This window comes from Agelaius phoeniceus, chromosome 6, assembly GCF_051311805.1.
Source record: "Agelaius phoeniceus isolate bAgePho1 chromosome 6, bAgePho1.hap1, whole genome shotgun sequence".
Taxonomy (NCBI): Eukaryota; Metazoa; Chordata; class Aves; order Passeriformes; family Icteridae; genus Agelaius; species Agelaius phoeniceus.
Genome location: NC_135270.1, coordinates 62683453 through 62754057, shown reverse-complemented (window position 1 = coordinate 62754057; position 70605 = coordinate 62683453). Strand labels below are relative to the sequence as shown.

At 48.7% G+C, this 70605-nt stretch overlaps 2 protein-coding genes across 2 annotated transcripts; one reads left to right on the top strand and one right to left on the bottom strand.

The window, feature by feature from the left end:
• Positions 1-58650: 58650 nt before the first annotated feature.
• RPS29 (ribosomal protein S29) lies at positions 58651-59246 on the bottom strand. Its single transcript, XM_054634402.2, has 3 exons — positions 59086-59246; positions 58850-58949; positions 58651-58770 (listed from the first exon to the last, which is right to left on the bottom strand). Exons 1-3 carry the CDS (start codon positions 59145-59147, stop codon positions 58762-58764), a joined length of 171 nt encoding a protein of 56 aa, XP_054490377.1. The 5' UTR covers positions 59148-59246; the 3' UTR covers positions 58651-58761.
• Positions 59247-61173: 1927 nt separating this feature from the next.
• LRR1 (leucine rich repeat protein 1) lies at positions 61174-70396 on the top strand. Its single transcript, XM_054634397.2, has 4 exons — positions 61174-61574; positions 61648-61746; positions 64842-65569; positions 69272-70396. The coding sequence occupies exons 1-4, from the start codon at positions 61398-61400 to the stop codon at positions 69522-69524; spliced, it is 1257 nt and encodes a 418-aa protein (XP_054490372.2). The 5' UTR covers positions 61174-61397; the 3' UTR covers positions 69525-70396.
• The last annotated feature ends 209 nt before the right edge of the window (positions 70397-70605 follow it).

The window sequence follows — 70605 nt, the reverse complement described above, 5'->3', positions numbered from 1 at the left end:
AGTAAAATCAATATCAAAATCCTGGTAAAATCAACATCAAATCCCTGGAAAATCAGCATCAAAGTCCCAGTAAAATCAACATCAAAATCCAGGTAAAACTAACATCAAAATCACAGTAAAATCAACATCAAAATCCAGGTAAAACCAACATCAAATCCCTGGAAAATCAACACCAAAATTCTGGTAAAATCAGCATCAAAATCTTTATAAAATCATCATAAAAACCCCAGTAAAATCAACATCAAAACCCCAGTAAAATCAATGTCAAAGTCCTGGTAAATTCAACATCAAAATCCCGTAAAATCAACATCAAAATCCAGGTAAAACCAACATCAAAATCCCAGGAAAATCAATGTCATAATCCCAGTAAAACCAACATCAAAATCGCAGTAAAATCAACATCAAAACCTGGTTAAATCCACACTGTTCAGCCATTATTAATTTTTATTTCAACGCACGTCAGTGTAACATTCCAAGGAATATTTCAGCCTCTTTGTTAAACTTCTTCCTTCTCTGTTTCAAGCCTGGATTGCAGACTGGGATTGCTTTAAATTTAGGGTTAAAATATCCATGGATTGAGGAAAAAATTTCTAAAATTAATCACTTTGCACAGCAGAGCAGAGAGATGCAGGGTCATGCTCTCCATGCACACCTAAGGAAAAGAGAATTTACCCCAACTGCTCATGTAAAAGACAACTTAATTTAATTTAATCTTAATATCACTCTAAAATTAAGGCACTACACCAGGTTTCCAAGCCCAAATACTTCAGGATTTCTCAGATTTCCTGTCCTTTTCTGCCTCCTTTTGGAACGGGAAGCAACTCTGGCCTTACCCACTCCCCCAAAAGTGACAGCAGCAAATCACAGCCAGCCTGGGCCCAATCAGTCATCCCCTCATTAATTAGTGAAGCTAAATTAGGAAGGGAACACTTTGCAGTTTAATCAAAGCTACAACACGGCGATTAATACGCTGAAAGGTTGGGAAGGGCTGACCCAGAAATTAATTCCCAACGGGGCAGGAAGCAAAATTAAACATGGGAGGAGTGGCAGGGCGCTTCCCAAAGAGCTCAGGGACGTTTTTACACCAGTGATGGAAAGGATTTCCCAGCCATGGAGCCAAACATCCCATATTTCACAACCAGGCCCAGACTTTGTTTGATCTGGGGTTTAAATGAAGCTGTAATTTGACCCAGCTCTGGCTGAGAATGAAGGATTACAGAGCCATTTGTCCAGGTTTTCCCTGGAAGTTCAGTTCATCCAGCAAACCTCAGGCATGTCCCTGTGTCCCCTCTGTGGTGGCACAAGCCCTGAACTGTCCCCTGGAGACTGGCACCAGCCACAGCAGCTTTGTCAGGGACATATCCCTGCTCAAGGGGCAGCAAATCAATGACCAATCCATGCTGCTGCCCTTCCAAGAGAAGGCTCCAGGCTGGTTTCCATCCTGGCAGCGCTGTCCAAGGTCCTGGCAGCGCTGTCCAAGGTCCTGGCAGCGCTGTCCAAGGCCCAACAGAAGCTGTCCCAGGAGCCCAGTCTCACCTGCAGCACCTGAGGTTGCAGGATGAGGTTAAAGAGGGGATTGGTTTCTAATGGAGTTTTCTAAGCAGGCTTTCATTTCAGCTTGGGGTTTTGGGGAAGGGGAAATGAGTTAGGAAATGTTCATGCTGTCCTTAGATCGGCCCAGAGATCACCTTATCCCAGCCTCTTCTAGGGGATATTTCATCATCATCACAGAATTACAGAATGGGTTGGGTTGGAAGGGAATTTAAATCCCACCCAGTGCCACCCCTGCCATGGCAGGGACACCTCCCCCTATCCCAGGGTGCCCCAGTGTCCAGCCTGGCCTTGGGCACTGCCAGGGATCCAGGGGCAGCCACAGCTGCTCTGGCAATTCCAGCCCAGCCAGGAATTCCCAATTCCCAATCTCCCATCCATCCCTGCCCTCTGGCAGTGGGAGCCATTCCCTGGCTCCTGTCCCTCCAGCCCTTGTCCCCAGTCCCTCTCCAGCTCCCCTGGAGCCCCTTCAGGCCCTGCCAGGGGCTCTGAGCTCTCCCTGGAGCCTTCTCCTCTCCAGGTGAGCACCCCCAGCTCTCTCAGCCTGGCTCCATTACTTTGCATCCAGCCAGTGAAGGAAATTCCCAATTCCCACTGGAGCTTGGGAAACCCATCCAGGTGATCCCAACCCACGGCCAACCCCACCCAAAATCCCATGACAGCTCCCAGGGGAGCAGCCAGCACCAAGGGGATGGGAAGGAGCCCAGGCAGAGCCCTGCCTGTGACCACAGAGCTCCAAGGTTTATTAATATTCCTGTTTGCCCTGGATTTTTCCATCCGCAGTCCACGGGAAAGGATTAATATTTACCTTGGTGTAAAGCTGTTTATCCAGCTCTTAACGCCCCGCAAGAGCTCAGCCGAGAGCTCTGCTCCATGCACATCGATCCAGGCTGCTCTCCCTGCACCTGGGGACAGCACCTGGAGAGGGACAGCCCAAAAATGTTCATCAGGAGCAAATGTGAGCAGCCAGGAGCTGCCAGCGCCACCGAGCAAATCCCTCGTTAGCAACGAGCGTGGAATTTGGGTTTATTGGAGGTAATTAAACACCAACAGCAGTTGTGTGGCTCAGGGACACAAAATCCAGGTAATTAAAGGGGCTGTGGCTAAGGAAAAACCAAGGCAAGCAAATACAGGCACGGGATTAGAGCCATTTCCAGATTCCCGAAGTTTCTCAGTGACCCACTTAGGCACAGCTCGGACTTGGGAACTTCCCAGGATGTTTGGGGGCAGGAAGAGAAAAAAGGAGAACTGGGAAGCTCCGTTTGGGATTTTTCCTCTTAAATTTTGGAAACACTCTGTTTGCAACAGAAGAGATCTAAAATATCAGATTTGGGGAACTTTCTGGGCTCCCAGGACATAGACACAGCAAGAAACCCACCAGAGACCCTGCACACAACAGACATCACCCCAGGGCTGGGAATTTGCTCCCTGGGAGCACAAATATTCCCAAATCATTCATCCCCTCGTGATTTTAAAGCTCCTTTAAGGATCTATTTACCATTTTTCTTTCTACAGTGATCCCTGTGATTAATCATTCCCACTTTTTAACCAGTGCCAGGTTCAATTTATCCAAGCTCAGCTCCCACCTCCTGGAATGTGCCGTGTCCCTCCTGTCTAAAGGAGTGACATCGTTAGACACCGAGTGACATTAAAATGCCATCAAGGGAACAACCTCACTGACGAAGTCGTTGAGTGCAGTGCATTTCTTTTCAAACTGGGAAAATTTACAGTTCAGGCTAAGAAAAATAGAGGGATTCATCCAAATTTCCACTGAAAACATTAATAAAATCACATTTAATAACCAATGGCCATCAAACAACTGTCTTAGAAATGTTGGAGCCCAGTTAATTGTGAGTCCCTCAATGCATCAGCTTAAAAAAATTCATATAAACATAAAATGAGAGCATTCTAAGGAGATTAAAGTGTTTATTAACCACTTTACCTTCCAGAAAATAAATGTCCTGTCCCTTCCCTAGTTGTACCGAGCCTGAATCAAATCCAGAGATTAAAACTGGCTCATGCACGAGGTGTCCAATGGAACAAACCCTCCCAAAACTCAGCAAGCTCAGCTCTCATCAGGCATTTTTCTCTCTGGTAAATCCCAGGGGAAAAAAAAAAAAAAAAAAAAAAAAGGGGGGAGAAATCCCTGTAATCATAACGAAGCCCAAATCTAAATTCCCTTTGCACTTCCCTCCCTCTGTGAGCTCACCATGAACCCAGGGATTAAAAATTCCATTTCAGAAAGAAACACAGCATCCAAAAAGCCAGAGAGTTTCACCAAAAGGGGATGGGAAAGGATTAAATATCCTGACCCTGAACCTTGCCGCGTAACTCTTTGAGGCAGAGTGATGGACTGATCCTTGCTCACCCCAACAATCTCACAAGAATCCTCCCAAATTCCCTATAAATGCAGTTCATGGAGCCTTCCTGGTGTTCTGGGAGCAGCCAGAATTTGCCTGGATTCATGGCACAGGAGAAGAATTATTTGTCTCACGTGATGGTCTCACTTCAAAACCAAACCCTCTCTAACAGAGCCCACGAAAAGAATGGAAATGGGAATTGGAAATCCAGTGGCTGGAAAAGGATGAGATGTGGGGATAAAAGATGGGGAAGGGGCTCAGCTCTTCCTCAAGCCCCCCTGACACGCTTTGGGGAGCATAAATTCCAGCAGTGACCACCAGCAGCTGCTCATGGGGTGTTTTATCCCCAGTTAAATTGTAAATTAATATTTTTCCCCTTTTACAAAAGGGCAGCCTGCCACATTCAGCCTTGCTCTGACTATAAAGAAGGCTCAGGCATTCATTTTCTCCCAATCCAATATAAATTTCACTTTGCCTACTTGAATAGTTAAGCCTCTCTATAGTAAAACTCCAGGAATTTATGGTTTATTTTAAAAGGCCGTGGAGGAGAAAGTGAGGATCCAGAGCTTTATTGAGCTGGCTGCAGCTTTATTTCCCAGCTATTAAGGAATCATTCATTACCCCCTGCATTATTCTAACATATGGATTTTTCACTAACCTGGCTGCAAAGTCACTCTGCTGCCCAAATTTCAAGAGGAATTCAAGAAAAGAATCCTCCTGCAGCCATCCCAAGGAAGGCCTCAGGATTGTGGATAAAATTCTCATCCATGGAAGTGTCCAAGGCCAAGGCGGATGGGGTTTGGAATAACTTGGGACAGTGGAAGATGTCCCTGCCCATGGCAGGGAATGGAATCAGAGGATCCCTAAAGTCCCTTCCAACTCAAAGCATTCTGTGATTCTCTGATGGCATAATCCTGAAATTCTCCAGAGAATTCCCTAAAACCCCATTTCCCAAGGGATGTGGGCGCTGGCAGAACCCACCCTGAGCTTGCTGGAGACCTGGGCGCTCACTGGTTGATCTTACCCTTGGAAAATCCATATAAAAATTAAATGTATCCAGGAGGAAATGGTCTCCAGGCTGCATTAGCAACTTCCCAAAGTTCCCAGCTCCTCCTTGGAGCAGCAGAGGACGCGCGGAACGGCGGCGGTGGCTGCTCGGCAGTCACGAGCGGTTTTCATCGCCAGCGCCATTTATCAGTGTCAGCTTCTTCACCCTCCCGGCAGAAAAATTTCCAGTTCATTAATGGGAACCCGACAGAGTGCGGTGGGGAATGTGCTCTGCTTGTAGGAGCAGCACCCACCCCCAGCAGCACCGGCTCTCCAGGGAAGACGTTCCCGTTGCTCATAAATTTTGGAGCAGACAGAATTCAGAGAGGACAGAAAAGCAACAAACGGGGAGGGGTGGGGATCACTCTGATTTCTCAGGTTTCCCTTTGCAGCCTGAATGTTTTTCTCAGCTTTTTGGGTTGAGTGAAAGTTTTGTCCGCTTTTCATCCCAAATCCTCTCAGGTTTATTTTCAAAGGGATCTGTCAGAAATCCCCCCAGCTCTCACTAAAAGCTTCTCTCCAGAAAGAAAGAGCTTTTTATTCCAAAGCTTTTCTCACCCTCTCTCAGCAGCCAGGCCACAAGTGCTCCTTAGAGGGGCTCCTATAAATCAGGTTTCCCCATCCCTGGAAGTGTCCAGGGTTGGATGGGGTTTGGAGCACCCTGGGATAGTGGAAGGTGTCCCTGCCCATGGCATGAGGGTGGAATGGGATGGGATTTAAAATCCCAACTAACCCAAACCATCCTGGGATTCTCTGATTCTATGAGATCCCAGCCTTTACTAATTCAAAACACTCCCAACCTTTTTTAAACCGTCTCTCAGGAATAAAGGACCACAAAGCCAAAAAAAACATCATTCCAGAGGCCAGAGTTCCTCACAGGACACGGAGGGGATGAGCCGTGGGACTCCTCAACAACAACTAAAAATAGAAACCCCAAATCAGAGCCCAGCCATAATTATATAATTAAGGCTATAAAGGGACACTGTGTGGAACCTTAATTACTGCACCATGAGTCAGCCTGGCTTTAATCTAAATTTAAGTGGCTGGAAATTGATAAATCTCGTAGCGAACATGCCAGGTGAGTGCCCAACCCAAGGCAGCCCTGAGCTTATGGTCTGGTTCAGCAGGGGGAAAAGGAAGTCAATCATATTTTGTAAGGTGAGTGTTCATCCCATTAAATTTAGTAATAAAGCAAGGACTCAATAATATTCTCACAGGCTATTTCAGGTTGAGCGGTTAATGGATTGCTGGATATTTTTTATGGACAGAGCAGGATCTGCCAGAGCTGTCCAAGATGAGTGATTGGAGTCAGTTAAACCCCAAAAACCCCTCAGTAAAACCTCAAAACCCACAAGCCTTTAGGTTAATATGCAATCATCATCATAAAAAACATTGTTTCAGCTGAACCAGTTGTAAATTCCCAATATTTAAAGGCAGCCATCACGCTGGGCAATGATTTTTCCATTTGCACGTTTCCACCTTAAATTCCCGTGCTGAGCCCCAAATCCTGCAGACACCAAGAGCAAAGCCCTCCCTGTCCAGCTGAACTAATGCATTTGTCTCCTGAAATTCACCATGGAAATGGAACATTGAAGGAAGAGGGAGAGACAGGAAAATTACAGGTTCCCAATGACACTTCCCACAACAGCTCCCTAATCCACCGTGCCGTCCTTTCAGCCCGAGCGCCACCGAGTCCATTTAGCCAGGATGGGAGCATTAAATCCTTCATTTTCCAGGGAAGCGGCGATAGCATCGAAATCCGGTGTTTGAACAGAACTTTTAAATTATGTACTTGAACCGCTCGATTTGTTTAATCAAGGTCACCAAGTGCCCAGAACTCAGGGCTGGAGCGTTGACGAGGGGGAATTACCGTCAGCGGTGTCCCAAAGCCGGCAGCTGCAGGAAAGTCACGCTTCTCCAAGAGCCTGAAGTGACACTTTAATTACTTGGGCAAATTTGAGCTGCTCAGAGTGTGTCGCTGGTGCTGCTCCACGAATTTTGTTGCTGCCGCTCCTCGAATTTTGTCACTGCCGCTCCGCGCATTTTCCCAGCACGGCTCATCAGCACTCGGCTCCAGCAGCAGGATTTATCCCACAGCCACGGATCCCAGAACCACACAAAGACACCTTCTCCAGGCCCAGCAGGCTCCAAAGGAAATCTACAATAATTACTATCTCGTTTTGACCTGATTTGATGGCGTAATTTCACATCCCAGGTGATCAGAACTACATAGCTCACGAGTGATGCATTTGCACTTTGTTCCCATTGAATCCCAGATGTTTTGGGGTTGGAAGGGACCTTAAAGCTCTCAATCCCAAATTCCTGCTGTGGGCAGGGAGCCCTTCCACTAGACCAGGCTCAGAACTCCAAATTTTCTTTCTATAAACCCTTTTTGGGAAGAAAACTTGAAAGAACATACCAGAAAATAATACCAAATTTTAAGAGAGAAGGGAAGTGGATTCTCTGGAGCTGAATTCAGCTTTGCTCCCAGGCACCCAGGAAAAGCTTTGTTAAGGAATAAACCATGGGAAGCACCTATGGCTTTGGCATTTCATCCACCACTCATGGGAGAACAGGGAATCTTTTCCCTAGGAAACCCAGCCCTGAGCTTCCCCCAGAATGGATAAGGAACATTCCCCTCTCAGAAGGTTTCATCTCCAGGCAGGGATAACGGGGTGACCCCAAGTCACAGGTCCAACACGCTGCTCCTGGGGAAACAGAAATGGATTTTTGGACCATTTGGGACTATTAAAAGACAAAAATAAGAAGGTTAAATAAGCTTAAAAAGAAAAATAATGTGAATTACCTCATTGTCTGGTCATTACCAGAGCTGCTGTCATGGTGTTTATTTGCTTTCACGCTTTTAGGGGACAATGAGGTAAATTAGAGACAGGAAGATGAGGTGACTGGAGAGGCTGAACAGCGGGAAAATTTCTCCCTCTGATCCCAAGCATTCCAAAACACAGCCCTTGAGTTCTCCCTTCAGCTGACAGGTGAAGCCGGAGGTTTAACAGGCAGTGCTCACTGCACACACAAATTCCAGGACACAGGGCAGATATTCCTTGAGTAAGAGCAGCTTGAAGGACAAAAATCAGGAACAAAATTCCAGTCTGGAATTAACAGAGGCCACTGTGGATGCCAGATGTGGAAACATGGCTCGGTCACCAAGCCAGGTCACCGAATTTAATTGGTGCACCAGAAGATGTGGCCTCGAAGGAACTTAGAGACCAAGAGCTCTTCTGCTCCAGGTCAGTGGATCCAAAGGGACATCTTCCCTCGAGGCCGCTGCTTCCAGGCCTTTCCAGGTCAATGGATCCTCTTCCACAGCTGGTTCCAGGCCCTTCCAGGTCAATGGATCCTCTCCCACAGGGCCATCTTCCCTCGAGGCCGCTGCTTCCAGACCTTTCCAGGTCACCTCTGCTGTGAGACAGCGCCGTGGCTGGAATTTGAGGGGAACAAGGACCCTCAATTTTGGTGAGGACTCATGTCCAGAACCTTGGATCAAGGGGCTTTGGGTGCTGGAATTCTGACGAAGGATAATGGTGGAGCGCCACATCTCCCTGACAGAATCATTGAGGAAAAAGCTCTTTGGGATCACCAAATCCCAGCTCTGCCTGATGCCCACCTTGTCCCCCAGCCCAGAGCTCTGAGTGCCACATTCAGGAATTCCTTGGGCACCTCCAGGGATGGGAACTCCTCGCCTCTCTCTGACCTCCCCACACTGATGTGAGGCTTCCCAGATTTTCCCTCTGTGCCCAAAGCAATACATTTCCAGGGAAAAGGCAGCTGCCATCCCTCCTGCCAAGTGGAGAAAAATTATCCCATTCCAGCTGCATTAGAGACCAGGACCTCAGAATTATCCTATAACAGAGGAGCCATTAGCTGAAACAATATAGGTAACAGGAGGTTTGTCACATCCCAAACACGGCTCCAAGAGCTCATGAAAGGATTGTAAAGGCAAAATTATTCCATTAATTCAAAACTACGGCTGCCTGACTCTCTCCATAAAGAATCCATGGATCCAGTGCCTGGGGCAAATCAATAATGCTGGGATTTGTCTGCTAACGGAGAAAAAAATGGATATGAAAGTATTAAAATATAAAAATACCCTGGGGGCACTGTCATAGGGGAATTGAGCGCTAAAGACTCTTCCATCCCTGTTTCTGATCTTCTGTCCCTGCCCATCAGCCAGGAGAGGGGTGGAACCATCCCAGAAAATGCGTGGGATCGTTCATGTGGAGCAGGGAATGAGCTCTCAGTCCTGGAAGTGCTCGGACACAGAACATTACCCAAGACTGATGGACAACCATTCCCTGTCCTGAAGGTGTTGATGGCCCCATCTGTCACCTCAGCCTCGTGGACTTCCCTTCTCCAAGCTGACACGTCCATAATGGCCCCGTTCCGCTGGGAAAGCCAAGGAATGAGATTTACAGGGATGTTTTCCAGCCGGCAGAGCAGGGAGCCATGGCTCAGTCACGCCAGGGCTGAGGAGATGTTTCCTCTCCCACCTCCTCTGCCCCACTCACGCCCCCAAAATCCACAAAATCCAAGGGGAATAATGGGAAATGTCTGTGAAATCCCTTTGCGGTCAGCAGGGAATTGTGTAGCCAGGTTTATCCGCTCATTCCCACAATGCAGTTGGGATTTGGGCATCATTAATGACTTGAATGAGGAATTTTATATATATTTAATTGATTAGAATTTGGAGTCCTGCTGCACTGAGTCATCACTGCAGCAAGCTGCAATTCCCAGCAATTCCTGGAGTGCCTTTGGGAGGAACAGCCAAGGTTCATGGTGCTGATCCAAACCAAAACCCTAAAAAACTAAATGTTTTTCCTTAGACACAAGTAGCAGTGAGGGATGCAGGAGGATCGTGGGATCTCCATCATGAAACATTTTCTGGAAGGATATCAGCCGAGATCAATCCATGATCTTTTATGGGACAGGAAAATGAGCCAGGAAAGATCTTCGCCTTCTGCGTGTTTTCCCTGTGTTCTGCACCACACCCTGTATTTTATGTCCAACAATCTCATCAATCCAGCCCAGGAGATTATCTTCTCTAGAATTACAGGAATTTAGCTCCTGTGGCCGTGTTTTCCCTCCAAATCCTTGAGTTTAGCTGTTTAAGACAAGGAGCTGGTGTTGTTGTTGTTGTGTACTATTAATATTATTATATAACTGCAAAACTTTGGTTAGTGCAAGGTTGGATAATCCCAAGGGAGAAGATGAATTATTAGAGTTTGTTAAACCCCAAAACTCGTAGCTGGAAAGGGCCCAAATCCCACGGGTCACACCCACCCCAAGGCATGGACAGATTTCCAGAATATATCCCAGCAAATCCACCAGAAGAAGCCTGAGGGAAAAGCTGAGTCCGAGAGCAAACATCAGGCTCAGAGAGAGGAGGAGATTATTTGATTCATCCCTAAATCCTCTCTCATATCCAGGGAGAAAACACTGTCCTGCCAAATTCCACCAGCTCCCCTGTGCAAAGACTTCTTCCCACTGGTTTGGGATTGAGCTGTTAAGATGTCAAAAATCATCTTTAAATGTAGCACTGGGATCCATTTCCAGGAATATTCCTCAGGAATGAGAGCAGGACCCACTGCAAACACCCAACTGCTTCTTTTCCCTTTTTCCAACCCTGCATCCCCCAGCTGGGACAGAGGAGAGGGGATGAGGATCAGCAATTTGCTCCTTGATGTTGTTTTCCTCAGAAGTCTGGGAAACATTTGTCCAACTTTTCCTTAAAAAACTGTGGAGATTGCCCAGAGCAATCTCTGCAGGTGCTGAACCTCACTGAAACTACCAAGTAACTCCAGAGTTACTCCACCACCCCATAACCAGTTCCACCCCATTTCTTACTCCACCTCTGTGAAAAACAGAAATTAAGACCTGATGGAAATTCCAAGTATCCTCACACTTCAGTCTGGATATCACACCCCCCTACCTGACATCTCCAGAATGAGATAAAGAAGGAAAATCTGCCCTGCTGCCCTCCCCAGTCTCATTTCCTTTCAGCATAAATTGGAGCTGTTCTCATTTAAAATGGCTTTGGACCTAAAATCTTCATTTTCTCTCCGTGTGCTGCAGCCAAAACCTCAAACCCAAATTTCCACTCTGATTACATTATCCTCCTTCCTGATTCCCACAGATGGAAAATGCCCTGGATTTGCAATTTACCAACTGTTTGTCTGTCTCTGAGAGAAGCCACCAAACCTCCTTGGCAGGGAAAGGGGAGGTCACACCTGAGAGCCCTTGAAGCTGAGCCTACAGAAGGAGGAAAACTGCAGAACTGAAGGACTGGATTTGGGAATTCCATCCCTCAAGTGCTGCAGTCCTGTGCAGGTGTCCTGGATAAGCAGAGCTGAGAAATCCAGGAAAAGATGCTCAGATGCTTCTGCAGCTGAAATGAAGAATTCCCTGAAGAATTCCCTGTCCTGCTGAGCACAGGGGACAATTCTTTGCTAAAAATGAGGGTGTTGGATGTGCTGTCCCAATCCCCAGCCAAGAGAGAAGGAAGAAAAGGAAGAGGAGCCCAGGGAAGGTGAGGATTTGTCCTTCCCTCACTTTTCCCTCCACTCTTCCCACGCTGATTTCCCCCTCCTCTCCCTTCTCCCTCTGCCACGGTCCCACAGCACCAAGAACTAATTTAGTGCCACAACAGAAAATGTTATTTATTCATTTCCACTACATCTGTGCTTCTCTTTTATTGAGTTCCTTATTTTTAGTGCTCTCCTGTTTCTCCTCCAGGGCAGGTAGATAATTGTTCTCTATCTCTCTATAATTGCAGCAAATTCTCATTAATCAATACAACACCAGGCAGGAATTTCCTGATGAAATCCTGCTTTAGTTGACACCTGAGCTCCTGAACAACTACAAGACAAACCTAATTATCTCCTTGGCTAAGTGAAACCACACACTTTGGAAATGAAAAGCTCTTTTTCAGCTGAGTCCATTTAAAGGATGGAAACTGGGATGAAAGGCTCAGACAGAGCCCTTTAGACCAGGCTTGATGCCTTTAGGAGAAGCAAAGCCTGGCTTAGGAATTTAACATTTTCAAGCTAAAAATTTGCCTGGTTAGAAAGTGTAAGATGGGAAATTTTGTAATTAAGGGTTGTTTGAGCATATTGGTAATTTACTGGAGTCTTAAAATACTTTCATCCACATGGAAGAGTTGTGTGTGTCACACATGGAACTGGAGCTTCTCTGATTCCTTGATCTATTTTTCAGCCCAAAAGCAGAAATTTCCACCTGTGGGAATTCATGAAAGTTCATCTGTAACAATCAGGGACTGTGATAATCAAGGGATGATTTAAGCAGGAAGGAAAAATCATCTCACTCCAGCCCCTGGTCAGGGACAACTTCCACTATCCCGGGTTGCTCCAAGCCCATCCAACCTGGCCTTGAACACCTCCAGGGATGGAACATCCACAACTTCTCTGGATAACCTGTTCCAATGTCCCACCACCCTCCCAGCCAGGAATTCCTTCCCAATATCCCATCTAACCCCGCTCCCTTTCACTCTGAAGCTGTTCCCCCTTTTCCTGCCACTCCCTGCTTTACCAAGCTGAAGGCATGATGGATAAATGCTGGTACAGATTTGAAAGCACCATCCAGTTTTATTGCAGGACAGGGGCAGATCAATAATCCCCCTCTGGAGCACATTCTGCCACGGATTTTTAAGGATTTCAATACAAGTTGTACCAGCACAGTGCAAGGATCCTTCCCATCCAGAGGAGAATCCACAGCCCCTGCAGGAGCTCTCCAAGGTACCAAGCAGGGCTGAGGACAGGAGCTGCCTGAGGGTCCCACCTCCTTCTCTGTGCTCCCAGGAAATTACAGCACTGTGCAAACCCAGGGCACTGGGAATATTTCTCTGTCTGCTATGGGGTGCCCTGACCCCCAGGGCAGCTCTGACTCTGACCCTCATTCATGGAGAAAGTTTCCCTGACTTCAAGATAGACTGGAACCCACAAAAGTGTGAAATAGATTATGGAGAGCAGTGTGGGTGTGTCACTGGGTGAGAAATTGAGGTTTTGGGATTTTTAGTGTGTTGTGGATGGCAGCAAGATGGAGGGCACAGGGTGTCATCCTGGGTTTCTTCTTCATGCTTCTTCTTCTTCCTTCTCCATGGGTTTGGGTGGCATTTTGTAATTGGGCAGAAAAGGCTGCACTGGGGGCTCTGTGGGATCAGTTTTTGGGTTAAAAGGGGAAATAATCCAGGTGTCAGCTCTTAATTGGATGGTTTAGTCTTAAAATACCTTGGAACAAGAGATTGTTGGCCATTTTGTGCCTTCTAATGAAAAGCTGCTGAACTCTCAGCGGTGAGACTGTTTTAGTGATAAGAAATAATAAACACCTGAGTCCAAACATGAACCACTGTCTCAGGTGCCTTCAATGCAGACCCAGAGAAACCAATACAGCACCAACTGGGAAAACACTCCCATAAAATCAGAACAGGGCCCTCTCCCCACCCCAGAGCTCTCTGGTTCCACTCAATAAAGAGAAAAGTGCAGAACAGATCAGGACAAAGCAGCATCTGTCAGCTGCTCCTGAGGCATCGCGATGACAAAAATTCCGTTCCGTGTTTCACAGGAGGGTTTTCCATGAGAGAGACACTTGCTCAGAGCTTTAAAACCTCATCCTGTTACAAGAATTTGTGATCCTGATGCACTCCAGGTGACAGAGGAATAAATAAAACTCTCCAGAGCTTTTCCATGTTATATCTCTCGCTCCTCTCTTACCCAGCTATGGAACGTTAGAAAAGGAACATCCTCACCCACGGAAAAGGACCTGCACAACCCATTCCTGCTCTTCCTCATTTTATCCTGGGTGGGCAAGGGGGAAGGCCTCACTTGTGGGATATGAACAAACAAACCCTGGTCCAGCCAGAACGAAAAAAATTCCAGGCTCTGGTGCTGGAAAAACAGCCCCAAGGAGGCCAGGTCAGGTTGGGAAGGCAACTGGAGGACTGAGCTCACAGCAGCTCCCATGCCAGCCACAACTCTTCCAGCAGCTTCAGCTGGGGCCCAGAGAAGCCACAATTCCCATTAAACCCACCCAAGAGGGAGAAGATCCCAACTTGGAAGCAAGGGAAGAACCCTCAGTTCCCACAAAACAGGCAAGGCCAGAAAGGGACAGCGATGGCAGAAAAAATGGAGATACCTGGACAAGGAAACACCTACAAATCAGAGTCCATAAGCAGGTGGGATCCAACAAAACCATTCCTGAAGACCAGACCCAGATCGTTCCAAGGGGAATTCACAGGGAGGTTGGCTTGGGGTCAGCACCCCACTTCTTAGCACAGAATCCCGGAATGGTTTGTGTTGGAAGGGACCTAAAGTTTGTCTTATTCCACTTCCCTGCTGCATTCTGAGATAAGGCACCATTGCAGCTGCTTCCCTGCCCAGTGTCTGCTCTTCCAAAAGCTGATCTTCCACCAGAAACTCCAGCAATCACCTGGAATTTGTCTTCTGTGCCCCCCCTAATGATTATACTGCAAATCAAGCAGGGATGAAGGAGATAAAAGAGGCCAAGAAAAAAAAATTAAAAACCAGTTCTAGGCTGAAAATACCTCCCAAAAAAACATCGCAGTCACCACAATTCCCATTTTACCTGGGTTTGGATGGGATAACCTGACCTGAGGTCACCAAGAGCCCAGGTGAGTCCTTTCTTTGTGGTCCTGAAGGGCAAAGGAGCATCCTGGCTGCACCCATGGACGGAGCCCACCTCAGCCTCTTCTCCTCAGCTGCATCCAGGATTATTTGTGGCAAGAAGCAAGACAGCAAAATAAGGAAAGTGACACAATTAAGGCTAATTAGCTGAGTGGGAAATCCCTTCCCAGCCAATTAGTGCTGAGAGGCAAGGCCTGCACAGTAACGAGGCCGTATTTAGCTGTTCTCCGCTCATCCCACTTCCAGAAATGAGAAGGCAAAGGAAGAGATTGTTCTTCCATTAAAAATAATTGGATAACAAGGATTGTACCAGCCATGGGGAGCTGAGAGGGGAATTGGACTCACATTCCTCTGGACAACCCCAAAAATGCTTTTTCCACAGGACAAGGATGGAATCGGATTTTCACCTTACTCACCTGTCCTGTAAATCTGGAAAAAGCTGGGCAGCCTGGTGGCAAAATATTCCCATCAATCACATCCCTAAAAACAGCACAATGGGAAAGATTCCCGAGACACAGCCGTTCCTTCAGACCTTCTGATGGGAGTTCCATCCAACCTGTGAATTTTTGGGCATCTCATCACCGCCGACAGCTCTGTGGGATCATCACTTAAAGCCCAAAGTGCTGGCTCAGAATTGCTTGACATTGGTGCCTTCACCACGTTCCTCATCACGGCAGAACGAGCGAGTGCCGGTGTCAAAATATCCGAGTGTCCCGCTGGATAATTCACTCCTGGGGAGAGGCGCTGAATCCATCACAGAAATTGCCTCCAAAGGACACTTTCCCCTGAGCAGGGGTGGAAAAAGCGGCTGGAAAGAGGGAACAAAGTGTCAGCATCTCACTTGGAGAGGTGAAAGCAGAGCTGACAGCGCTGTGATTTATGGAGAGCGAGGCCTATTTGGGGAGAGAGCTGGAGCTGGGCCAGCGGGGCTGAAATCCTGGGATTCAGCTCCACTCCTCAGCCAATTGCAATATTTTATAAGTGGAAGAGATAGGCAGTGACCTTCCCATTCAGAGGCTAAAATTGTTTCTGGGTTGAGGTTTTTAAAAAACAAAAAGGCCGAGGTTTGTCCATTTGTTTGGATATAAAGCACCCAAGATCTTATCTCCGGCCTCATAATTCACTGGGAGGAAACTCGAGTGGGAAGATTGAAGAGCACCGAGCCTGCATTCCCAAACACCCATTTAGGAGCTCAGGGTTCACCTTGACCTGGAATATTCACCCAGGATGACAGGAGATTAAACACCAGGCTGCTCCAGACGTGCTTCCCCCTTCGATGAGCCTGTTGAACAAAGATAGGTTGAATATTCCCACCTCAACGATGTATTCCTGAAAAATATTATTATTACTATTATTATTATTATTATTATTATTATTATTATTATTATTATTATTATTATTATTATTATTATTATTATTATTCAGATCCCAAATTCACTGAGATCTCCTCCAAGCTGTGGCTGTGCCATTAACCTGGAGCTGGTGAGAGTCCAAAAGAGAAATCAGACTTTTCTGGGGTAATCCTGGGGACAAGACTCCCATGAGGGCATTAAGGTTGTAATTACTTCATGGTTTTGTGCCAACTTACTGTATTAACCAGATTTTTCCTTTGGTTTATTCCCAGCTGTGGAATAACCTGGAATAAACCTGGACGTGGCTGAGGCAAAGCAAAGCACATCAAGCTACAATTTCAGTCCAATGGCACCAGGGGAGAACCTCAGGGCGAGGAAGTCACAAATCCCACCCAGGGCTTCCTCCAGATGGAATTCTAGAGATCAACCCAGGCTGAGCTGGTTTGGGACACGAGGAATGTCTCAATTCCATGGATCTCACTGGAGGAAACACCTGAGCACCCATGGTTGGGCTCCACCTGCACTGGACTTTGGAAACTGGAACAAAAACGTGATCCTGGGTGGCTCAAGGACACTTCCCTGCAGGGTTGTCCTGGTAGGAAGTAAGAAAAGGGTTTTTAAGCAGCCTCCTTAGGGAGGGGATTCAAATATCCCACCACTGGATCTTTATGTCTGTTGGAGAATTCCCAGAATGGATTTTAAATGGATTTAAAACTGGTTGGGGCAGTGGAAGCTTCAGTCCCAACACCCCCCTGTCCTGGGCGAGCTGCCTGTGGAACATCAGGGTGGAAAAGGTGCAGATCTTGCTCTGGCTCTGCACAGGAAATTCCTCATGGATCAGGAGCTGGCAGGGTGGATGGCAGGGTATCAGTGCTGGGGGATTTTTTGTGGGAGAGAGGGAGAGGAATTCACACTCCAGTCTCAGGAGTAAGGGCAGGGTGGGTCAAAATTGGGTTCCGTGGAACCTGAATATCCACAGAAACCAAGGAATCAGAGAATCATGGAATGTCCTGAGTGGGAAGGGACCCGTCAGGACCATCCAGTCCAACTCCTGACCCAACACTCCTGGAGCTCTGGCAGCCTCAGGGCCGTGCCCATTCCCTGGAAAGTTGTTCCAGTGCTTACTCCACCCTATGGGGGAAGAACTTTCCCTGAGATCCAACCAAACCCTCCCCTGGCACAGCACATTCCTGATGAGATGGTGAGGATGGGGCTCTTCCCTAAATGTGGGATCAAAAAATTCGGACCATCAGGCAGGAGGTGCCTTGGGGCAGATTTCCACAGTGGCCTGTCCATGGGGAATTCCTGGGATGAGCTCCAACCTGACAGAAAATCATCTTAATCCTCTCCACACCCCACCACTCCCCCATCCAGCCCTCGCCCTGGAGGAGGAGGGAAGATCTGTCACCTGAATATTTACAAACCAGGTAGGAAAAAGTATCAGGTTCTGGTCCCTTCATCACTTTGGTGGTGACAAGAGTTAATGGTCCCTGAAGCTTTCCCAGCAAATGTTCCTTGTCGGGCCATTTTCTGCACATCTCCGTGATGGATGGGGAGGAGAAGTCACTTTATGACAAGCCTGCTCAATTATTTAATAAGGCAGATTCTAATAACTTCAGGAAATCCCCCAGAGAAATGGAAGAATAAATACACTTTTCCTTTCACTCTCTCAAGAGCTGGAGAGGAAAAATGGATGGTGGCCTCTTTGTCTGCCTGTCAGCTTTGCTTTGGGGACTTTGCTGTGGTTTTAACTCCCAATTTCTGGCTTTTGGGACAGAGAGTGAAAACCATAAATGAAAATTAGGGAATTATTGGTTTACGTTAAAATATTCAAGAAAAGTTGCTGTTGTACCCAACAGGAGCAGGCTCAGCAAGTCTGAGGGACTCTTCCTTTCTTTTGGTCTTTCTCTCTTCAAATTATAACTTTTTGCGGTGCTGAGTCAGTGCTGAGGGTCTGGGAGTCCCTGAGCACCACAGGACCTGGCAGGCAAAAGTTCTTGTGCTCGTTCCACTATGCAGAACTCTAGAACTGGACAAGGTCTGGAACATTCCAGAGTCTTCTCCCATGAAACCACCAAATCAAGGGATTGCAGAGGGACCCAGGGCGTTGATTTTGCAGGAGCTGCGCAGCCTTCCACACTGTACCAAAAAATCCCACTGGACATGGGAGAAAAAAGGCACCTCTGGGAGTCCCACGGGTTCTTTATGCAGCTGCTTAAGAGGAGAACTGTGCATTTGGAATAAAATCCTGGAATGGTTTGGGTTGGAAGGGATTTAAATTCCATCCCATTCCACCCTGCCACGGGCAGGGACACCTCCCACTGTCCCCTTGGACACTTCCAGGGATCCAGGAGCAGCCACAGCTTCTCTGGGAATTCTATTCCAGGGCCTCCCCACCCTCACAGGGAAGACTTCCTTCCCAAAATCCCATTTAAACCAACTCTCTGACACTTGGAAGCCATTCCCCTTTGCCCTTGTAAATCCCCCAGGAGTGTGGGTCAGCAATTGGGCCAGGGCAATGAAGCAACCAAAAAAATCCCATCTGGTTCCCCTTTTTCCTTTCCTTCCCTTCCCCATCCCATTACCAGCAGCAGCTCCCCAGTTCTGCATTGCAAACACACCCCCAGAAAGTGGAGTGGGATTGATGCTGGGCTCAGTCCAGCAGCTCCAGGACATCCCTCTCCATCTCCTGGAAGAAACTTGGCACGCCAGGAGCCGGGACCATAAATCTGAGCAGAGCACAAAGTCACTGCCATTAAGCCAAGGACACCTTCAGCTGTTCCTGCTCCCTGTCCAAGAGCCATTTGCTGCCCAGCCTTCCCCTGCCTGCTCAGGAAGGCAGGAGCTGGGAATGCTAAATGGTTAATCCAGACTGTTTGGGGAAGATCTGTCTCCACAAATGCTGCACCATCTGCTGCTCTGGGGAAGCTGGAGGAGTGGGTGCTGTATTTTCATAACAATCCGCCCTTCTCCTCTCATTGATTAATAACACTGGGCTGCTTTGTCTTTGTTCTTTTGGAGGTTTTTTTGGTTGTTTTTTTTTTATATTTGTATGAAGGCTTTTCAACGTGAAATCCAGTAATTATCTGAAGAGCTGAGTCAATAGGTTTGTTCAGGCAGAGAAATTACCCATTAAACCAAACGGGAAAAAGCCCAGTGAAAAACATCTCTGCACCAGGCCCACGATGACCAAAATCCTCTGGTTTTTCCCTCTCCAGTCCAATTTTCCCCCAGCAGTGAGAAGGATCCCATCACTGAGGAGCTGCTGTGGAAAACAGGGCGAACCATCAGCTCATATCCACCCAAAATCCTGAAAAATTGAATTCCACCACCCCAAAACCCACAGTGAGCACCAAACCAATGGAAAACACACCTTGAGCCTGCTCCAGGAGGGACAGAAGAGGCTCTGCTCCTTCTCATTCCCCCTTTCCACTCCGCAAAATTCCCAGAGCATCTGGAGGAGCTGTCGCAAAGTCATGGGGCGCGAAGGGAGCTGGGAACACCAACCTTGGAGCCTTCTGCCTTCCCCTGAAAGGGATGTTTGGGAATGTCAGGCATGGAAAAGCTGCAGAGGGAACAAGGCACAGGTCCCAAAGCAGGAGATGTGGGTGCTCCCCCTACTTCCAGCAGTGCCCACACAACAATGGAATGAAAACTCCTGGATTTGTTTAAACACATTAAATATAGAGGGGAAAAAAAGGTTATTCCTGATATTAACTGAACTGAGAGCGCCTCTAAGTAATGTCAGCTTGCAGATGCCAACACCAGCTCCCCTTTAGCTGGCAGGGAATGGTTTGGGTTGGAAAAGAGCTTAAAGTTCATCCCCTTCCACGGTCCCAGGCGGCTCCAATCCCACCCAGCCTGGCCTTGGGCACCGCCAGGGATCCAGGGGCAGCCACAGCTGCTCTGGGAATTCTATCCCAGTCCCTCCCCACCCTCCCAGCCAGGAATTCCCAATTCCCAATCTTTAATCTAGACCCACCCTCTGTCAGTTCACAGCCATTCCCTCTTGTGCTGTCAATAAATGACTGAGGGAGGGACAGGGAAGGGCAGGGAACCACAGACACGCCAGTGGCAAAGGTTAAATCCAGCTTTAATTCCCACCCCAAGACCCAGCTCGTCGAGGCTTTTTAGTTCCAGAGCATGAACAGCTCATGAAGAGCAGAACAAGAGCAGCTGGAAGATGATTTAAGCAGTGCAGTTTATAATGGTTACAATTAATAGGCAATTTCTTATAAAAGTTCTCTGGAAAATGTCTTTTTTTTTTCCCCTTGCAGGCAGCGTTTTTTCACCAAGTGGTTCCAGTTTCATGCTGGAAAAGCAGCTGGAAACCCTTCCCAACTTTTTCAGCACTTGTAGAAGCTGAATTTCACTGGAAGCAGAGTGAAATTCCCTTGTTCCATAGGGAACAAGGGACAGGAAAAGAGGGAATGGACTCAGGCTGCGCCAGGGGAGGCTCAGGTTGGACATCAGCAGGAATTTCTCCATGGAAAAGAGGTGCTCAGGCCTTGGAAGGGGCTGTCCAGAGCAGTGTCCCCTTCCCTGGAAGTGTCCAAGGAATGTGGCACTCAGTGCTCTGGGCTGGGGACAAGGTGGGGATCAGGCACAGCTCCATGATCCCAAGGGCCTTTTCCAGCCTCGGTGTTTCCACACTGAGCCCAACCCAAACCAGTTCCCCCCCTTTGGATTCAAACCACAGGGAGGAATTCCTGATAGAGCAGCACATCCAGCAGCACATTTGATCAATAATTTCACTTCCCATAAAATCCCAGAATCACTGGGTTGGGAGAGACCTTCAGGATCATGGAGTCCAACCCAGCCCCAACAGCTCAGCTCAACCCTGGCCCCCAGTGCCACATCCAGGCTTTGTTAAACACACCCAGGGATGGGGACTCCTCCACCTCCCTGGGCAGAACATTCCAGAACTTTATCACCCTTTCTGGAAAACACTTTTTCCTGATATGCAACCTAAATTTCCTTTGGCACTAAAATACTCTCCCACCTTCCCTTCCAGCAGCCACCAAATTTCCAGCTTTCCCTCTTTCCTCCAGAGCTTCCCTTCCCTCTTCCCTCCATCCTGCCAAACATCCCAAGCCCAAAGCGAGCACTAAAACCCAAATCCAGCAGCGCTGGTGCCCAAATCCTCCAAAACCAACCCCAAATCCCAGCAGTTGGTGCCCAAATCCTCCGAAACCAACCACAATTCCTGGCACTTGGTGCCCAAATCCTCCAAAACCAACCCCAAATCCAGCAGTTGGTGCCCAAATCTTCCAAAACCAACCCCAAATCCAGCAGCGCTGGTGCCCAAATCCTCCACAACCAACCCCAAACCCCAGCAGTTGGTGCCCAAATCCTCCAAAACCAACCCCAAATCCTGGCAGCTGGTGCCCAAATCCTTCAAAACCAACCCCAAATCCAGCAGTGTTGGTGCCCAAATCCTCCAAAACCAACCCCAAATCCCGGCAGTTGGTGCCCAAATCCTCCAAAACCACCCCAAAATCCTGGCAGTTGGTGCCCAAATCCTTCAAAACCAACCCCAAATCCCAGCAGTGCTGGTGCCCAAATCCTCCAAAACCAACCCCAAATCCCAGCAGTTGGTGCCCAAATCTTCCAAACCAACCCCAAATCCATCAGTGTTGGTGCCCAAATCCTCCAAAACCAACCCCAAATCCTGGCAGTTGGTGCCCAAATCCTTCAAAACCAACCCCAAATCCAGCAGCGCTGGTGCCCAAATCCTCCAAAACCAACCCCAAATCCAGCAGTTGGTGCTCAAATCCTTCAAAACCAACCCCAAATCCCAGCAGCTGGTGCCCAAATCCTTCAAAACCAACCCCAAATCCTGGCAGCTGGTGCCCAAATCTTTCAAAACCAACCCCAAATCCAGCAGTGTTGGTGCCCAAATCTTTCAAAACCACCCCCAAATCCCAGCAGTTGGTGCCCAAACTCTTTGGTGGCTTTGCTGCTCCTCCAGGAGATGTCACTTGGGTTTAACTCTGCCATCAGGTAATTAAAGCCGGGCTCTGATGAAAGCCCAGCTCCATCCGTGCCGACGGAGACGGATGTTGGATGCAGTTGGAATTTGACAGCAGAGTGGGATGAGCAAGTGCATCAGGGTGCTAACGATGTTACATTGCAAATGCTGTTTATTTGCTGTCAGCTCCAAAGCAGGCAGTAAATAACACATTAGAGAATAAAAAAAAAAAGGAAAAAAAGAAGAAAAAAAAATCGAGAAATAACATTATGTTAAAATGGAACCATCAATTATCCCCCCCCCTTCTCTCTCTTTTTTTTTTCCATTTTTATTTTATCTTGAAGCATTCGCACAGGGGGGTTTTTTCTTGATTCATTAATTGCCTTTTTTTCTGACTCCTCTGTTCTGCCTCAGTGCCCATAAATCAATGTAAAAAAGATAAAATGCTGCTATTATTAAATGAGTGTAAAAAGGTATTGAAATAAATCTCCTTTCGGACACCTTTTCTCCCATCTCAGCTGCAAAAACATCTGCTCAAGATGAGATTCAGACCAATTTTTCTATCCCCAAAGTGGCCCTGGCCTCTCCCTTGTTCCAAAACCCCCAGAGAGCAGCATCCCATAAATAATTGTCCCATAAATAATTTTCTCCTGGCAGTTTTCAAGGAGCCTCCACCACCCTATTTCTCCAAAATCCAATATTTGATGGATGGTGGTGGCCACAGCTCGTGCAGCTGAGCCACCCTAAATATTCCCACCAAAAAATTCCTCATTTCCAATCATTTTCCAAGAAAAATGTTTGCTGTTGGAAAGTTTTGTGGGATTTTGGGGGTTTCCACTCAAATTTTCTCTGCCTGGAAAATTTCCAAAGAGCTGGTGTTGGACAATGAGCATTTCCACCCAAGTCTGAACATTTTCCAAACCCCATTTAATATCAGGAATATTTTATTCAGGCAAAAGCTCTTCAATAACCTCCATGTGCCCTCTTCCATTTCTGAAATTATTTGGTTTGTCCTACTATTTTTTAAGAATTAAATACATTTCCTAAAGGAAAAAAAAATGAATTTTACATAAAGTTGTCCAGTCCTCCTAAAGCAAAGAGGTTTTCTGGGATTTAGAATTATTAGGAAATTAAGCTTTAATTGCTTTTTTGTTTCAGAAAGGAAATGTTTGGAGCAAAACTTCTTGGAATGGAGTTCTCTGCTCGTCGTCCAAGTGTGAATTAAATTCCAGCTGATCCCACCCCATCAAGACACCTGAGCTCTGTCCCGTGAGGAATTCTCACTCAGGATTCCTTTCCTGGCTGCAGGAGAGGGCAGAGAGGGACAAATTCCTCATTTCAGGGCAGAACAAAATCCCAACTTTGATAAAAATATTAAAATATTGCTTTCCCTTGTTAAGACCTCTCAGGATTTTCCCTTTTTTTAGCCCTGTGAATGCTGCTGGGGTTTTGGAGGATTTTCCCAAATGGAGCTTCTCCATCCCGGTATTCCCACCCTGAAGGGAGCAAAAAAAATTGTTTTTAAAAATATTCTTCATGCAAAGTGCCAGGAGGCACCATCATGGTGGGAAAATGCCAATCCCAGTGGGATTTTCCCTGGAATTGCAGGGCACAGTTCCCCCGTCCTCTGATTGTCCAGGAGAAAAGGTCAAAGATGTGGAATATTCATCCCAAACCGAATTTGTTTGCAGAGAAAACGCATCCCAAGGTGTTTCCAACATCACCTGGCAGCTTCTCCGGGATAAAATGATCCCAGGGGAATTTCCTTGCTGTTAATAATGAGAGGAAAAGAGGTCAAAAGGGAAAGCTGCAAATTACCCAGGAGAAATAAAATAAAACTTCCTCATGTCCCTGTTCCTAAAAAAACTCATTCCTGGAGATTTTGGGAGAATCCTGGAGGAGTTGAAGTCAAAATCTTTGACCTTTGGGAAAGATTTTAACTCCTACAGGATTCCCCCAAAATCACCAGGATGGGAATAGTTCAGCTGCATCAGAATAAATTCTTCCCTCTCATATCAAGGGATTTTTTCCTGCTCTGCTAAGGGTCAGTTCCTATTTTAACTTGGATTTTAATTCCAGAAACAGAATTGAGGGGAGATATGGGCCAGCTCCCATCCCAAAACTCAGGGGTTCCGTGCAACAGGCACAAGGCTCAATCCCAAGAAGTCCAAAATCGTTTTCTTGAATCTCTTTTTATAGGGAAAAAAAAAAAAAAAAAGCAGTTTCTTGTGAAATTGTCAACTTTCAGGAACACTCCTTACAACAGCCTTTGGAAACCTCATTTTCCTTCATTTTAGAAGCATTTCCAAGTGGGAACTGATGGAGGAATTTATTTTGAAATTAATTTTTGGTCCATAAATGTATCTCAGATTAAGACTCTGCAGTCAAACACAGCTGCTCCTAAAATGTCCCTGTATGGATTTATAGGATCAGGGAATTTCCTGAGCTGGAAGGGACCCACAGGGACCATCAAATCCAACTCCTGGCCCTACACAGGACATCCCCACCATCCCACCCCGTGCCATCCCCAAAAGGAAATATTTCCATACAAAATAAGGAAGATATTCCAGATAAGAGAAGTGACAGATGGGAATTCATCACTTTTCATTTTTTCCTTCATTTTTTCAGGGTTTGGTTTGGGGTTTTTTTTTGGAGGGGTAGGCGGTTTGGGTTTTGGGGGTTTTGATTTTTGTTTGGGGTTTGTTTTTTTTTTTTGGTTTGGTTTGCTTTGATTTTTGGTGGGTTTTTTTGCTTGTTTGGTTGGGTTTTTTTTTTTTAATCTCTGACAGCCAAATTTTAGGGAAATCTGGAAATCCCCAGCCTGACCCCCAGGAATGGAATCCACCCCATCACCTCTCCATCTTCTTTCTGCCAAGCTGCTTTGGCATTCTGCTCATCTTTTCGATGAAATGATGAAAATAGCAATAAAAACATTGGGGGATCTATTTTTTTGCCTTCAGACCCATTTCACCTCCCTGAATCCTTAACCAAGAGCAAATCTTCACTCCTCAAATTCAGCAGGTGATGCAAAATCTCTGACACAGGTATAATTCCTTATTTTCTGTTGGTGAATTATTTAAAAAAAAATCCTTGAAGTGCTTGCTGATGCTTTTCTTTTAAATAAGAAAATCCCAACATTCCTAAGGAAAAATCTCTTTCATGAACTGCAGATCGTTGTGGGCTTTTTAGGGATTTGTGCTGATAAAGGGGAGATTCACCCACGATAACAGAGACACTCAAAGTCACATCTCACGTCCCTGTGAGGGATGTGAAAACAAAAACCTGCTGGGATTTCACCCCCAAAGAGCCCCCAACCACCTGGGAATGCTCCTTCCCAGAATCCTTTAAAATCCTGGTGATAATTCCCCATCCTGGGACAAAAATCTGTGCGAGTTCTGCAAATGTTTTGTGTCCCCTGTAGACAATTAATTTCTGTATTTTTAACTCGAAAAGCATCCCCATCATCTGGATCTCATTCAGTTCATCAAAATCTCATTTTTTCCTTCTAAAACTGCCCAAACTTCTCGCAGAGGAGACCTGGATCCTCCTGCTTCCTTCCCATCCACGAACACAACTGCAGCAAGGCTGCAAAACCTGATCCTATTCAAGCTGTAAAGCAGTAATTCAGCAATTTCTTCTTTTTGCCTGAGTTGCAGCTAAAAATATGGAGGCAATTGAGAATATTTTCAAATACTCGGAGCAGGGGTTTGAAAACAATATTCATAGATCATCCATGTGTTCTGCCATGCAGCTCCGTGAGCACTGCCTGGGGAATAGTCCTGATCTATCAAATTTTTGATCAGGAGCTTTTCTGTGTAACAACAGCTGCTTGCATTTATTCATCAAAAGAATCAAAAAAGAGCTCAGGAAAAGTTGATATTTTCTCCCTGGTGACTCTGGACTCCAAGAACTCCATTGAAATTCCTTTATCTGTGGGCAATAACACTGCACGTCTTCCACTGCCCCTCTCACCTGCCTGCTCCGGGAGGTGATTAACTCTATGATCACTATAAAAATGTTTTATTTAAGGGATAATTGTAAGCATTGGTATCTCCCATTTCCAAATCTCTTGCTTTATTATCCTTGCTCAAGAAGGTCTTAATATTTATGTGATTTACGGCTCACTTTGAATGCCAGCCCGGCCATTAGGAGGCACATTTCACCAGGCAGTGCCTAATTTTATAGGACATTATTTCTTTATAAACAGAGCCATTACTCTGCAGCATTAATTAAATCTCTTTGCCCATTATGAACTCCATTTGGAAGACAACAACATCACCAACTGCCTGCCCTGATGGATGAGTCTGCAATCCCACTTTTGGCTCCTGCCAAAGCACTTCCCAAGGAGTGGAGCCACCGGGAATGGGGAACATTTGTGCCATGGAGAGCGGTGATTTGTGGGGAGAAAGGAGCTCATGAATAAAACAGTTGCACTTCAGCAACCCAGTTTAGCTAAACTGTTTTGCATCAATAACCCGGTCCTAAAAGGCTCTGTTTATTATTGCCAGCCTCCGAGGCTTTGGGAAATGGAATTACATCAGCCCCATTTATAACATTTAATGCTGGGAGCAGACTGCAGCTGTTGCATCACTGGAGAGGGGCCTTGCCCACAAACTTCTCCTGGACAGCTGAGATTTGGGGGGTTTTCGTGTTTTCACCATAAAGGACACTCAGAAAAAAACAACAGAATATTCCAGACACCGTCCCTGAATTCTTTCCAGAAGCCCTCAGTGCTCAGCACTCAAAATTCAGCCCAAAATGCCCTCAGGATGCAGAGTTTGTGCTCTCCTCAAGGCTTCTACACAAGAGACAGAGGGGCCCTGGCCACAAACTTCTCCTGGACATGTGGATGCAGAGATTTGTGGGATTTTCACCTTTCCACTACAAGAGACATCCAGGAAAAAAAAGAATATTCCAGCCACCATCTCTGAATTCCTTCCAGAAGCCCTCAGGGCCCTGCTCTCTAAATTCAGCCAAATGAGCCCAAAATGCCCTCAGGAAGCAGATTTCTACATAAGACAGAGAGGCCTTGCCCACAAAGTTCTCCTGGACACAAGGATGCAGAGACTTGGGGGATTTTCATGTTTTCACCATTAAGGACATACAGAAAAAAACAGAATATTCCAGACACCATCCCTGAATTCCTTCCAGAAGCCCTCAGGGCCTAGCACTCAAAATTCAGGCAAATGAGCCCAAAATGCCCTCAGGAAGCAGAGCTTGTGCTCTGCTTAGGATTTCCACTCAAGAAATATTCATGCAGCCTTCTCAGCTCCATCATCACAGAATCCCACAATGGCTTGGGGTGGGAAACACCTTCAAAGCCAATCCCATTCCATCCCTACCATGGCCAGGGATAATTTTTAATTTTCCCCTATCCCAGGTTGCTCTAAGCCCTGTCCAGCCTGGCCTTGGACAATTCCAGGGATCCAGGAGCAGCCACCCTGTGCCTTTGGCACTACCAACCTGTCAAAAGCTGCTTCTTTCTTGCAGTGTGGGAACCCATCCCACAATTTCACACCAGGATCCACCAGTTTCACCCCCAGAATCCAACATCTGCAGACTCCCAAGGCCAGAGGAAATCCCAGTCCCTGTCCCAAGCAGTGGAGTTCTGGAGCATCACTCCCCCTTCTGATTTTCACCCCAAGAGAGTCAGGCTCAGACAACCACCTGCAAAGGGATAAAACCCCCAGTTCTCATTACATATTTTTCTGATTATTTGAGTATTTACATATTTTCTCCGCAGTTGTGCACAGCCTGAGCTGCTGTCTCAGCCAGCTCCTCCCTGCATTGCTCCAAAGCCCACAGCAGCAATTCCACAATTTGAGCATTCAGGACATCATGATCTGACGTGTCTTAACCTCCCCATTAAAAAGTTTATGAGGTAATTTTGACCAAATTATAATATTTACCAACAGAACCCAGCAGATGCACCCAGAGATATTCCCTCTATTTAGGGTAGGAAATAACCCTGGTTTCTCAGGTACCAATGTCTGGATCTGACTGGAAAATGATTTAATGGTGCCCATTCCAAATGGAAAAGCCAAAAAGCTGCAGAAGGAGAAAAGGCTGTCCCAGCTGGAGGAGTCTTAAGCTGGAAATGGGTGTGAGTTCCATGTCCATCTGTCAGAGCTGGGGCATTTCTCTGCTGTTCATGGGGCAGTTTTTTCTTTACCTCTCCCACAGCCAATCCTCCCTGCAGGAGATCTCTGCTGTCCATGGCCACTGAGTGTCCCTGCAGGGCTGATCCAATCCCATCATCCCATGGGGAGATGCTGCATTGCCCAGGGGAGGAGCCAAGCATTCCTACCTGGATCCAATCTGAGCTTTGGCACAGCCCAGCAGCCTTTGCCCAGTGCATTGCCAGAGGAGCAGCTTCTGCTGCCCTGCATGGCCAGAGGGAGCCCAGGCCCATCTGCAGCAGCCCTGGAGCTGCAGAGGAAAACTCCCCCCTTGTGCAGGATCCCTGCTCCAGCAGAGCCACAGCTGGCACTGCAGGAGGGCTGAGCCCCCATGGGATGGGGCTGTGCCACCCCCTGACACACAGGGGACAGGGCATGGTCTGGCTCTGGCACTGCTGCTTTGTATTACTGCATTTTTTTTTATTTTATTTTATTTTATTTTATTTTATTTTATTTTATTTTATTTTATTTTATTTTATTTTATTTTTCTTCCCTAATAAAGAACTGTTATTCCTGCTCCCATATCTTTACCTGAGAGTCCCTTAATTTCAAAATTATAATAATTCAAAGGCAGGGGGTTTGCATTTTCCATTTCAGGGGAGGCTCCTGCCTTCCTTAGCACACACCTGGCTTTTCAAACCAAGGCAAGGACTCTTGGCTGAGCTGCACCAGGGGACACATCATGGGGGTTGGATTTATGGAGCACAAACCACGCCAGGAACAGCAGCACGTGTGCCAGACTGGATTTCCATTCGTTGGGAATTCCACAGGCACACAGAGCACCCTCATCCTGCATTCCCAGTTACCCAAGCTGTGCCACACCTCAGTGGCACCCTGAGCTCCACAGAGCCCTGGAACAAACACAAAATGGATTAAAACACAAAGGCAGGAGGGCTGGGAGCTGATGTGACTTCCCAGCTCCCTGCAGGCACCAGGAGAAAGGAGCTGCTGGAGGAAAATGTGGTGGATGCAGAATTTAAAGGAGGAAGCTGAACTTCTCCCTCACTCAGATGCAGAAAATCCATCCCAGCACCTTCCTCTCCACCCTGATCTCCTCCAGCAGGATCCTGGCTGAAGGGTGCCCATGCCCAAACCCTCCGAGCACAGCCCTGTCCCCAGACCCAGGGGAGCTCATTTGGATTCAGCAGGAGAGCTCCTACAGCACTGCAGGAAGGGAGAGCTCAGGAGGGAGCTGGAAGCTTGGAACAGAGATAATTCCATGGGGACATCCATCTTCTGGAGAAGGGAGCAGAGCCAGGCTGCTGCAGAGGCAGGTGGAGCTGCCCCGCTGCTCCCAGTGCCCCTCGCTCTCCCCACAACTGTTCAGACCCACACCAACCTCTCCTAATCCCACCAGCATCCCAAATCCCCCTGAAACACCCTAAGACATAAAAAATACCCCATCAAAACAACCAGGGCCAGCTTGGACGGGGCTTGGAGCACCTTGGGATGATGGGAGGTGTCCCTGCTCATGGCATGGGTGGGATGAGATGGGCTTTAAGGTCCCTCCCAGCCCAAACCAGTCTGAGATTCTGGGATTCCATGAACTCAAGTGGAATTAAACAGCACACCCCATTGGGTTTGGTGGTTTGGGTTTTTTTTGTTTTTGAGCTCCCTGCTTACGATGCAAAAAGCCTTCAAACCCAAAATTGCAGTCCTGTTTCATCGGTTACATAATTACTCTGCTAGCACTAATTAGCAGCTGACTGTAAACATAACTTTCATCCCAGAAGACATTCCCTGTTCGGAGCGAGGCTGAAAATGCAAGTCAGGCCCTGCTCTGGTGCTCCTTCCAATGTGCTTAATAATCCTCAGCACTCGTCTGCCCGTGCTCAGGAGGATTTATGGCGGCAAGGCAAGAGAAAAGCCAAACAATGTTCCATTGGAAATTAGGAGGAAAAGCAAATGCTGAGGGAAAATATGCTCGGATGGGCAAAAAAAAGTGTACCTGGGCCAAAGAGTGACAAATTGCTCCTTTTTAGGAGACCTTTTTAGCAGAGGGAGGCACTGAAGAAATGCCATGTTCTACTCAGCAGAAAAATCAGAGACGGATGCAATTAAATCCCTGAAGGTCTGAGGGAAATGCAGCTGCAGGAATGGGAGCAAAGGGAGGGATCTGCCTGCAGATAATTAAATGTTCATTTTGGTGCCAGCGGGATCGGGGGCCCAGACCTTGAAAAGTGGAAACTGGTGGGAATGCAGCAAGGTGGAGATGGGGACAGCCTTCCCTAAAAAAATAACTCACTCCCAAAAGCCCCTTTCCTTCATTTTCCATGAGGGATGGGGACAGCCTTCCCTAAAAAAACAACTCACTCCCAAAAGCCCCTTTCCCTCATTTTCCACGAGGTCCCACATGGAACATGGGCTGGAACCTGCAGGAATCTCCCACCATGGAGAAGTGAGGTGGGAATGGCACTGCCAGGGATCCCACAAAAACCCTGTGGTTTCACACCTCCATCAACACCCCAAGAAGGGCTGAATTCCCAGGAATCGCTGTGGATCCAAGGGATAACGTGGAGGAGTCATCTCATCCTGGGAAAAATGTTCCAGGGACCTCATGAAGCCTCGGCAGTGACCGGGCTCGGGGTAATTCCTGGAATCTTAAAAAAAAAAATCATTGAGCAGAAGTGAGGGACAGGAGAATCCTTCTAATTAACCATTTCAATCCCAGGTGCACAACACCCCAAAATTCCCTGCTGGAATATTCCCTGCCAAGCTCAACATCACTGCAAAGGGTTGATATGGTTTTTGCACCAAAAAAAGGCAATTATCCCTTAGCTTAGCATCGCCCTCCAGGGATAAAACACCCAGAGTCCTGGGAGCTGGGTGATGGCATTGCCTGAAGATCCTGAATTAACCATTTCCTGAGGCCAACTTGAGCAAATTACTTCAGAACCCTTAAAAAAAATACAAAGTTAAACCTGCCCAGAAACTTTCTGACTCAAAAGCACAGAAAATAATGTTCTAACTTCACCCAAAACTGGGAGGTTTCTTCCTCGTGCAAAATAAAAGGTTTAGGAATAGATCAAATAGAATTGATTTAAGGAAAGAGCAAGTTCATCAAATTGCTGGATTCAGCACAAATTTCCAGGAGAGGCTCCCCAGCCCCTCCCAAGGCATATCCCATTCCCCTGGATAACAACTCCAGAAGTCAAGTGGTTTTTAGGAACTGCAGTAACTTCCCAGCTTCTCCCAGAGAATCCTTGTCCTGGATTTCACCTCCAAAGTTCATTTCTAGACTGAATTTCATGGAGGTTTAAACTAATGCCAGTAGAAATTAAGATATTAATGAGAGAGGATTGCCACTGCCAAAGGGGCATTTTCGCTGGACTCAGGAAAGCCAGAGGGAAAATCCTCCCTCTACCTGAGCCCAACTTTGGAGCCAAAGTGGACTGGAAGGAAATTCCCTGAGGATCAGTCATTAAAAACCACTTTGCTCCCAAAAATGGAGTCCTGGGCACATGGGATCTCCATCCTGTCCTGCTGGAAAGATGAGGTCAAGGAGCTGAACGTGCCGAGACTTCGGATGGGGAGTTCTGAAACCCCAGAAACTCCCAGAGATCCTCACCAGGCTGCTCTGCGGGGAGCTGCAAACTTGCGTTTGCAATTTATGCCAGAAATTCCACCCAGAACACCTTCCCACAGCGCTGGGCACGGGGAGCAGATCCTGCAGTGGGATTTTCCCCGTTCCCTGAGCTCCAAGGACAGCGGGAGATGCTTTGAATATCAAAGGGCTTTGGGAGAGAGGCTGAGGATGCTCCAGTCCCGAGCACGGAGCTTTTCTCACCCAGTGATGCTGCCAGTGATTAATGAACCCACTCAGCCTCCTCTCCGAAGGTACCTGACCACAAGGCAGAGGTCACAAACGAACCATCCCGAAATCCCAGGAAAACACGGATTTCTTTCCCCCTCAATGATCCAAGATGTGAAATTCCGCCCGGCAAAGGCTCGCCCGGAGCCAGGTTCTGCTTGGACTAATTATTTGCATCTTCCTCGCTTTGCAAACCTACAGAGAGAAGCCAGCTCACCGTTTTTCCATCCCAGGGTTTATTTTATTAATGAAAGCGCCAGCAGAAGAATGACAAGTTGATTTTAATGATCCCAGCCCCTTAATTTCTGTGGTGCGCCGCGGATCTGCGGAGCAGCAAACGAACCTTGTGTGTGTGTGCAGCTTGTACGTAGGGGCAGGAGCACTAACGAGCTTGATTTGCTGATCAGCAGATTTGGGAGTTATTTAAATTTCTCCATGGCTCTAATTTGTTTCGAGAAAAAAGAAAAATTAAGGATTTTCCCATCAGCGTTTTCAGCCGACCCCTCACTCCCCTGCAGAAGCAACAGGAGAGGGAATTCAGGAGCCAGCAGGGAGCTGTGGGATGAAGATTTCAAATTTCAGGGAAGAATTAATCCCTGGAGCACCTGCACCCAGGCAGAAGCTGGAAAACACAGACCCAGCTGAGCTCCACCATCTGCCAAGGAGAATCAGCTCCTCCTTCCAAAGATGCCTCTCCCAGTTCATCCACAGCTTCATATTCCCAGTTCCTCACTCAAACCTGTTCCCAAACTTGTTCTCCTCCATCAGATCTCTAAATTTGGATATTTGGAATGTCCAAATACTCAACTTCAACTTGGAAATCTCAACTTTTTCCCCCTCATGTATTTATCATTTCCATTGTCTGAGGGATGTGGGGGGCCCCGGGGCCCTGCAGAGCTCTGACAGAATCACAGGAAAAGGAAAATAGGATAAAAAGGATAAAAAGCTCCACAAGGGAAAGCTCCAACTTCCCAAACAGGCAGATTCAGTGAGGACAGTGGTGCCACTTGCAGCAGCTGTCATGAAACCAAAAAAAGAAAACAAAAAAATATTAAAATACAGACACTGAAGAGAATGCTAACAAATGGGAAGATGTTTTCTTTAAACCGTGGTTATATTTCTTTTTTCTGCTGTGATTTGTGTCACTCCTTCCTCCAGATTTATTCTCTCCCTCCCAAAAAAAGGCCAGAAGTTTTTATCAAGCAAAAGATGTTTCTCACATCCAAAGCTTTCCTTGGAAAATTTTGCTTTTCAGCCAATGTGAACTAAAAATAGCCAGGGGAGCTCGCTTCCCTTCATATGCTCAGCGTGACGGTCCCAGAGTTCCTCTGTCAGGGTTCTTCTTGGAAAATTCAGTGTTTCAGCTCAAACAGAGGCTGCTCCACCCATCCCAGAGACACAATCCCACCAGGAGCTCTCCAGGACAGGGAGATCCCGCAGGATCCAGCATCTTCCACCTTCTGCACCTCCATCCCAACGCTTCTCCCTCCATCTGAACCCCCCAATTTCCCCCTCATCCTCCTGCTGCTGCTGCTGCTGGATGATCTCCACAGGGAAGGACAAACCCCAGCCTCAATCCAGGCAGGAATTGCAGTGCCTGGTCTGCATGCCCAGGGGCTCCAGCTGTCACCTCCAAGCCATCACTCACAGCCAGCTCCCGCCTGGGGACCCCGGCCCTTCTCCCTCAGCCTCCTCCTGCCTTAGCCTTGCTCTGAATTCCTGGATCCGTTTCTTTTTCCCAAACATTCCTGCTGGTTTTTTTTCCATAATCATTCCAGAAGAAGCTGCAGAGCCAAGGTTACAATCACACACCAAGTGAAAGCTGCATTCTGGGCATTCCCAGAAATACCAACCCTGATCCGTGGTCACCAGGGAGGGAAGAAGGGCAGGGATGAGCCTGTCCAGCACTGAGGGGTTTGGGAAGTGCCTCGTGGAAGAGGTTGCAGGGCCAAGGTTTGATTTCCAATTCCTCCATTTGGCTGAAATCCAGACAAACCAGAGGGATAAATCCCACTAAAATGCACTTGAATTGGTCTTTGCCCCGGGGGCTACACTCAAAAATGGACCATGGGTTTTCACACTTTTATAAGTTGGTTCATTTGCATATTAGGGCTTAATCTTCCAATTACGGCTTCAGGTAATGAAGCCATGTACCCCAAGTTTGCTGCCCCCAACTCATTTTTGTTTAAATCTCTGGGGGCCTGAGGCAGTGAGGAGTCCTTGATTGCCAGGCCTGGAGAGGAATTGCTGTGCCTGCCCAAAATGGGAAAGCAGCAGCTGACACTGGGTGTGGAGTTTGGAGTTACACACTAAAGAACTGCAGGATAAAAAACGTATGAAAGATATAAAAGCCAAAATCATAAGGCATGACAGTGTGAAAAATGCCAATCACTTGTTTTTTAAAAAATTTTAAAAGTTTAATAGTAATAAAATGGTTATAAAAATAGTAATATAATTACAGTAATAATAATTTGGACAATTTGAATTAGGACAATATGAGACAATAGAAACAAAGAGTTCCGGACATCTGGGTACCTTTTCTGGGCAAAATAAGCCCGAAAAAGGCCCCACATTATCAGAGGATTAACCCTTAAAAACAACAGCCTGTTGCATATTCATACACCTCATCCATGATGCAGAAATTCCATTCAAACACAGGATTCTGTCTGGGCAGTGTCAGCTTCTTCCTCTGAATCCTGACAGCATCTCCTGCCCGAGCAAGGCAGGAAGAAGTTCGTTTCTCCTGACAATGAAGCAATAAATTCTCTTTCTCTGAAAGATTCAGGTGTCCTGTGGCTGCTGTCTCACTGCAAGCCCTTTCTTTAAAAAAAGTATCCTACATAGCATAGTTTCTATTTTAACATTTTGTTATAACCTAAAACTATATTTAACACACTACTTAAGAGAATTAACACAGCATCACTTTCTAACACAACACATACAATATTCATTTGAATATTCACGAAAAGCCAATCACAAAATACGCATTTTTCACAACAGGGAATGGGTGGAGCTGTGCCATGGAGGGTTATCCTGGATTTTAGGAACAGGTTCCCCTGGGAAAAGGATCACCCCATGCAGAGCCCCCACAGCCTTTAGGCCTGGCCCAAACCGCAGCACATCCTTTGCTCCCGTTCTAAGCCGGGCTCAGCGCTGTCACCGCTGGGGAAAGGTGGGAAAGCATTTGATTAAATAAATGATGCAATTCCAATTATGCACATGAAACATGAGTGCCCCGTGCAGGGAGCAGCAGCAGCAGCGTGTTCAGGGAAGCTGCTCTGTCAGGCTGGCTGAGGCAGCCAGGCCCTGCCAGCATTCCCAGGGGAATGGCAGATGGAGAGAGCTGCAGCGTCCATCCCCATTAATCCAGCCTGGGCTCTGATCCCCACCTTCCTGCCAGCAACTGGGAGCCCTGTGAGAGGAGGCACGGAGCAGACGGTGTGAGCCTCACACGAGGAATGGCCCTGGAACACGGATGGGGAGGGTGGGAAAGCTCTGCCAGCGCCTCCCTGGCTGCTCCGGAGCTGTGACACCGCAGAGGTGGCACCTGGGCAGGGAGGGGTGAAGGGAGAGCAGCTGCACACACCCTGCCTGTGCTTTGCCCCAAGCAGCAGCGCAGATGTGAGCAGGAAAGAGCAGCTTTTCAAGCGTCTGCAGCTTTGCGGGGAGGTGTGAAATGGACACAGAGCTCAAAGTGCTGTGAATTAATGCCCCAACACCCTGCAGGGTGAGAAGAGATGGGGAAAAGCTTTTGCTGTACCTTTATATCGTTCCTTTGTCACGTTTGTGCTGTTGGGGAGGGAACCCCAGAATGGGCTGGGATGGAAGGGACCTTAAAGCTCATCCAGTGCCACCCCTGCCATGGCAGGGACACCTCCCACTGTCCCAGGCTGCTCCAAACCCATCCAGCCTGGCCTTGGGCACTTCAGGGATCCAGGGGCAGCCACAGCTTCTCTGGGAATTCCATCCCAGGGCCTCCCCACCCTCCCAGCCAGGAATTCCCAATTCCCAATCTCCCACCCATCCCTGCCCTCTGGCACTGGGAGCCATTCCCTGGCTCCTGTCCCTCCATCCCTTGTCCAAAATCCCTCTCCAGCTCCTCTGCTCACCCAGCAGTCAAACTGGGTTAAATCTCTGGCAAATTTTTGGGCTGCTGCTCTCAGCCCCAGGTCAGCCTTTCTCCTGACAGAGCTGCCCCACACTCTGCAGAGAAGTGCTCCAGGGTCAGCTGTGAGCTGCACACTCAGAGCATTCCCATTCCTCCTCGGGAGAAAAGCAGCTGCAAAGATCCTCCTAAATTTGCTTTGAAAAGCATTTGTCAGGTTCCACATTCAGCCAAATCAATGAATCAGATTCCAGCAGAGAAACAGAGTGATGAAGGCAGGCTGATCCTGGCAGTTTCCTCCTCGCTGTTCCTTGAGGAGAAGGATTTTTCTTCACAGTTTTGTTTGCTTCAGCTTCTTTCTCCGTGAGGTGGTGGCAGCCCCAGCCAGGGGTGACCCAGGACTTGGGACCGTGCAGGTTCTTTGAAATCTCCCTTCAACATAAAAATATATTTCCCAAATAGCACAATTATGTCCAAAACAGCCCTGACACCGTGAGGGAGGAGGATGCCCCAGGGGCATCACTCAGGGACTGCAATGAGAGAAGGAAAACACCATCAGGAGTTTCCTGGAGTGGAAAAGGGTCAGAGGCCCCAGTGGACAGGCTCAGCTTTTGTTGCTTTAATGATTTCCTCGTTCTTTTTTTCAATTGGTGATTGCTTCCTCCAGTGGAATTGTTTCTCTTCCTCGATCCAACAATGCCAATATTCCTGAGACTGAGGTCTAAAAAACAAGGAAATCCCAAAGTTTGGTACTTCCTACAGTGTGGGATATCCATAGTGCAGCCTGGAACTGCCCAAGGCCAAGCTGGATGGGGCTTGGAGCTGCCTGGGATAGTGGAAGGTCTTCAAGGTTCCTTCCAACCCAAACCATTCCATGATTCCCTGATCCTGTGAGTGACCAGCAGCCTCCAATGGCTCATTTCTTAGCAATAAATAACAAAAAAAAAAGTGCCAGCAGCTTTTGTTGTCCTGTTTGTTCAGGGGTTTGAGCTCCATCTGCGTCACCGACCGCGGGGTCAGCACGATGTGTTTGGGGGAAGGGAAATGAGCAGCCTGTCTGGAATTCTTCCCTTTGCCACTTCAGTCTCATCAAGAGCACCTCCCTGCAGATGGAAACGCAGACTGGCAGGAGCTGGGAGCTGCCACCGCTACCTTCTGTTCCCTCCCGCCTTGCCAGGACGGATTCCATCCCCACACAGGCTGGAACTCATGCCAGTGGCAGACAGTCCCATTGGATTAGGCCTTCCCAGGTTCATGCCAGCAATTTGCAGGAAGATTTGCAGTTTGCTTCCCCAGTGCTCTGGGTCTGTCAGATCCGTATAAACCAGCCCACAGCAGGATGCTGGATTGCTGTTTATGGTTTTAATGGGGATGTGGGATATTGAGGTTCAATTTAAACAAGTGCTTTGACAAAAAGATCATCACATTTTCTGCAAGAAATTTCATGCCCCAAATGAGGGGCATGGGATGAGAACAGTCTGCAAAGAAAAGTTTATTGAACTCAACCTAATCCATCCCAAATTCCAAATCCCAGTAATTACCACTGCCTATTCCCCCATCCTCCAGCACATTGTACAAATGGAAAAATAAATTTCCATCTCCCAGCTCCAAGTGTCCTCACTAATGACCAAGAGGGAAAATAATGATCACAGCAAGGCAGCAAAACCAACATTTGGGCAGCGCTTCAACGTCGAGGGCAAACAAGGGGAGAATCCAAAAGGAGTGCAACTCCATCTTCCAGCCACTGGACTGAGGGACTCAAACCCAAAAAAAAAGGGGGAAAGTAGACAGGGAAGTGTAGCTGGTTGCCATGGAGACAGCAAGACATGAAAGCAAGAGCTGATGGAACCTTTACAGTTATTTAAATGCTTGTTATAACATTATGCAAAAAAGCGGAGGAAAGAAAGTGGAGTTAACGTGCTTGGAAGGAAAACAGTTGTTGTGGGATGAGCCAGGTAACAATTTAGGAGCCAGAAACAAGGTTTGGTTAAATGGAGCCATTTGGAATAATGAGGTAATAATGCCCTCCTAAATTAATGGGGAAATTTCATTATGAGGAGCAGAGGAAGGAGGGAGAGGTCACTGGGCCACAGTGACTCTTGGTCTTTTCTCACCAAGAGTCCTCCTCCAGCACCTCATCTTCATCCCCTCAGCCCCAGCCATCCCCAGGATCCAGGGAAATAGCTCATGGATGAGATCTGCTCCATACCAGAGTCTCACCGAGGTCCTTTGGCTTTGCATCGTTTCTCCATTTCCATCTCCGCTTTTCCTTCCAGCAGCAGCTCTGCCTGGAGCACTGGGATGACTTGGGTCATGAACTGGGTCATACAGAAAGGCCAGGCAGAGATTTGGAACCTCTGAAACTCAAATTTGGTGCAGGAACTGGAGATTAGCTCCCCTGTGACAAAAAGCAAACCAGGGGAGCAAGATCAGCACCCACAAAGCCCCACCACGTCACCCTGTGCCAAAATACTCCCCCTCAAAAACTGCTCTGTTCCCACCTCTTCTGTAGGGCCTGAAGGATTTATTATCCTGCTTCCTGTGAGGTAAAAAATGGAAAAAAAATAAAGAGAGAACCTGTTCCTGCCCTGCAATTCCCCCAAACCTGGGGCAGGGCTGCCTGCTCCAGCCAGGCCGAGGGGAGCCAAGTGGAGTAAATCCCATTCCAGCCACACTCAGGCCTGTGGGCTCAGCTCCTTCCTGGAGCCGTTTGTCAAGTGCCTTTCATCTGAAACATGATTCGGGGATTCAATTACTTCACAAAGTCAATATTTTAGGTCACAGCTTATGCATCAACAAAGACATCTCATGGGATTAGAGCTGAGCGTGGTGGAGCTCTAAGTAATGTTCCCTGTGCTGCTCCAGCTGGAAAAGTCGATAAGATCAGTTTGTCTCCCCCACATTTCACCCTGAGAGGCTGCAAAAATGATTGTTCACTTCTGTAAATTTAAACCAGCGAGAAGGAGAAAATGTTTCTGGCTTCGTTATTTCCAGAGAGGTAAAACAGGATTGCTCCGGCAGATCCTCTCCGTGTGCTTGGCAAAGGCAGCCAAGAGAGGGATGAAAAACAACTCTTTGTGCTCAAAAACAATGTTAGCAAGGGAGAAATATCAGGATAGGCTGGTCCCAAACACAGCCAGGCTGGAAAATGAGGGAAAAGTCTAGAGGAGCTTTGAAAGGAAGAATAGGAGAGAGAGAGGTGTCTGCTGGGGTTTTTGGAATAGCAGAGAACTGGAGCTTCCCAGCCTCTGCTCCAGTATTACACTAAGCAGGGCAATTCTAATTATTCAGGGTTTTAATTAAAGGCTTCAGGAGAAAAACAAAAGGTTCCTCTCTTATTTGAGAAGAGGGTTTCTCCCTTCTTATGATGAAGCTTAACTCAATACTAAATTAAATATTTCAAACTCTGTTTTTCCCCCTGAAATCATCCAAACACTAAATTTATAGTCTTTCTTTAAGAGGGTATCTATTGATCTTTGCCAAGGCCATAGCATTTCCTAAATCTCTGCTGAAGTCAGGAAAGCATCAAGGAAAAAAAAGGATTAGAAGTTTATACAACTCAGATCTCTTTCCCAGAAACATTTCCAAGGCCAGAGGTGTTTTCAGCAAAGAGCCCCTGCAGAAGCCTCCTGGCCCTGCTTGGGCACAGCAGAGCCCCTGGGGATCTTGAGATGCTCCAGGAGCAAATTCCTTGGTGCAAATCCAGGGATGGATTGCCAGGATGCAACACCAGGACTCACCCATGGTGGTGAGGCAACATTGAAAGGGCAGCAAAACATGTTAGATGAAGTCAGAGGCTCAAAGCTCTGCCAAAACCCCCAGGAAAGAGCTCCATGAGCAAACAGAGCCCCAGGAGCTGCTTCTGCCCTCCAGGAACCTGATCCAGCCCCACAGGACAGCCCCAGGCAGCTGCTTCATCCCAGCAAAGGGAATCAGAGTCCTTGGGGTTGGAAAAACCCTCCAGGACCGAGCCCAACCATTCCCAAGGCCACCCCTGTCCCATGTCCCCAAGCGCCACATCCACACAGAGTTTAAATCTCTGCAGGGATGGGGACTCTGATGCCTTGTGCAGGCTGCCCTAGAGCAGAGGCTGGGTGGAGTTCCAGAATAAAGCAGGGATTGATTCAAAGCATCTCCTCCATGCATCCACCTTGGGCAGCACCAGAGCCCAGCCAGGCCTGCACCCAAGATCAACCAAAATGGCCCCAAAATGCACGGCCGGGCACGGGGTCTCTCCCTGGGATCAGTTCTGCTCCATTTGCACCTTGCAGTTCATTGTCCCATTCCAGCTTTAGCCCCTGCAGTCCCACCCTGCTTGTTTTTCTCTCTCCAGCCCACGGGGTTTGTGCTCTTGGGCTGAGGTTTGGATCATTTGTCCTTGGTGCCCAGCTGGAGCAGGAATTGTTTTGTCTCCCTGCTCTGTGCACAGAGCTCAGAACTGCACACGATCAGAACCATCCCCTGATATGGATCCCAGACCCTCACACTAAAGCAGCACAGAACCTGAAAATACAAAAACTCAAACCTGAGACATCAACTCCACCCCTGCTCTGGGTAACTTTTCCATGAAGAAATGTTCCCAATTTTCAATCCAAACCTGCCCTGGCCCAGCCTGAGGCCGTTCCCTCTGCTCCTGTCCCTGTTCCCTGGAGCAGAGCCCGACCCCCCCAGCTGTGCCCTCCTGGCAGGAGCTGTGCAGAGCCACAAGGGCCCCCTGAGCCTCCTTTGCTCCAGGCTGAGCCCCTGCCCAGCTCCCTCAGGGATTCTGCAGCCCCTGCCCAGCTCCCTCAGGGATTCTGCAGCCCCTGCCCGGCTCCTTCAGGGATTCTGCAGCCCCTGCCCAGCTCCCTCAGGGATTCTGCAGCCCCTGCCCGGCTCCCTCAGGGATTCTGCAGCCCCTGCCCAGCTCCCTCAGGGACTCTCCGGCCCCTTCCCTGCTCCCTCAGGGATTCTCCAGACCCTTCCCTGCTCCCTCAGCTGCTCCTGGGCCTCCCAGTCTAAAGCTGCATCAAAGGAAAGTTAGGTTGGATATCAGGAAAAAGTTTTTCATGGAAAGGGTGATAAAGTTCTGGAATGTTCTGCCCGGGGAGGTGGTGGAGTCCCCATCCCTGGGTGTGTTTAACAAAGCCTGGATGTGGCACTGGGTGCCAGGGTTGAGCTGTTGGGGCTGGGCTGGACTCCATGATCTTGAAGGCCTCTCCCAACCCAGTGGTTCTGCGAATTCCTGCCCCTTCCCAAACTTTACCATTCCAGCATTTCTGGAGTTTGGGCACCAGCCGCCCCTCCTGTCCTGCCTTGGAGGTCAGTGAGGAGGAAGAAGAGCGATGAAGGCGGCCTTCAACACGAACCCATCGAGCGTGATTAATTTGGGCTCATTAGGAAGGGAAAACCAGCCCGGCCATTTAGCAGCTCCTCAGGGTAAGGCACCGCGGGCATTTAATGGGATTTAATGGCATTAGAGTAGCTGTGGGAAGGGCTAAACCCCCTCCTGGAGCTGGGAATCGCTGTGGGATCAGCCGTGTATCCACAGCACCCACCCAAAAGTGCCCCAAACAGCCCAAAATCAGCCCCCGCAAGAAGAGCTGGAAACCCTGAGCCCCTACAGGGAGGTTTTGGGGCTGTTTTCAGAGACCTTTTAGCGGCTCGTTATCGCCAAAGGCTCAGGGAAGGATGCTCAATTCGCAGAAGTTGGGAAAATTGGGATTTCCCACCCCCGCCCCCGCTCTGACACTCTTTACCCATTGATAAGGGGTGATAAAGCTGCGAGAGCTTCCCAGGCATCCTCTGGCAAATGAGCCATAAAATAGGATAGTTTTAGGATTATCCTGAAACGGGAGAAACCTTCCAATTATGCCCGAAGAAAAATTAGTATCTCCTAATGCTAATTATAGCATCCGTGGCTGGGATTTGTTTGATGAGGAGCTCGCTCCGGGTAAAATAAATACCGGCTTTGAAGAGACGGGGAGTGGGGAAAAAAGGAAGGAAAATGAGAAATGGAAGACGTGGAGTGACCAAAAACCCAGGTGTGAGCACATTGCTGCATCCACCCATCCCACACTTCCAGCCGGGATCAACTGATGCCTTGTGCAGGCTGCCCTAGAGCAGAGGCTGGATGGAGTTCCAGAATAAAGCAGGGATTGATTCAAAGCATCTCCTCCATGCATCCACCTTGGGCAGCACCAGAGCCCAGCCAGGCCTGCACCCAAGATCAACCAAAATGGCCCCAAAATGCACGGCCGGGCACGGGCTCTGTCCCTGGGATCAGTTCTGCTCCATTTGCACCTTGCAGTTCATTGTCCCATTCCAGCTTTAGCCCCTGCAGTCCCACCCTGCTTGTTTTTCTCTCTCCAGCCCACGGGGTTTGTGCTCCTGGGCTGAGGTTTGGATCATTTGTCCTTGGTGCCCAGCTGGAGCAGGAATTGTTTTGTCTCCCTGCTCTGTGCACAGAGCTCAGCATCCCCTGATATGAAGCCCAGACCCACACACTAAAGCAGCACAGAATGTGAAAAATACAAAAGCTCAAACCTGAGGCATCACAGCCTGGTCCAGAACCAGCAGCAGGTCCCACCTGCCTCCAAAAATTCCCTTCATCACATCCCAGCTCCCTCCCCATTCCAAAAGTGGAGCTCTTCCCTCTCTGCTGGTTCCATGGTGTCAGGATTTGTCCCAGCCCAGGTCATTCTCCTGCCCTGTGGTGCCATGGAAAAGATGGGAAGCCTGGAGGGAAACAGGAGGAGGAGCTGGGATCTTAGAGAGGGTAAAAGGTTCTTCCTGCAGCTCTGGGTGAGGGGTCCCCAGGAGTCAAAAGTGAAGGAATAAAGGCATCAGTGATACCTCAGGTTTAGCTTTTCTAATTTCCAGACTCTGTGCTGCCTTAGTGTGAGGGTCTGGGCTCCATTTCAGGGGATGGTTCTGATTGTGTGCAGTTCTGGGCTCTGTGCACAGAGCAGGGAGACAAAACAATTCCTGCTCCAGCTGGGCACCAAGGACAAATGATCCAAATCTCAGCCCAAGAGCACAAACCCCGTGGGCTGGAGAGAGAAAAACAAGCAGGGTGGGACTGCAGGGGCTAAAGCTGGAATGGGACAATGAACTGCAAGGTGCAAATGGAGCAGAACTGATCCCAGGGAGAGACCCCGTGCCCGGCCGTGCATTTTGGGGCCATTTTGGTTCATCTTGGGTGCAGGCCTGGCTGGGCTCTGGTGCTGCCCAAGGTGGATGCATGGAGGAGATGCTTTGAATCAATCCCTGCTTTATTCTGGAACTCCATCCAGCCTCTGCTCTAGGGCAGCCTGCACAAGGCATCATCAGGATTTAATAGCAGCTTTAATTCTCATTAAAAGAAGGAGCTATTTAATAATTAAACTGTTTTTTATAAAATACCTAATTCTGGTTTTAGTAACTCAGGGGGAGACCCTGCAGCACATCCCAGACCCCAAACAGAGCCAGGCTTGGAACATCTGCATGAACACAGATTAATTAATCATTAATTCATCCCAGAATGTATTCCTGAGACCAGTTCCTCTCAGAAAAATCAGGGACAGGTTTGGGAGCCACTCCTGCAATATTTACAGGAATTAACCCCAGGCCCTGCAGGAATCTCTGTGTCCAGCAATGAAACAAAATAAATCCCACACCAATGGTTTGGATTGGAAAGGACCTTAAAACCCATTTCATTCCAATGGGCAGGGACACCTTCTATTATCCCAGGTGCCCAGGCATGAGGCAATTATCCCAAAAACAAATTTGGGATACGGGAACAACCTTCAGGAAGCATCTGGATTGGGAAAACAAAAGGCTCAGCCCCAGAGCTGCAGTAAAAACCCCTTTATTCCTGCAAGAACATTTCCGTCCATGCACATTTCCAGGAGAACATCCCATCCCCATCTCCAGTGGTGCCTCTTGGAGCAAATTCCTTTTTTTTTTTTTTTCTCCTGGCTGTGAGAACATTTCCCCCCCCCCAAAAAAATAAAATAAATCCCCTTCTGCCAGAGGTTGTGTTTTGCCTGACAGCCCTGCCCACAACCAGAGCTGTCCAAACCCAAAAGTGCAAATGGAACCAGCAAGGAAGGGTTCCAAAATGGGAAAGGATGAATATTCATTGGAATATTTTGGTTGCATCCCATCTATCTTTGTAACAGACATTTTGCTCCAGCTCTGGCTGGAGCTCTGACGAGTGACAGCAAGAGGAAGCCTAATTAGCATAAAGGGTAATAATTAAGGATGCAAATGCAGTAGATGTCACTCGGTAATTTAACCAGGACTGGGCAAAGCACCACCAGATCCCTGGCTCAAGGAAAACAACCCCAGGAAAGGGATTTGAGGAGGGAAAAAGCAGGGAACGAACAGGTTTTTTTAAACAATAATTTAAAAAAACCCAGTCTTGGAATTCAAGGAGGTTCAGGACATTTTAAAAACAGGGAATGGGTTGGAGTTTATGGGATTTTGTAGCAAAAGAGGGGAAAGAGGGAAAGCAGGAGGAAATAATCTCTTGGGAAGGTGTTTTGTGCAATACAAAAAAGGGACATCCACAGTTTATCCATAGGTAAATCCACAGAAATCCCCCACACCACCAGCCTCAAACACATCCCTGAACTCACTGGGATCTCCCCAAGGGGCAGAACAGGGAGTCCAGTTCTGCTAAAAACAGCTCTGAGTTTTTCAGGATGTTGGAAGGGAAAAAGTTTGGGTTGAGAGGGACTTTCAAGGGGTTTATTCCAACCCTACAGCCAGGGATAGGGACAATTCCCACTGGGATGAGGGATTTTTCCATCTCTCCTGTCCATCATTGATGTGGGGACAAACTTAACCTGTAAAAACCTTAAAAAATACTCAAGACATTGAATTAGGATCACAGAAAACCAGGCTAGACTTTGATCCCAAGGATCAGGGACCATCCCCAGATTATTTGCTGAAGAAAAAAATTCCAAACCTAAAATAAACAAACAGGTGCAGAATCTGCCAGACCTGGGGAAGCACTTTGAAAATCAGCCAAAATATTCCAGTTTCTCTTAAACATGTGCAAAGCCTGGAACTAAAGAGCAGCACCTTTAAAATCCACCCAACCCCAAAGCCTTGTCCTATAAAAGCACTTCCCACACCATAAATGTGCTCCTGTAGGGTCTTTTGAAGCATTTTTCTTCCTATTTGTCACACAAAATGTGGCTTTTTGAGAGCACAGATCACTGATTTTTAATGTGGATTGGATTTTATGGCTCAGCTCCCAGGCTAGCACTCAGTGGTGAGGATTTCAGTGGGACCATATTTCTGAGCACCATTAACTCACAGGAGTTCATCATCATCCCATAATGTGGAATTAGCAGCATCCAGCTTTTTCCAAGGGCTGCTGAAATATGGATCAGGCAAAGATCTGTGGCTGTGCCCCAGAGCAGAACCCCAAACAGCTTCAGTGGGGTGACATTGTTTGGGAGTGAGCTGACAAAGAGGGAGAAAAGTTGGCAGAACAGAGGTGGAAAATGGATTTTTGGGTTTTTTTCCAGAATTTCCAGTGAGGAGTTAAATATCAGCTTGGAAAATCATGGAATTCCAGACTGGAATGGGTTGGAAGGGACCTTAAAGCTCAGCCAGTTCCACCTCCCACTATCCCAGGTTGATCCAAGCCCTGTCCAGCCTGGCCTTGGACACTTCCAGGGATCCAGGGGCAGCCACAGCTGCTCTGGGAATTCTATTCCAGGGTCTCCCCACCCTCACAGGGAGGAATTATTTCCCAATATCCCATCTAAACCCGTTCTCTGTCAGTTTGAATCCATTCCTCCTTGTCCTGCCCCTCCATCCCTGCAAATCCTCTCTCCCCATCTTTCCTGGAGCTCCTTCAGGCCATTCCAAAGCTTCTCTCCAGGTGAACATTCCCAACTTTTCCAGCCTTTCCTCCCAGCAGAGCTGCTCCATCCCTCAAATCCTGCTACTCCAGCAGCTCCACATCCTGCCTGTGCTGGAAGCAGGAAAAGCCAAGGAAAAACCTTGAATTTCCACAGGAAACCTTTCCATGGGAAGCTCCAGCCCCTCACTCATCCCTGGAAAATCCAGGTGCAGCTCCAAACCACGCAGATCCAGCAGCAGGGAGGGCTCAGCATCTCTTGGAAAAGTTTCTTCAACTCGGAAAAATCCTCTGCAGCCTTTCCTGGGATCCTTCTGGAACTTTATCCAGTGGGAGAAAACCCCCTCCAGCCTAGATTATCCCTTAAATGCCATTCCAAGAGGGAATCCTTGGGGAATGAAAGGCTCCCAGGACACGGGATCTTTCCAGAGGCCGGGAACCGCATCTGGCTGAGCTGGAAATGCCAGGAACCGTGAGCAAAGAGCTCCATCTACTGATCCCTGACATCCCTAAACTATAACCAAACCCTTCTCTAAAATCTCACCATCTCTGAGAATAATGTTTATCTCAGTAATAAATCATTCTTAACTCAAAAACAACCCCATCCCTTCATCACTAACAAGGACAACAACACCAAGGAATCCTGGAGCATTCCCCATTTCCTGCTGCCATTTCCATGGTCCCTGCCTCCCAAGCCCCAGCCAGAGGCGTTCAGCATCCAGAGGTGCCAAACCCAGCTGGGTTTTCTGTTCTGTTTGTGGGGTGCCCCGTGGCAGGCAGGAATGATGCATCTGGCCCCATGTTCTCAGAAGGCTCATTTGTTATTTTATGGTCTATATTATATTAAAGAATGCTAAACCAGCTCTCGGGGCTTCTGCTGCCCACAGTGACTCTGAGATGTGTACGAGCCTCTTGTCCCAGCCCAGCAGTCAAAGAAGGAGTCAGAACTCTTCCATTTTTGTTCTCAAGGTTTTTTATTGTTTCTTTTCTATAAAATTTTAGCTCCAACCCGCCGAGGTCTGTCTGGCAGGTCGGGCTGAGGCACAGTGCCTGTCCTTGGGGCAGTGCTATCTTTTTATACTAAAAACTACGTGTGCATTATTTACCATAACTTCCCAATACCCATCACCCATGTTGGACAGTGAGCTTCCACTCTAAACCAATTCAAAAGTGCCACCATCACAGCAGAAGATGGAAGCCAAGAAGAAGAAGGAGAAAGGACAGGACACACCCAGATTCCTCCATCTTGAGGCCCCGAGCCCCATTCTAAAAACCTCAAAAATCCATTTTCACCCTGTGACAAACTAACTATTATTCTACTTAAACTCTCTCGACTTGTAATTCTTCATATAAAAATTGGTAGTTGTTTTTTCCAAGGGCTCAATCAAAGGCACAGGGGTCTTGGGCTCTGTGCCAGGGTCTCTGAGCCCCCCAGGCAAGGGCTGGAGCCCTCCAGGGCAGCCAGAGGAATTTCCTGGGTTCTGATAACTATACCATACTAAAGAATACAGAAAGGATACAGACAGAAGGCTAAAAAGATAATAATGAAAACTTGTGACTCTTTCCAGAGCCCCGACACAGCTTGGCCCTGATTGGCCAAAAAGTCAAAACAATTCACGTTAAACCAATGGAACGATCACCTGTGGATAAACAATCTCCAACCACATTCCAAAGCAGGAAAACACAGGAGAAGCAATCAGATAATTATTGTTCTCCTTTCTCTCTGAGGCTTCTCAGCTTCCCAGGAGAAGAATCCTGGGCAAAGGGGTTTTTCCAGAAAATGTGACAGTGACAATTTTCATCCCAGGCACAGCCCCTCACAATCCCATGGGATGGGGGAGAAAATCAGGAGGGGGAAAAGTGGGAGGTGAAGATGCTTTTATAGGGAAAGGAAAAGCCAAATAATGTTGGAACCCTGGGAATTGCTGAGAATTTCAGACTTTCTGTGCTGCCAGGCTCTGACCCCCAGGAGAACACTGCACTGACCTGAGGCCATGGAGAAGCTCCCAAAATGGAATGACAGAACTGGGATTGTGGGTGTGGGGTTTGGATAGAAGTGTGTGATATCACAGGGTGGGGAACTCAGAGTTTAAGGGTTTAGAATATAGTAATAGATATAAAATAAGATGGAGGTTTTAAGGTGGTTGGTTCTTCTTCTTTACCTTCTTCTCCATCTTCTTCTCCATGGGTTTGGGTGGTTTTGTGTATTTGGATAAAAAAAGTCCCCATTGCAGCCATGGGTGGTTGGGTATTGGGTGAAAAGTGAAAATAATTCAAGTGTAATTTCTTGATTGGACAGTTTATCCTTTAAAAGCCTTGTAGAAATAAATACAGCTCCATTTTTGAGTTTATTAAAATGAAGTTCTGTAGAACGCAGGGCTTGTGAGATGGTAACATAGATAAAAACCAATAAACACCTAAGTCCAAACACAAAATACCATCTTGCACATTTAATCCCAACCCTGGCAAAAAGAAGATAAAAACTCAACACAGTGGTGCCCACATGTGAGGACACCCTGTCATCCCACCTTTCATTCCCCCTTTCCTACAAATTGAAATCCCCACACCAGCTCTGGGGAGAAAATTTACTTTATCCCAGCCCCAGCCACACTTTCTCCACCCTCTACTCCACATTATTTATGCCAAGCCCTATCCATGACATCTGATTTATTCCCACCACCCTTCCCATCCCTGGATGTAGCACCCCTCACTCTGCGGATCATTCCAATAAAATGTTTTAAATTCTGGGAGCAGAACAAGCGTTTTGTGAGTAAATTCATGTCTGGGCAGAAAGGGGCATTTAAATATTGGATTTTAAAAGAGAGAAATAAAGGAAGAAACTCTTTTTCTGCTGTGGTGGGTGAATTAAATCCATTGAAACTCTGCCAAAGCATCAAAACCAGCCCTGAACAATCCCAACAATCCCCCACCTGTCTGCTGAGCTGGAACTTTTCAAGGCAGAGCTATTTCCCAGCAAATTGTTGGATATTCCTGCTCCAGCAGCAGCACGAGGGAGTTTGGATGAAATGGCTGCAATCCAAGGAAACGCTGAAATAAGGAGAGAAAAGCAGCTGGTCCTACAAGAAGGGAAATCAGGATTTAAACCCTTCCCGTGGCAGAATGGTGGGCTGGGTTCATCCAGATGTTCCTGCTGCTCTCTGGAGCAGCTGGAGAGGGATGGATAAACCTCACAAGCAGGAAAAGCTGGGATTTTACACCCAGGAGAGCAGGAAATGGGGCTTGGAGCCGCCTGGGACAGCGGGAGGTTGTTGGGAAGGATGAAAGTTTGACAAGAAAGTCTCACAGATGTGTGTGTGCTTGGCAGAAAGATTTTTGAATGTAGAGTCTGATGAAGGAATAGAGATGGAAGCAAGTTTTGATCTAGAAGAAAAGAATTGCTGAGCCAGCCTCACTGGATAACCAAGGAGCCAAAGGGTCTGTTAGCCAGCAGTGTCAAGGCTCTGGAGAGAGTCACGAGTTTTTCATTATTATCTTGGTAAGGCTTCTGTAAGTATCCTTTCTGTGTTCTTTAGTATAGTTTAGTACAGTATTCCTTAATATAATATAGATCATAAAATAATAAATGGGCCCTCTGAGAACATGGAGTCAGATTCATCATTCCTTCCTGCCATGGGGGCCCCTGAAAATGCCACAGCACAGGAATGTCCTTTAAAGGTCCCTGTCCAAAGGACAGGCTCAGCCAAGTGTCCCCTCCTGGCAGGAGCTGTGCAGAGCCACAAGGGCCCCCTGAGCCTCCTTTGCTCCAGGCTGAGCCCCTGCCCAGCTCCCTCAGGGATTCTGCAGCCCCTGCCCAGCTCCCTCAGGGATTCTGCAGCCCCTGCCCAGCTCCCTCAGGGATTCTGCAGCCCCTGCCCAGCTCCCTCAGGGATTCTGCAGCCCCTGCCCGGCTCCCTCAGGGATTCTGCAGCCCCTGCCCAGCTCCCTCAGCCCCTCCTCACATTTTCCATATGGAAAATATGGATTCCATAAGGAAAGAGGTGGAGGTTTGCATAAAAACCTCCTGGAATTCCTGCACCGTCCTAAATGCAGGCCATGGGAGGTGGGTTTGGCCTTGCTGCTCTGTGTGTGCCCCTCCCAGGAACACCCAGAGATCCCTCCTGCCCTGAAAACCAAGCTGGGATCACTCACAGCTCGGACTCCATGATCTTGGAGCCTTTTCCAACAAAATCTGTTCTGTGACCTCACCCAGGTGGGGGAAACCCCATCAGCACCCCCTGCTCAGCCTTTTCAGGGAGCTTTCCCTCAGAATGACAATTCCTGAACGAGGAATGAGGAACGAGGAATGAGGTGAGGCAGCAGGGCTTTTACAGCTCAATCCAGGCTGAAAAGGCAGACTTGTGCCCCAAACCATCATTTTTGCATGGTTTTCCATAGAAAGAGTGATAAGGTTCTGGAGAGGTGGTGGGGTCCCCATCCCTGGGTGTGTTTAACAAAGCCTGGATGTGGCACTGGGGGCCAGGGGTGAGTGCAGCTGTTGGGGCTGGGTTGGACTCCATGATCTCAAAGGTCCCTCCCAACCCAGTGATTCTGTGAATTCTGTGAATTTTCCAGAGCTGCAGTTCCCAATCCAAGCCCAGCTGACCTTTGGCAGGGCAGGATTGCAGCTGCAGCTCCAGAAATGTCACTGATGCTCCTCATGCCGGGTTCCCATCCATCATCCCCACTGACCCCAGGGGCCAGGGGAGCACAGCCCCTCCAAGTGATCCCAGTTATTTATTCCTCATCACTCCCCTTGTTCCAGCCTCTGCTAAACCCCAGCCCCTCCCTCCAGCCTGTCCTTTCCCTGGCCCTGCTTTAGGCCTGGAATTAATTAGGCAGGACCCAGCCCAGTGGCTCGGAGAGCGGCTTAGAGCAGCTTTAATTTTGATTAATATCTCCTCCTGCCTTTAAAACCATCTAGGCACGACTCCCTGCCCAGCCAGGCTTGTTAAAATCATAAATCAATCCATTCCCTTCCCTCCAGACGCTCCAAGACCTTTCCAGTTGCAGCCATCCAGCTCCTGCTGCCACAGACTTTTATTTACTGGGTTTGCTCTGCCTCTGCAGAGAGGAAAATCCACTCATCAAAGCCAAAAAAACCCTGGAATTAGGATTTATTTTAAAGGAATTTAAGTTACCTGGTGAGGGCAGGACACTTTGGACTGGAGCAAAGAAAAGTCACCCCAGGATTCATTTCCTGAGATTTTGCCCATCCTTGGAATGTGTCTGGGAGGAAAAACCCACACCTGGACACGTGCTCATCTATTTATCTGATAAAAGTTCCCTCAGCTTTAATCACCAACCAGTTCAGCTCCTCAAAATCCCATTTCAGAGCCCCAAACCAGCCCCTTTTATCCCTTCTTGATGCTCAGAGTCCTTCCCATCCCAGTCCCAGCCCATCCACTCAGCCCTGGAGGAGAAATCAGCCAGGAAATTATGGGTGGGGATGGGAAAAACACCCAGGAAATTGTGGTTCTTTTCATTTTTTTGGTCTTTTATTCCCTTTTCTGGCACTCAAGGAACAGGTTTGGGGTTTGGACCTCCAGGTTGGGGTTTGGGGAAAGGGGGATCCCAGTTTGGCCACGCTGCAGGTGCTCTGTGGGGCTTTGGGACCTGCAGTCCCCCCAAAAGGAGAGGGGGACCCTTTTGGGGCAAAAATCTCCAAACTGGGAGTCCCATCATCTCTCTGAAGTCTCTTTGCAAACCTGGCACTGGCAGGGATGAGCTAAACCTGCTGCTCTGGAATCACAGATTCAAAGGTTGGTTGTCAGTTCTGCACTCCTCACCCCCAAAACTGAGTTTTTAGCCAAACTTTGATCAGTTCTCAGCCAGAAAAGGGAATTTTTGGTGTGTTTTGTGTGGATATTCACACTCTGAGCAGGCCCTTTGGGAAGGGAGGCATCACTCCCTCCTTTTCACCACCCTTCCCACTATTTTTGTCCCAGGATTTTTGGGACAACCCCTCTGCAAACAAAACTGATCCCTTCTTTTTTTTTTTCCCCTTCAGTTGCAAAGAGATAAATTAGAAATTTATAAAAGTTCAATTCCAAAGGCACATCAGGGCAGGTGTAGGGGCAGCAGGGAGCGTGGCCAATTCTGGAACAGAATGGAATCAGGGAATTCCAGACTGGGGGGGGCTGGAAGGGAATTTAAATCCCTTTAAATCCCATTTCATCCCAGCCCTGCCATGGCAGGGACACTTCCCCTATCCCAGGCTGCTCCAAACTGGCCTTGGACACCTTTAGGGATGAGGAACTCTGTGCCACAACCCCTCCCCATTCCAACCACTCAAATCCAACCCAAACAACCCCAGAAATCCAGGAATCTCCCACATCCACCCAAAATGCATCAGGAGCCCAATTCCAGCAGGGGATGACAGAGCTGGGCACGGATTTTGTGTCAAACCCAGGGAATCACAGCAGTTTCACAGCTCCTGGGAGCACCCTGGTGCTCCAGACAAGGAGCCATAAACTCAGGACAGAATTCCAGAGGGATTTCTGCTCTCCCAAGCCACAGAGAATTTCCTTTCTGGGGTTTGGATGGTGTTTACCACCCTCAAAGCTGTGATGAATGATGCCTGCACACACTCACTAAAAATATTCTTTGTGTTCTCAGAGCTCCAAAAAAAAAAATCAGTTAAACCAAAAACAAACAAAACAAAATAAAAAAATTAAAAAAAAAAAATTAAAAACACACTAAAAATTTAAAAGAAAAAATAATCCTGGGCAAAGCTAAACCCCAGGCAGGGCTGGCTCCAGGGTTTTGCCTGCTTTTCCCATTTTTTCATGCTAGTTAAGGACAAGCAAAAAGTAATTAATCCATGAGATTAATTGTGGTGTGGGAGGATCCCAGGTGCTTGGTTAGGGGGGGATTTCTGCAGCACAGGTGAGATCCCAGCTGAAATCCTCCTATTTCCCAATGGAATCCCAGCTCTGCAGAGCCACCACAGGAGGAGGAGGATGGAGAGGAGCAAGGAGATGCTGCTGGAAAAGCAGAATCCCCGCTGCAAAGCAGGAAGCTTTAAGCAGGGGCAGGATTCCAGCTTTTTATGGGATGAAATCCAAGAAATCCAGGTTTTGGCATGGATTTCCCCACACCTACAAACCCCCAGTGCTGGGGGAAGCATCCCAGCAGTGGGTCTGGAGCTGGATTCATTCACCAGCACAAGCAGGAGCTGCCAGGAGAGCAACAAGGGGCCCTCATTCCCAAAAATACCAACTTTAGGAGGCTGAGAAGCCTCTTCCAATCTCATGCCAGAAGAAAATGACACATATCCCAAATTTCCGGTTTATCATTTGATTTATTCCTTTAGCACAGTCCTTTGCTAAACTTTCCTGATCCCAGTGCTGGAGGAATCCAGAGGGAGCAGCTCAGCAGGGCTGTGGGATGAAGCTGGAGCTGCTCTGAGGGAGAGGAGGGGCAGCTTCAGCCTCTGCAGAGATGCCAGATCCCAGCAGGAGGGGACAGCCAGGAGGGGACATCTGGGCTCTGCTCCAGGGAACAGGGACAGGAGCAGAGGGAACGGCCTCAGGGTGGATTTTGGAACATTTATCCATGGAAAGGTTTGTCCAGCCCTGGCACAGCTGCCCAGGGCAGGGGGAAGCTAAGATGGAGTCCAACCATCCCCAGCAGTGCCAAGGCCACCCCTGCTCCGTGTCCCCAACATCCACATGGATTGAAATCCGTCCAGGAATGGGGATTCCAGCACTGCCTGCTCATCCCAGAATGGGTTGGGATGGGAGGGATCCTAAATCCCACCCCATTCCAGCCCTGCCATGGCAGGGACACCTTCTACCAGCCCAGGCTGCTCCAGCCTGGCCTTGGGCACTGCCAGGGATCCAGGGGCAGCCACAGCTGCTCTGGGAACTCCATTCCAGCCTCTCCCCACCCTCCCAGCCAGGAATTCCTTCCCAATATCCCACCTAAACCAACTCTCTCTGAGATTAAAGGTATAAATACCCAGAGGCTCCTCGAACTGGAATGATAATTCCACCATTATCCAATGCTGAGGCCTGGGAAACCACGGAAATCCTGTGGAAGGGGAAGCCACCAATTTGATTTTTAAGTTTGTTTAAAGCAGTTTTACCACTAAACAAGTAAACATTTATAACTGAATAAATACTTTTTCACTTTAGTCAAGGAGCATTCAGTGGCTGTTGGCATAAATATTCAGTTATGGAAATGTTTGGATGGAAATAGATTTTGCCATGCCATAAATAAACATTGTCTGCAAGGAACACACTCCCAACAAGAGGCGTGAATTAGAGCCACTGGTGCCTCCTGCCAGCCCTTGGGAATGTTTTATTTAGAAGCACTTCAGCCTGATCCCATCTGCCTGGATTTTCCTGGCTGTTTATCCCACCAGATTGTTAAAAACTTGGAGCAGAATCATGGAATCATCGAGTTGGAAAAAAAATCTTTGGGATCATCCAGTCCCAGCTGTGCCCGATCCCCACCTTGTCCCCAGCCCAGAGCTCTGAGTGCCACATCCAGGAATTCCTTGGGCACCTCAGGGAATGGGGATTCCAAACCTTCCTGGGCAGCCAACTCCAAGGCCTGAGCACCTTTTCCATGGGGAAATTTTTCCTGGAAAATTCTACCAGTGCCACACCCTGTGCTTGGGGGCTCACTCCAGTACTGGGATGGGGAAAGTCTAGCAGAGAACTGAGCTAAAGGAATAAATCAAATTATAAAGTGAGAATTTGGGATATGTGAGCATCACTGCAGTTCCAGCCTGGTGCTGGGAATCAGCAGGGAGAAATTTTGGAGTTACCCCAAATCCATGGGAGTTACCCCAGATCTGTGGGAGTTACCATTCTCTGGTCCTGGATGCAGGAGATGCTTCCCTCGAGCTCAGCACAGCTTTTGGCCCCACAAAGTGACACCCTGAGTGTGACAGTCCCTGAGTTTGACTCTCCTAAAATGAATTTATGGATAAAAGCCCTGGGGGTCCGGAATATTCGTGGTCCCAGTGAGGATGAGGAGAGCTTGGCAAGGGCTGGTGAAGAAGCAGGAGGAAATCAGGGATAACCTGAGCAGGGATAAAGAGCACCTGCCTCCTTTGAGTGGGGTTTTAAACTTTTTGCCCAAAATGACAGAACGTGCAGGAGCAGAGCATGAGGGGAGGAAAGGGGGAAAGGAAAAGAGGGAAAGGAAAAGGGGGAAAGGAAAAGGGGGAAAGGAAAAGGGGGAAAGGAAAAGGGGGAAAGGAAAAGGGGGAAAGGAAAAGGGGGAAAGGGCGCAACTGGAATTTTGGTTCCAGTGTCACACAGACTCAAGCAGGAGCAAGGAGAGCTCGGCTCTGCCCCAGTCCTGCTGTCCAGCAGCAAGGACACAAAATATTGGGATTTTTCAAACGAAAGCAAGGACAGGGAATCCGCAGGACAAATTCCTGCGTGCTGCGATTCACGGACCCAGCAAGGAGAAGGACTCGCAGGCTGACGGTGCCATCTAGCTGCTGCTCCTGGAACGGGAACGCTGCACTGTCCCGGCACTGGCAGCCATTCCCTGGCTCCTGTCCCTCCATCCCTTGTCCCCAGTCCCTCTCCAGCTCTCCTGGAGCCCCTTCAGGCCCTGCCAGGGGCTCTGAGCTCTCCCTGGAGCCTTCTCCTCTCCAGGGGAACATTCCCAGCTCTCCCAGCCTGGCTCCAGCCCTCGCTCTCCTCCAGGACAGGACTCAGTGCTGAGGTCACACTTCGGGGGCTGTGCCCAGCTCTGGGCCTGCAGTTTGGGAAGGACCTTGGGACACTGAGCACATCCAGAGGGGACAACGAGGCTGGAGAGGGGCTGGGAACACAAACCCTGTGAGGAAGCCCTGAGGGAGCTGGGGGTGCTCAGCCTGGAGAGAAGGAGACTCAGGGCTGCCCCCATCACTCTCACAGCTCCTGAAAGGTGCCTGTGCTCAGCTGGCCCTGGGCTCTTTCTCCAGGAACTGACACAACCAGAGCACACAGCCTCAAACTGTGCCAAGGGAAATACAGGCTGGATATCAGGAAAAAGTTTTTCACAGAAAGGGTGATAAAGTTCTGGAATGTTCTGCCCAGGGAGGTGGTGGAGTCCCCATCCCTGGGTGTGTTTAACAAAGCCTGGATGTGGCACTGGGTGCCAGGGTTGAGCTGAGCTGTTGGGGCTGGGTTGAACTCAATGATCCTCAAGGTCTCTCCCAACCCAGTGATTCTGTGAGTTTTCCCTGCTCTTCCTTTTATCACCAAGGTACTCTAGAAGTATTTTTATCACCCTTGATGGCCCAGGCCACATTTAACTCCCTCAGGGCTTTATCCTTCCCAATTCCTGTGTGCTTGGATAAATTCCCTGTATCCCCTCAGGCTGCCCGGCCCTGCTCCCACCCTCTGCAGGAGGTTTCCTTCCTTTCCATGGTTGGGTTTGTCCCTTTCCCTCAGCGTGGCTCTGGAATGCTGGACAGCCCTAAAATCAGCATCACTCCAAGCCCTAAAATCAGCACTTCAAGCATCACCTGCAGCCTCCAAACCACCCCAGGTGGAGCTGGATCCCTGCAGGAACTGGGCCATGTCAGACTGGGAGGATCAGGCTGAAAGCTCTTCCCAAGCTCACAGCTGGGGAATTCCTGATCCAGGAGATTGGGATCTACCTGGGAGAAGGGAAAGAGCCCCAAGATCGCCCCCAGGCTGGTCCCATAAAGCCAGGAGGATTCCCAGCAGGAATGGGACTGCTTTCCTACAGAGCACCCTCAGTTTTTCCAGCCTCGGGATGAGCTCAGAAGCCAAAGTTTTCCCCCAAACCTCTGAAATTTCCCCCAGAGGCTGTGACAAGCACAGATTTTATCTGTGCATAATCCAATGCAATTCAGTGGGCTTTCAGCAGTGCAAATCCCCTATCTCAATGCCAGCACTTGGAAACTCCTCTCTCCCAAAGCACCACTATCTTTTCCTTGGCTCCAAGCAGGACATTTTATTTCCCTACAGGAAACCATTTATTAGTTGTTTATTATTAATACAAAGTCCTTGAAGTGGATTTTGATTTCACCTGTTCTTTGGGGGAATCAGAAGCTCTTTATAAATCACTTTGCATCCAAGTAAGTTCCAGTTTCACATCCATGAACCTCCAGGGACTGGAGCCACCAGGAACAAAATGCAATTTCCACGCTGAGCTCGGGAAATTCAGGGTTTTGGCACCTCATCTTCGTTGGATATTGGGCAATAAATACCTGGTAGAGGCAGCAATGAGGTAAAAAGGAATTACAGCTTGTCCTGCACCACTTTCTCCCAGGGCTTAAATGATGTGAGCAACACAACAGGGAAAAGGCAATTGTCATTTTGTAATTTTACAAAATTAGGTGCCAACAGAGGTATTGGGATGTTTACATGGTAATTGAAAAACATATTTTAGCTTTGGTTTCAATAGGGATTTGCCTTGCAATTACCATCCCCAACTATTTATTTTTGTTTTCCATAATGAGAAAAAAAAAATGTTCTGGCAGAGGTTTGGGGCCCAGATCCTCAGGGTAGCACAGAGAAAATTATCCCAAGTTCCTCTGACCATCAGGAAAGAGCTTTGCTCAGGAAAAAGGGACAAATATCCACAATTCCCTCCCTGCCAGGCTTGATCAGGTCTTAGAACCCCAAAAAATCCCAATCCTGCTGCCACTTCCAAGGCTCTCAGTGGTACCAGGCATGGAGAATCCTCCTGTGTCCAACATGTTGGGAAAAACACGGATTTCCCACTGGGAAGTGCCTCAGGCACCTCTGAGAGGCAGCAGAAGTTGGACAGAGCAGTGGGAGCTGCACAGACTCTCCCATCACCTTCTGCATCCTCACTGATTTTGTGTTCCCCTGAAATTTTACACCTCAGGTAAACCCTCCTAGAAATTCAGTATTTTGGTTAAAAAGGGAATGAGGGTTTTGTGGTTTTTCAGAACCACACTGAAGCCAAACAAGCACATCCCACAGGATTCCCCTCCCTGTGTACATCAACAAAAACTGCAGAGAGGGGAAAAGCCCAAAACCACCACCAGAGCAACTGAAGATTTTTATTTTTTAGTGTAGAACCTTCACACTGAAGCATTTTCTGGTAAGGACCAGGATTTAACCATTTCTCACTCAAAATGAGAGGCCCAACCACCTCCTGGTGAGGAAAGCCAACCCTTCCCCAGGGCTCCCAGATGATGCCAAATCCTCATCCCTGTGCCAACATGGCAGGAGCTGCTTCCTCACCATCCAGTGCCCTGTGTGCCTGCCCAGGGCAGGGGACTGGAGTGGGCTTTAAGGTCCCTTCCAGCCCAAACCATCCCAAATTCTGTGATAACCCCACAGCTTTTCAGCTTTTGCTATAGGCACACCTGGGTTTGCTCCCACTCCCTCCTTACACCTCATCTCATTGATGCCATAACCATGGGGACAAAACAAAGGCTCCTGGGCATTCCCAAAGGATCTGCAGAGCACTCAGCTGGGAGAGAGCAGCATTTACCTGGTCAGCCCCCTCTCAGCAGTGCCACTGCATAGCAGAAAAACACCCAGACACTTGGAATCTCAAAGGACTTGGAATTCCAGAGCCCTGGCACCCTAAGATGTGTCTTTACCTCACTCCCTCCAGAGCAGCCATGGCTGCCCCAGATCCCTGCAAGTGCCCCAGGCCAGGCTGGTCAGGGCTTGGAGCAGCCCGGGGCAGTGGAAGGTTGGGAAGCCGAGCACAGCAGGGCAGCCCCCGCACTTCGGGAGCAGCCCCGTACAAAGAACCCCCAGAGCCGCCAAAACCTGCACAGAAGGGCAACACGCACAGATCAGCTGGGTTAGGAGACCATTTATTAGGTAAGACTGAGCCGAGACGCTGCAGATGTGTCAGGGAAGCCCTGAGACGCTCCGGGAGCTCCTGGCTGTCGCCTCATCCTCTCAGCGCTCAGTCCAGCTGCAAGAGAGCGAGAGACACGAGGGGAGTCAGCGGGACCCGGCACCCCCGAGCCCCTTCCCGCAGCCGCGGGGCTCACCTTGATGAAGCCGATGTCCTTAGCGTACTGGCGGAAGCACTGCCGGCACATGTTCAGCCCGTACTTGCGGATGAGGCCGTGGCGGTTGGAGCACACGCGGCTGTGGGGGAACAGAGAGAGGCGCGTGAGGGCGGGGAATGGCGCCGGGGAGGAGGGAGGGAAATGTGAGGGGAAAGAGAGAGGCAGGGCGGTGAGACGGCAGCCACGACCCGGGGGGCGCAAGGGGCGGCACTGACCAAGAGCGAGAGCCCTGCCCGAACTTCCTGGGGTGGCTCCAGTAGAGCTGCTGGTGGCCCATGGCTGCGCAGTGCCGAGAGAAAGATGGCGGCGGCCGCCCGGCCTTATACCCCTCACGGCGCCTCCCGGCGTGCACCTCGCGGCCCCCGCTTCCCGCCCTGCGCCGCGGGCGGGAAAGCTCCGCCCGCCCCGTGACGTCATCGCTGCCAAAGCTCGTATCGCTAACGGAGGACGGCGTGAGTGGCGGGCGTAGTGGCGCGCGCCTGTAATCCTAGCTGTGGGGGAGGCTGAGTCCAGCGGATCGCTTGAGCCTGTGGTTCGGTGCTGCTGTGAGAGCTGTGTGGGGACCTAAAGCCGGTATCGATATGGTGACCTGGTGGATAGGTCACCGGGACGAGGCACGAGCCGGCGAAGGCCATTTGATGGAGCAGGGAAGCTCCGGGGGCGGTCTGTGGGGAGCCGCACTTGTTAATAGCCTCGCCAGCAAGACATGGGCAAGATAGAGAGACGGAGACTCAACCTTTTGCCACACACTACTAATAAATAACACACCCTGAATACTCAACAAAAACCCCAAACACCCCTTTCCACCCCAAACCACACACGCGCAACACACCGCCTCCTACTGAACAAAAACCGCAACAACCTTGCACCGCTCAACTACACAATTCACTGCGCCGAGCAAATCTCAAACACCGATCCTACCCTCAAATAGTACATCTCCATAAACACCCAGCAGACGTCTCCCCGAGTTTGGTTGTTTTTTCTCCCAATGCCGTTTCTTGTGCTCAAAGCCCCTCATGGCGCCCACACCAAACCTGACCTAAGCCTTCCTGTCGCTTACCAAGCCTCAGCTGCTGCTGTCGCACCCACCTGCCCTCAACTCCTGCCCTCAACGCCTCAGCTTCCCATGTCCCCTCAGCTCCTCTGTGTCCCCTCACCTCCCAGGTTCCCTCAGCTCCCATGTCCCCTCAGCTCCTCTGTGTCCCCTCACCTCCCAGGTTCCCTCACCTCCCGTGTCCCCTCAGCTCCTCTGTGTATCCTCACCTCCCATGTCCCCTCAGCTCCTCTGTGTATCCTCACCTCCCATGTCCCCTCAGCTCCTCCATGTCCCCTCCCTCGCACCTGCTGTCCCCTCCATGTCCTTACACAGAATTCTCTGGCCCTTCCTCTGCTTCCTCTTGCTCCTCGCACCATTCTCCCCTCTAACCCCTCTTTTCAATGCCAGCACATCACCACGTGTTTTATGCATTACTTGAAGTTTATGGAAAACTTTATATTTTATGTCATGCTCAGCCGTGACTGTGTCTTAGGTAGGCAGGAACTGGGGATTGGATGGGCAGATTTATGTAAACTTTAGTGTATAAATAATTTTGCTTTTTATTCTCTGGTGTGCTTAATTTGTGGACAATTTCCACTTTGCACCCTGCAGAGAATACACAATGTCACCTTTCTAAACCTGACTCGTTCGCGTTTAGAGTCCCTAAGATTCAGCAACACCTTCAGCTCCTCTGTGTCCTCCCTCAACTCCCCATGTCCCCTGACCCCCCATGTCCCTTCTTCACACCCTCCATGTCCCCTCATCCTCCATGTCCCCTGACCCCCCGTTTCCCTTCACACCCTCCATGTCTCCTCATCCTCCATATCCCCTCAAACCCCCGTGTCCTCTCAGCTCCACGTCCATTCACAACCCTATGTTCTTCACACCTTCATGCACTCTCACATCCTCAGCATGCCCTCGTATCCTCAATGTCCCCTCACACTCTATGTCCTCTCATACACCCGTGTATGCTCACACCCACATCCTCTCAGGTCATCTATGTCCCCTCACATCCTCTGTTGTTTCACATCCCGTGTCCCCTCACACTCCGTGTCCCCTCACGCCCCGTGTCCCCTCACACTCCGTGTCCCCTCAGGCCCCGTGTCCCCTCACACTCCATGTGCCCTCACGCCCCGCCGCCTCTCTCCCTGTCCCGCCAAGCCGCACCAGCCGCCTCCAGCAGGAGGTGCCCGCGGCCCGCCCCGCGCGGACGGCGCTGCGCTGAGGGCCCGCGCTGGGGCTGCCCGCGGCTGCCGGTGCGGCCGCGGCCGCCGGTACCACCGGAGCCGCCGCCCTCCCTCCCCGCCCCGCGATCCCGCGGGCCGGGCAGCCCCGCGCCCCTCAGCGGGGAGCACCGGGCAGCGGCGGGCTGGCACCGCGGCGGGCAGGCAGCACAGCGGGCGCCTGTGCGCGCTCAGCGCGGGAGGCCCCCGGCGGCGCCGCCCGCCGTGCGCGGGCCGGGGCCGGTGCCGGTACCGGGGCCGGGCCGGGATGCGGCTGCAGTGCGAGGTGGAGGTGCTCAGCCGGCTCCTGCCCACCTGCGGGCTGCGGGGCCGCGGCCGCGCCGCGCGGGCGCTGCTGTCGCTCGGGCGCCCGCCCGGCGCTGCCGGTGCCGGGATTTACCTCATGGTGTGCACGGCGCGGGACCGCGGAGGGGCTCGGTACAAGGTGGGGACGGCGGCGGGGGCCGGGAGGCGGCGGGGGTGCCCCGGGGCGGCCGCTGAGCCCGCTGTGCCCGCAGGTGCAGCAGAACGTGGAGCGGCTCTTCACGCGCTTCGTGGAGGAGGGAAAGGCCACGGTGCGGCTGCGGGAGCCCGCGGTGGATCTGTGCCTCAGCAAGGTGGGACCGGCACCGGGAACGGCGGCAGGGCCGCGGCTCACCGGGCTCTGACCCCCGCGCCAAGGCGGGAAGGGACCTTAAATCGCATCCCACCCCTGCCATGGGGACACCTCCACTGCCCCAGGCTGCTCCCAGCGCCAATGTCCAACCTGGCCTTGGCACTGCCAGGGATCCAGGGGCAGCCACAGCTGCTCTGGCAATTCCAGCCCTGCCAGGAATTCCCAATTTCCCACCCATCCCGGCGCTGTGGCAGTGGGAGCCATTCCCTCTTTTCTGGGTTGTGTTCTAACTCTCCTGAAATTCATTTTCATGCTTTGCTTCACAGCTTCTTTAGATTAAGCTTTTTTCAGCTCTCTGATGCAATGTTGGTGTTTGGCCTTAAATCCCGTGTCCCCTGAGCTCAATTCCCATGAAATTGTTGTTCCCTACAGTCTTTCTCATGGAAAAAAAAAAAAATGGAGAATCCTCTTGTTTTCATGGACAAAACCATCGTTGTGCTCACCGTGGCTTTCAAAGCACACACAGAGCAGGGCACAGGCACCATCTCCCCTTATTTCAAATACCAAAGCTTTAGAGTCAGGCTGTATAAATAAAAGTAAATAATGTTGATTCGTAGAAAATCCTTTTTCCTTTCTGTTACCTAATTTTGAGGAAAGCAGCCTTCATTTTATGAACCTGTTAAAGGGTTAAATAGGAAGGGAGGACACCAAACCCAGTTATTTTTTTCCTGTTAGAAGCCAATGTGCTCTGTGTTTTGGAAAAATTAAGGCTTTTGTATTAAATTAAGAATAACTTCTGCTTCCTTTACTCTGAATTTTTCTGTTGAAGACTGAGAAATCAAAAAGTTTATCTGAAAACATTACAGGTTCCTCTTAAGCTCTCCAACTCCAGAACCCAAATTTAAGATGTTTCATCCCTTTTCCGTAGTTTTCTGCCAGAGTTTTATTGCTTCATTACAGCAAAGCTCCTTAACTCTCCAAGATGAACAAAAACTTTGTGGAAAGGAGATTTCCACAGACTGGAATATTGCTTCTGTGAAATCCCCCTGCTTGTGCTGTGCCAGGCACTGATTTGCTGCCCTCAGCCGGCTCAGGAATGGAGTTGGGAAACATCAGTGCAGAGCAGAAATAACAGATCCTGGCTGTTTTCTGGGGCTTGTTTCCCTGCAGCAGGTCTGAGCCTGCTTCCCTGGATCCACCTCAGCTCCAGTTTCCTCAGAACTCTCACACTTGGGAGGCACCAACACAATTCAAACTCCTTTTCCAACATTGTCTGTGTGGCTGGGACTTCAGGCTTGGGGCAGGAAATTTCATCCTGAGCTCTTCCAAGTAATGATTTGTTTTCTTCTTTTTTCTTCAGGGTTTCTCAACAAGAGGTTTGGAGATTTCACATGGCCTTTAGGGAGGTCTGGTGGAGGGAATTGTGCTTTGTGCTTGAGAGCAAAGAAATCCTGCCTGTAACTTCGTTCTGGTGTGCAATATTGATTTCACTTGCTCCTTACAGATCTGGAGGACTTTTTGGACTTAATTCCCATTTTAGTGATCTTGGAAATGCCACAAAGCAGCCTGGAATGAGGGGAAATTCTGTAGCTGAATGTGTGTGTTAGACTGGCTGAGATAATGAGGGCTGGTGGTCTCAGAATCCCAGGCTGGTTTGGGATAGAAGGGACCTTAAATCCCATCCCATCCCCCCCTTCCACTGTCCCAGGCTGCTCCAAGCCCCATCCAGCCTGGCCTGGGACATTTCCAGGGATCCAGGGGCAGACACAGCTGCTCTGGATAACCTTGGATCCAAAGGTGTTTGTTGTGCATCCTCCCCACCTCTGGGAGGTGGCACAGCAGGAGTTGTGCTTGGAATGCTTAAGGAAAATTATCAGTTTAGTTTACACATGCAGTCAATTCAGTTTGACCTTTAATGTCTTTATTTCTCCCACATTTCCATCCAGGATTATCTCCAGTATCTTTGTTTTCTTGTACTGGGTGCTCTAGTTCTGAACCCTCTCAAATTTGGTCTAAGCAAACGCATTTAGGAGCAAAATTGTCTTTGAGGTGCAAAATGTGTCCCTGGGCTTGGGCAAGTGGCAGCTGGGAGCGCAAGGGCAACCCCTGGGCTCTCAGAACTCCAAGTTAGTTCTTTTCTTTTCCTTCTATGGTTGCAATGTGGTTTTTATTATAGAATTCACTTTCAGCTCAGTGCCTGTCTGCTGCACATCACCTCAAGCAGAGACTTGCTGGAAAATCTAGAAGAGAAAGATTTGGTCACAAACGTTCCTAGAAGTGAATCAAATCCATGCAACAGATGAATTTTGTTTTCTGGATCTTTATTTAAAATACAAATCTCTTGCTACTCTGATACTGAGAGTTAGTGGGAGCCTTTAATGGCTTCCCACTGCCAGGGGGAATATGGGATGGGAGATTGGGAAGGAATTGTTCCCTAAGAGGGTGGGGAGGCCCTGGGCTGGAATTGCCAGAGCAGCTGTGGCTGCCCCTGGATCCCTGGCAGTGCCCAAGGCCAGGCTGGACACTGGGGCACCCTGGGACAGTGGGAGGTGTCCCTGCCATGGCAGGGGGTTGAAGAGGATGGGATTTAGGATCCCTTCCAACCCAAACCGTCCTGGGATTCTACTGCCAAACTATTGTGTCCCAACTCAAGCATTATTTGGTCTTTGCAAAGAATTTGCCTCTTGCCTGCTGCTGCCACAGCCAGAGCTGCGTGTGGCCACTTCACCTGCCTTGAAGCTTCACCTTCCCTTTGCTGAATTCAACCCCAGCTTCCATCCTTTTCTTTCCTAGAAACTTCCAGGAATTATTGCCTCAGGGTTTAGAGCTCTGCTTTCCCCATGTGTGTTTGTAACAGTCCTTTATCCTGGTGGATTTTTAGGAGCTCCCTAGTGCATTGGGGTTTTTTTCCTGTACTTCATTTCCAGCTGTGGATTCGGTGCTTTGTTCCTTCCCTGGGTGCTGCAGCAGAGTCTGACCAGGACTATTCATAACAGAGCTGTTCCCCCTCCCATGAGTGACACCCACAGAACAGCTCAGAGAGTGTTAATGACCACGATAATGAACTTTTAACTCCAGCCTTGTGTTCCCCTGCAGGCGAATGTGATCAATTTAAAGACTTTCCTTTCAGCCGTGAGACTGGCTCACCAAGGCAACGACACCGGCGTCCTCCCTCTCTCACCTCTGGTCCCAGCAAAGAACTCCGACGTGGAGAAACCCAAAACCAAAATGATCATCACTTCCAGGAGGGATTATCCCCTCACCAAGAGCTTCCCTTTCTCCCTGGAGCACCTGCAGACCTCGTACTGCAAGCTGGCCAGGATCGACAGCAGGGTGCTGTGCCTGAGGAGGCTGCGCAAGCTGGACCTGAGCCACAACCACATCAAGCAGCTGCCGGCCACGCTGGGGGACCTGGTGTGCCTGCAGGAGCTCGACCTGCACGACAACCACCTGGAGGCCTTCAGCGGGGCCCTGTGCAGCTCGGGCCTGCAGAAATCCCTGCAGCTGCTGGACCTGAGCCAGAACCAGATCCAGGCGCTGCCGCTGGAGTTCTGCCAGCTGCGGGGGCTGGTGCAGCTGCGGCTGGACGACAACGCCCTGCTGCGCCTGCCCTGCCGCATCGGGCAGCTCAGCCGCCTGCGCTTCCTGTCGGCCGCGCGCAACAAGCTGCCCTTCCTGCCCTGGGACTTCAGGAACCTCTCCCTGGAGAACCTGGACCTCTTTGGGAACCCCTTCGAGCAGCCCAACCCGCTGGTTCCCAACATCCAGCTGAAGATCCCCCTGACTCTGCTGGAGTGTGCTGCCAGGGCCACGGTCAATCACAGGTAAGGGCAGGGAGGCACACCTGGCACTGCTCCTTCACACCTGCCTCCCTCACCTGCTTCCCTCCTTTCCCCTCAGTGCCTGCTTTTGTTGTCATTACATTGCAAGGGTTCCATATTGCCAGAGTTTGGTACCTCCTTGATGTTTCTCATGGGCAGCTCCTCCAGGCACTGACTCTTCCTTGTCCTCACAGCACCCAACTGACTCCAGCTCCCCTCAGCCAACCAACCCACCCTTGTATAACACTCTTCTTACTGGCTACAGCTGTGGCCTGTTAACATCAGGCCTGCTCCTAATCTTTAATAATCAACCCAGCTGCAACTCTTTAGGGGGTAAGATTGTTTTCTATACTACCTTTATTTACTTCTATTCTATCCCCCTACCTGCTTTACCTTTTAACTTCATGACATGAAAATTCCTTTGAATTCCCCTTGTGAAGCCATCAGGATAAGGCAGGGAATTTATGCCTTTGGAAGCATTTAAGGAAAGGCAGAGATTGAAGTGTTTTCATCCACCAAAGGGGGATGAACAGAATATTTTTGACCAACTTTGGGAAAAGAGAATCAGTTCTACAACCCTGGGCCACTTCTTCTGCAGGCCTTCCCCTGCCATAGGTTTTCCTTAAGCTCCTCATTTCCCTTGGTGTTGGAGTGAGGGTGTTCTGACTTACTCAGAGAGCCCCGCTCTTAGGTAATTTAAAAAAATATTATTTCACCAAGTAAATCCCACCCTCCCAGGCTGCTGTTTGTTATCAGCTCTCTCCTCTTCTCCCATCCCTGATCCTTTGTGTCCCAGGAGCCTCGAGGTACCAGCAGCTGCTGCTCCCACCCTGCTCTGGGTGGGAAGGGAGCACAAAAACAGAAATTTGGCACAAGAAGAGAGGAGAGAGAGGCTGGAAGTGTTCCTGATCTTCATCCTGTGCCCATTCCTGCCTTGAGGGTGGGCAGTGCCCCATAAACCAGGGGTAATTGTGCAGAAATTTGCACCAAAGGCATCCACAGGCACACCCTGAAGGGAGCTGAGCCACCACATGTTCTGGCCAAATCACCCACTGCTGACCTTGCTGATTCTGTAATTAAACCCCACATGTCTCCTTTCCCAACTTTATATAAATTGCAGTGGGTTTGAGGTAAATATTAAGGCTTTTTTCTACTTCTAGAAATCCCTCAGCACTGGTGAGATTTCAGTTACTGTAAAAACCTTGAGAAAGGGATGAAACAGGAGAAGGTGCAAAAATAATGTTTGGAAATCAGTCTTCATTCTGGGAAAGTACCAGACTTCTTGATTATGTTTTTCCCAGAAAAAAAAAAAAAGGATGTTCTGAAATTAAGGTGGTGAAAAAGAAAACCCAGAGGAGTCTTAGCTGTGTGGAAAGATTTGGGAAGGTGTAGGTGGAGGCAGGATGTGAGTCAGTGGGATCTGTGCTGAGCCTGGAGTGCCAGCTGGGCAGTGCTGAGCCCCACACCTCAGCCACCCCGACAGAATTCCTCAGGGGAGTTACTGACTGTACCCCAAGCTCCTCTGTGAATTCCAAAAGCAGCAATTCCCCTTCCCAACTCTGGGTGTCATTGCTGACACGGTGGATGGAGAGAGCTGGGGAGCAGCAGAACTTTTCATTTCATGCCTGCAGGGAGGGCAGTGCTGCTGCAAAAGGCTCCGTTCATCTCTCCTGCTTTCTCTGAGTTGTGTTTTAGCACTGCTGCTCCTCGGTGTGAGAGGGAGGAGTAAATGGTGGGTGCTGTGTCAGGCACAGAGGGTGTGAGGGAAGAACAGAACATGCCCAGTTGTCTCATTCTTCTTAATCTTCCTTCAATTCTCTAATTCTCATTACTCTTAATCTTTCTAATTCCCTAGCTGGCTGTGGCCCAGGCTGCCAGGATTGCTGTGAGCTCCCTGCTGGAGTTCATGTCCTTAGGGCTGCCTTGGGAAGTGGCATTTCAGCCCTAAAATTGCCAATTCCATTCCTGAAATCTCAGGAAGTGGCATTTCAGTCCCAAATCTGTGGTTTTTCATGTCTGTGTGATGCCTGGAGAGGCTCCCTGGAACAGAGCTGGGCAGAGTTAAAGGAATAAAGCAGGGATTTATTAAAAGGCCTCACAGGACACACCTTGGGCAGTGCAAGAGCCCAGCCAGGGCTACACCCAAGATGGACTCTGAGTCACAAGTTTTCACACTTTTATAAGTTTTGGTCCCTTTCCATGTTGGGGTTCAGTGTCCAATCCCAGCTCCAGGTAATGCAGTCCCACCCTCCCAGATTGCTCTCCTCAATTCCCTGGTTTTACACTTTTTGGGCCCAAAGCTGCAGTGGTGTCCTTGGTTCTGGGGCTGGAAAAGGATTGAGAGTGCCTGAGGAGAGGGAAAGGATTGTTCTGTGTGCCTGAGGAGAGGAAAGGATTGTTCTGTGTGCCTGAGGAGAGGAAAGGATTGTTCTGTGTGCCTGAGGAGAGGAAAGGATTGTTCTGTGGGAAAAGGATTGTTCTGTGGGACTGAGCTGTGAGGAGAGCTGCTACCACCTTATATGAAGTTCAAAGTTACATATGTGTGTGTGTATGACATATTTTATGAGTATATGTGTGTATATGTGTGTGTGTGTGTATGTTAGTGACATATTTTCTGAAAAATCCCTTTGCCAGGATTTTTCTTCTGAGAAGGCTCAAAAAAGAAATGTCAACAATAATTATCTGATTGCTTAGAAAGTGGTTTGGAGGTTGCTTACCAACAGGTGCATCTTTGATTGGTTCAGTGTGAATTGTTTTTAATTAATGACCAATCCCAGTCCAGCTGTGTCAGCACTCTGGTCAATCATAGGGTTTTTATTAACATTTCTTTTCTAGCCTTCTGATGTCTCTTTTCTCTTTCTTTAGTATAGTTTTGGTATATCATTTTCATGTAATATAACAATATAACACAACACAATATAACATAGTATAATATAGTATAACATAATATAACAATATAACATAACAATATAACATAATATAATACAACATAATACAACATAATATAACAGATATGATATGATATAATATTGTATAATATAATGTAATATAACATAAAATTAACGTAACATAACAGATATATGATATATAATATCATATAATAATATATAATAATATATCAGCCTTCTGAGAACTTAGAGTCAATTCTCATCTCTCACCTCTTCCTGAGGACCTCACAACACCTCAACAATTAATAACCACATGTATATATTTTTTTAATATGTATATAAATACATATATATAAAAATATATGTGTGTGTGTATATATACACATATGTAAATATATATACATATATTTATGTGTGTATATATAGATAGATGTGTATATATATAAAATATATACATTTAGATAAATATATTTTTTATATATATCGATATAGAGATATATATATTTTATATATATATAGATATAGATATATATATATATCAATAGATATATAGATATCTGTATATATTATGTGTGTGTATATATCTGTGTATATATATATGTGTGTGTATATATATGTATATATATATATATATGTGTGTGTGTATATATATATATATATATATGCTCACCAGTGCAGTGCAGAGTCTGGAAAACATGCAAGCTGAACCTGGAGTCATTGTGTGTCCTGGGAGTGGCTGGTGCCTGGTGCTGTCCCTGCCTTTGAGTGACCCAGCTCCCTCTGTGCCGAGCTCACCCCGTCTCCTCCCGTCCCACAGGATCCCCTATGGCTGCCACCTGCTCCCTTCCCACCTGTGCAGGGATCTGGAGGTGGCCAAGACGTGTCGGTGCGGCAGCGCCTGCCTGAGCAGCTTCATCCAGATCACGGTGACCATGAACCTGCACCACGTGGCGCACACCGTGGTGCTCGTGGACAACATGGGCGGCACCGAGGCGCCCGTGCTCTGCTACTTCTGCTCCCTGCACTGCTACTCCCAGTTCCTGGACAGGCACCTCCAGAGCCACGGCTGATACCGGCCAGGACGGGCTGCCTGGCCATGGAGGAGCCTGGAGGTGGCACCTGCGGTGTCACCAGAGCTCCCTAGGGGACAAATCCCTCTGGGAGGGAGGGGACACGGACTGGCCTGGCCTGGCTTAGCTCTTCTCCTGCTCTGGGAGGGAGGGGACACGGCCTGGCCTGGCCTGGCTCTTCTGCCCCTCTGGGAAGGAGGGGACACAGCCTGGCCTGGCCTGGCTCTTCTGCCCCTCTGGGAAGGAGGGGACACAGCCTGGCCTGGCCTGGCTCTTCTGCCCCTCTGGAAGGGAGGGGACACAGCCTGACCTGGCCTGGCCTGGCTCTTCTGCCCCTCTGGGAGGGAGGGGACATGGCCTGACCCGGCCTGGCCTGCCCTCCTCCCCCTCTGGAATCTCCTCTGCCTGGAGCACAAGGCAGTGTTGAGCTGGAGAGAACCTTCCTTGGAATGTATTTCCCTTTTCCTGCGTGCTCGGGGCTTTCTGGGTTTGTGGGTAAGTGGTTCCTTCTTGGAAGGAGAAAGGGAATTTGAATTTATCCCAGATTTCCCCACGTGAGCTCTGAGCTCTGCCAGGGCCAGCACTGCACTCCCCTCTTGCCAGTGGAGGAGAAATCACATCCAGAGCAGTTGTGGAATCCCAGGTGCTTCTTTTTTTAAAGGTTCTGTTACAACATTCCCACTCGGAGCAGGGACCAGCATTGCTGGGTTTTTACCAGAGCAAATGTTTGTTTTTGGGGTTTCTCTCTTTGTGATACCAGAAATGTCTTTTTTCTAAATATGTGCCTGAAACTTTGTTTCTTAATCCTCCTGTTTTAACCATTCTGGAATTTGTTTCACTGTGTTGACTGATTAAATTTTGAAAGCCTTCCATGCACGTGTGGATTGTGTTTTGTCTGAGGGGTTTTCCATCCAGTGTACTCCAGGAATTAACTGCTGGTATTTTCCTGGGGATGACACCAAAATGTTGAGCATATCCATCAATTCTTTTATTTCCTATCTTGTCAGCTGCTCCATGACTGGGAGATGGGAACAACAGGGAACAAATACTTGTGATTCTAGAATTAATCTGATTTTTTTTT

What these genes read in the sequence shown, in the direction of transcription:
- LRR1 (XM_054634397.2), top strand. Translation starts at nt 61,398, where the DNA reads ATGCGGCTGCAGTGCGAGGTGGAGGTGCTCAGCCGGCTCCTGCCCACC. An exon ending in TGGATCTGTGCCTCAGCAAG is followed by an intron (nt 61,747 to 64,841) that starts GTGGGACCGGCA and finishes GTTCCCCTGCAG; the next exon opens with GCGAATGTGATCAATTTAAA. An exon ending in AGGGCCACGGTCAATCACAG is followed by an intron (nt 65,570 to 69,271) that starts GTAAGGGCAGGG and finishes CCCGTCCCACAG; the next exon opens with GATCCCCTATGGCTGCCACC.
- RPS29 (XM_054634402.2), bottom strand. Translation starts at nt 59,147, where the DNA reads ATGGGCCACCAGCAGCTCTACTGGAGCCACCCCAGGAAGTTCGGGCAG. An exon ending in GGGCAGGGCTCTCGCTCTTG is followed by an intron (nt 58,950 to 59,085) that starts GTCAGTGCCGCC and finishes GTTCCCCCACAG; the next exon opens with CCGCGTGTGCTCCAACCGCC.